Below are 60,948 nucleotides of genomic sequence, written 5' to 3'. Positions count from 1 at the left end.
CTTTTATGGCGCGCAACAGAAACCGCAAACAGACTATAAAAAGTGGTCGTTCCCCAGCCTTCCTCAGTCATCACTGCTCTCCTCCTAGCCATCCTGGAACATAACCATGGTGGATCAATGTGTTGTTATTGGCCCAATTGTGTAACATGGATTTAGGAGGCTTTAGAGTCCATTAAATGACAATCCTGCACATTAGTGTTCTGATAAATGCCAGTCATTTTCCGTCTTTTTTTCTCTCCCTCTTGGTTTTTCGTTAGATTTTCAATCCAAGCCTGGAGTACACTTGCTCAAACCCGAACGATGACCTCATGGGTCTAGCAGCCACCATCACTATTATGAGAGGAGTTAATCTGAACAGTATGTTGCCTTTGAAAGTGACTCATATGGATCTTCTCCTCTTGGGCTTTTTATGACTGCACCACCGAAGCCCAGCTTCAATCTTTTGTCCATTCTTTCACAGAACAACCTCAGTCTTTTCCTATTTTATTACGCCAATGCAGACTTAAAAATAATAGAACTGGTCAACTACCAATCCAAAATGATAATCATCACTGTAACATGCTGACCAGATCGCTCGCGTGCAGGTGAAGAAGCCGCATGTGGAGTTCCTGGGCTGGAGTGGCTACACGGGGTCTGTGGTTCTGAGGCCAGTTGGGCATACTGCCATATTCTCTAAAATTGAATGATGAATATTCAATTCTCTGGCAACTGCTCTGATGGACATTCCTGCAGTCAGCATGCCAATTGCACACTCCCTCAGAACTTGAGACATCTGTGGCATTGTGTGACAAAACTGCACATTTTAGAGTGGCCTTTTATAGGTGTACCTGTGTAATGATCATGCTTTTTAAATCAGCTTCTTGATATGTCGAACCTGTCAGAGAGATGGATTATCTTGACAAAGGAGAAATGCTCACTAAAGGGGACCAAAACAAATTTGTGCACAACATTTGAGTGAAATAAACTTTTGTGCCTATGGAAAATTTCTGGTACGTTTTATTTCAGCTCATGAAACAAGGGACCAACACTTTACATGTTGAGTTTATATTTTTGTTCAGTATAAGTCATCATACATTTGTAATGCTTATAATTGTTTATAAAGGTTTACAAATAATGAAATACTTAATTGTTTATACATGATTTATTGTTAATTCATGGCAGTTATTATCATGTTACCCAAGTTTCCTGTCTATTACAAATTATCGTCTAGCTAAAAAATGATCTACAATATTTCAAAATCGCAATAATTGTAATTTTGCTGAGTAGGGTACATTGTGTTACAGGCTGGCTATAACATGCATCCAACCAGATATTACTCTGTGTTTTACTCAGGGAGTTATGCTCCAAAAATTGGAGCTGGATAGCAATGCTTCATGTGTGAGCCATATGCCAGTTAGTTCTCACATTGCAGCACTCATATCCAGCATCTTGGCTTTCAAACTTGGACCATTGTTTGGAAAGCCTGTTAGATTGAAGGATCCAGCATTTACCTTAGTTCTGAAGTGACTATTTTGCCTTAAGGATGAGTATTTCACACTCAGTTCTTAAATATTCTTATGATTCATTATTATTCATGTCAAAATCGTTATTAATTTTACAGCCAATGATAGAATAATGATAGAAATGATTTCTCAAGCAGCTGGTTAGTAAATCAAGATGATAGATTTTGTGAAGATATACAAAAGATGAGAAAGAAGCAGGACAGACTGTACATAACATATAAAAACACACAGACAATGCAATAATTGCAGCATATCTTCCCTTTTAATATAACAATTAATTTAACAATGACATTAAGTATGGTTTGTAGGATAGCATTGTAAACTAGTGTCCAATTAGTGCACTTGTCAGCTGGGGGTTTCCTCCAATCGAAAATGAACACATTAGATTAGGACCTGTTGATGTGACACACATTTGCGTTTCCTCTTTGGTATCCAGTTCCTGATTTACACAATCTGAAGTCCATTTGAATGTCGGTTGCTTGTGCATTGAATTTATTGGTCAGTATTGTCCTTTGTTTTGTTCGAAAATATACTGCCTTATGTCATTTGAAGGGAAAATAAATCTTTAGAGAAAGGAGCTCTTATGGGCCTTAAGCATTTGCCAAAAGGCATCTCTGGTTTAAAAGAAAACAAAGTGATACACGTACTGTATATAATATGATAGATATGCAACTTGTATACACAGTCAGTGTATATACAGTTTTCTTGTACGTATTGTTCCCTGGAATACCATTCAAATGACAGTTGTTGACACTTGTTGAATGTTCGTCAGTTTCCTTTTACACAATGTCAAGGGCATCAACACTGCTGATGTCATTGTCGTATGATTGACTTATTCAGGTTGCTGAACATAGAGTACCATCCTTTACAAATCATTCTCTCCTGAAAAGCCATCTTTTATTTGGTCTGCCGTTATCTTGATATTGAGGAGGAGAACATGGTTCTTCCTCATACACTGTGAACAGTTCCTCCATCGTACCAAAGCAGCAGTAAAGAGACCAGCACTAGGACAAAGCTTGGTTGCCATGGTAGGTTCTTGGCTCCACTAGCTGCTAGCTTGAGCTGGTTGGTGTGGTGATACGACGTGGGGGTGTCCTCCTCGCCACAATGCACCATGGGGGCCTGGTAAGATGTGGGCCTCTTCTGGGGACGGTCGGGGCTGGAGCCATCCGTCGGCCTCTCCCCTATGAACAGCAGAGGGCGCCGTCGATAGTCCATCTCCGTCTTGAACAGCTCGTACTCCTTGTGTGGCAGCTTGATTCCCAAGACGGTACACCCATCCGTGGCGGTCACGTCTTGCTCCACCCCCACCTCCCAGCCCCCCACCTTCCCGCAGCTTCCTGGCCGGGTCTCGTTGAGCACCCTGGCCGTGGCCCCCTCAAGGATGGTGACACTGACCCGGGTCACCTTGAAGACAAACTCGGTGCCTCCCGCCACTTTGGCCGAGGGGTCTCCCTGAGCATAGTGGCCCGAGGCCTGCAGGGTGAAGGTCGGCTGGCTGCAGGAGGGGTCCGAGTAGTGGTGGTAGAAGCCTTCCCAGGAGTGCTCATCTGGGCGGAAGGTGAAGTCTCGGGTGAGGAAGAGGACGGCAGGCCGGGCTTCACAGCGTTGGCTCACCCAGCGGCCGTGCAGAGATGGACGGGCCAACGCAGGGACATGGGGCAACACCGGGGGGCGTTGTTCTGAGGCCCGGAAGACCAGGGCGCACGCCGGGCAGGGGTGGATGTGGTGCTGGTGGAAATAGATATGGAATAGTAATGGTTAGGATTATACAATATAACTGTCATCCAAAATGGCACGCTACTTAATACGAAGCCATGTATTGACCAGACATACTAAATAGTATGCTCGTTTGGATATTGGGACACAGTTTTATGCTTGAGTTAGTTAGTTTATCACCATGGAAGGCATTCAGCATCAGATGAATAATGGATGGAGAGAATGACTACATTCCTTTATAATGTCCTGAGACACCGTTTAATTAAAATCCCTGCCTTGATCTACAGTCATGGCCAAAAATTTTGAGAATGACACAAATATTAATTTTCACAAAGTTTGCTGCTTCAGTGTCTTTAGACATTTTTGTCAGATGTTAACATGGAATACTGAAGTATAATTACAAGTGTCAAAGGCTTTTATTGACAATTACATGAAGTTGATGCAAAGAGTCAATATTTGCAGTGTTCACCCTTCTTTTTCAAGACCTCTGCAATCCGCTCTGGCATGCTGTCTATTAACTTCTGGGCCACATCCTGACTGATGGCAGCCCATTCTTGCATAATCAATGCTTGGAGTTTGTCAGAATTTGTGGGTTTTTGTTTGTCCACCCGCCTCTTGAGGATTGACCATAAATTCTCAATGAGATTAAGGTCTGGGGAGTTTCCTGGCCATGGACCCAAAATATCGATGTTTTGTTCCCCGAGCCACTTAGTTATCACTTTGGCCTTATGGCAAGGTACTCCATCATGCTGGAAAAGGCATTGTTCGTCACCAAACTGTTCCCGGATGGTTGGAAGAAGTTGCTCTCGGAGGATGTGTTGGTACCATTCTTTATTCATGGCTGTGTTCTTCGGCAAAATTGTGAGTGAGCCCTGAGAAGCAACCCCACACATGAATGGTCTCAGGATGCTTTACTGTTGGCATGACACAGGACTGATGGTAGCGCTCACCATGTCTTCTCCGTCCATGCTTTTTTCCGGATGCTCCAAACAATCGGAAAGGGGGTTCATCAGAGAAAATGACTTTACCCCAGTCCTCAGCAGTCCAATCCCTGTACCTTTTGCAGAATATCAGTCTGTCCCTGATGTTTTTCCTGGAGAGAAGTAGCTTCTTTGCTGCCCTTCTTGACACCAGGCCATCCTCCAAAAGTCTTCTCCTCACTGTGTGTGCAGATGCACACACACCTGCCTGCTGCCATTCCTGAGCAAGCTCTGTACTGTTGGCGCCCCGATCCCGCAGCTGAATCAACTTTAGGAGATGGTCCTGGTGCTTGCTGGACTTTCTTGAAGCCTTCTTCACAACAATTGAACTGCTCTCCTTGAAGTTCTTGATGATCCAATAAATGGTTGATTTAGGTGCAATCTTACGGGCACCAATACCCTTGCCTGTGAAGTGCTTTTTGTGAAAAGCAATAATGACGGCACGTGTTTCCTTGCAGTTAACCATGATTGACAGAGGAAGAACAATGATTCCAAGCACCACCCTCCTTTTGAAGCTTTCAGTCTGTTATTCGAACTCAATCAGCATGACAGTGTGATCTCCAGCCTTGTCCTCGTCAACACTCACACCTGTGTTAACGAGAGAATCACTGACATGATGTCAGCTGGTCCTTTTGTGGCAGGGCTGAAATTCAGTGGAATTGTATTTTGGGGACTCAGTTCATTTGCATGGCAAAGAGGGACTTTGCAATGAATTGCAATTCATCTGATCACTCTTCATAACATTCTGGGGTATATGCTAATTTCCACCATACAAACTGAGGCAGCAGACTTTGAAAATTAATATTTGTGTCATTCTCAAAACGTTTGGCCACGACTGTACATGTAGGGGGTGATCAGCTTTAATATTACAGATAGATTGTAGATTCCATCAATGTAATTGTCTGCATCATTTCCAATTCCCCATACATATTTTTTGTAAACAGTATATATAAATATATTTTCCTTTATTATTATTCCCTAACCCTACCACCCCCTCCCCTAACTGTACAGTATCTTAATGGAGTGTTCATATTTTCACCATAGCATTCTGCAATGGTTGCTGGTAACCCGTTGGTCGATAGTACGTCCTCTTTGTCCAGTCCGTGTGCACGTCCCCAAAGAAGAGCTCCTGAACCAGACCTCCATGGGGCTTATGCTGGGTCTCAACTCTCACCAAGCCCAGTTCCATCATTGAGAACCCCAGAGCACCCAGACAGGCCCTTCCTGCCTGGGCGTTATACAGCTCATACAGGTGCCCGGGCACCATGCCGCCCAGGGTGAGGCCCACACACACAGAGGGTAGACGGGCGGCCGGCCTGTGCATGGCGCCTTGGCTGTGGATGACGATGCCCACTTTGTGAAGGTGGTGTTCTGTCTCGGTGGCACCCCGGGTGATCCAGGACGCCTGGCGTAGACGGAGCTTGCCCCGTACCACCAGAGAGTAGGTGGGCTCCTCGCACCCACTGTCAGTGTAATAGTGCTGCAGTGCCTTGAACAGGTGGCTCGGGTAGAAGGTGTAGGACCGGGTCAGAAACTCAGGACCAGGCCGAACTTCACATCTACACAGGATGAAGAGATTGAAATAAAATTATTGAATGAAACGATGGATGTACTGTATGGGTGAATAAAATGATGGCTGGGTGGATGGATGAATGAATTACTAAAATGATGGATGGATGCATGGATTAATTCATTGCTAAAATGGTGGATGAATGAATTACCAAAATGATGGATGAATGAATGACTAAAAAGATAGATGGATGAATGAATTACTAAAATGATAGATGGATGGATACATGATTGATATATCAATTCACTATATGGAATTGTTGCGCAAACAATGGTGTCTGAATCACCTGGGAGGACACCAAGACCGAGCAGCACCTTCACAAATCCAAAGAAGGCCTATAGAAGAGCGCCCCTATTTATCATTACATTTGGTTAACCAGGACATGTTACATGACTTGAAGCCAGTGTTGGGGAGTAGTGAACTACATGTAGTTCAACTAGTCATTTAAAATTTTGCAGTAGCTTGGTGGTACTTGAACTAAATTCAACTCTAGATAGTGTTTTCAGTAGTTAGTGACTGTTTTACCATGTAGAGGTTTAGATAACTACTGGAACTACACACTACTGTTTTACCATGTAGTGGTGTAGATAACTACTGTAACTACACACTACTGTTTTACCATGTAGTGGTGTAGTTAACTACTGGAACTACACACTACTGTTTTACCATGTAGTGGTGTAGTTAACTACTGGAACTACACACTAATGTTTTACCATGTAGTGGTGTAGTTAACTACTGGAACTACACACTAATGTTTTACCATGTAGTGGTGTAGTTAACTACTGGAACTACACACTAATGTTTTACCATGTAGTGGTGTAGTTAACTACTGGAACTACACACTAATGTTTTACCATGTAGTGGTGTAGTTAACTACTGGAACTACACTCTGCTGTTTTACCATGTAGTGGTGTAGTTAACTACTGGAACTACACACTAATGTTTTACCATGTAGTGGTGTAGTTAACTACTGGTGTAGTTAACTACTGGAACTACACACTAATGTTTTACCATGTAGCGGTGTAGTTAACTACTGGAACTACACACTGTTTTACCATGTAGCGGTGTAGTTAACTACTGGAACTACACACTGTTTTACCATGTAGTGGTGTAGTTAACTACTGGAACTACACACTGTTTTACCATGTAGTGGTGTAGATAACTACTGGAACTACACACTGTTTTACCATGTAGTGGTGTAGTTAACTACTGGAACTACACACTAATGTTTTACCATGTAGTGGTGTAGATAACTACTGGAACTACACACTGTTTTACCATGTAGTGGTGTAGTTAACTACTGGAACTACACACTAATGTTTTACCATGTAGTGGTGTAGTTAACTACTGGAACTACACACTAATGTTTTACCATGTAGTGGTGTAGCTAACTACTGGAACTACACACTACTGTTTTACCATGTAGTGGTGTAGTTAACTACTGGAACTACACACTACTGTTTTACCATGTAGTGGTGTAGATAACTACTGGAACTACACACTAATGTTTTACCATGTAGTGGTGTAGTTAACTACTGGAACTACACACTGTTTTACCATGTAGTGGTGTAGATAACTACTGGAACTACACACTAATGTTTTACCATGTAGTGGTGTAGTTAACTACTGGAACTACACACTAATGTTTTACCATGTAGTGGTGTAGATAACTACTGGAACTACACACTGTTTTACCATGTAGTGGTGTAGTTAACTACTGGAACTACACACTAATGTTTTACCATGTAGTGGTGTAGATAACTACTGGAACTACACACTGTTTTACCATGTAGTGGTGTAGATAACTACTGGAACTACACATGACTTTTTTTGCAAAAAGAAGAGAAAATATGGGTGAAGTAGGAAAGAATTTCCTTCCTTTTTCAGCATCAGACCTGCCTAATTCTCACTTGAAACAATTGTTTTGTATTTAATATGCCTAATTACACCTTCTGTTAATAACATCTGTCTGCAGAGTGATGTGTTCTTGCAATTTGTAGTCTATACGGAAGTCCAGAGAGGACATATGAATAAAAAAATTGTTCCCTCATTATGTCGAGATCACAAAATAATTTTCTCGTTATCAAACGATAATCAAAAGTAGCATGCATTATCCATTAATTTGTTAGGGCGCCCTGTGTCACAGGCTCTGTGCTGCCCCCAAAACCACAGCCAATCGCATGCAAGGAACAACGCAGCTAACTTGGCTAGTCTTGTGAGCTAGCAGGTTAGCTAGGTAGTGTTGTTAGCTAGCTGACTACTGTAGCTAGCTAGCTTGTTATCAATGCTTGTTGTTAGCTTGCATAACTGGTATGTGTATAATTGTAAGGGACACTTAAAATGTTTTATGGATAATATTTAAATGTACAGAGAGAATGAGCTCCATTCCTGACAGGCTGATCAGATTCAATAGCAGCCTCAGAGGCTGATAAATCAGGATGCTGCCTTGTAGGCCATATGTAAGGCACCTTACAGACAGCCTGCAAGGCAGCATACTGGCTTATCGGCCTCTCCCTCACATTGTCTGAACCTGATATTTGAGAAAAAAGTGAATATTCAGAGCATTTCTTTGAACAATGCAGAGAACTTGCCTGGTTGACACCCAGTTGCCCTCCAGTTTTGGGGGAATGTCGGCTGTGATTCTGACGCCATCCTGCAAGTGGCGATACTGACACTGTGGCTCCCATTCCAGGCTGGTTGTATGGTTGGAGGAAAATCCTAAGGGGGCTGTGGGTACCTCCCATAGCTTGCTCCCTGACACAAGCACAGCTAGAACCAAGAAAACAAGAACACTCCCGGTTATCACTATTTCAATAATTCAGATCTCAAACATAACATCAACGATCCACCGAGTACTGTTCATTACATGAAACAGAAACACAAAATGATATGCTTGGAAGATGATTATCAACCTCATCCATCACAAATCGGGGGTGACACACAGAACAATTAATAGCCAATGGAAATGATTCACTCCCTGAGTTTTTCAGGTCAGGGTCGGACTGGCCATCTGGCATTTCGTGCAAATGCCAGATTGGCTGGTACATTTTCAGCCCATTGGGCCCATCTAACTTGGCTTATAAAGTAGGCCAATAGGAAAACACAATCGGTGTGTTGGAAATGCCCATTTCTGGTTCTTGTCCGCCCCTGTTTCAGCTGTGAACACGATTCGGGTTGACTGGAAGCAGTTTAAGGGTTCACATTTCTGTAATTTTCCATGTAATGATATGTGATGGGCTCCATTATAGGCCATATATTGATTTGAATCAGACCCTGGCCACATGCACCAAGAGGATAACTTCTAGGGTTAGCTTGTCACCTCAATCAGCCAACAGCTGGCCTCTAACTCCAACTTTAATCTCCTTAGTTGCAGCCATTGGATGTAGTTCTTTATCACACACACACACACACACACACACACACACACACACACACACACATATCCCCAAACTACAAAATGTGTGTGTGTGTGTGTGTGTGTGTGTGTGTGTGTGTGTGTGTGTGTGTGTGATAAAGAACTACATCCAATGGCTGCAACTAAGGAGATTAAATTAGATGAATTAGGCCCTTCTTTGGCACTTTTTAATTACTTTCCCAATGTTGATATAATCGTAGCTCGACCGAGAACAGCAAACACAAACATTAGCATGGTGCATTGATTCATACCAAAAGCAGTACATTTTTCTCTAATTTATCAGCATAAGGGATCTGACGCATGCACATCTGGAATCTCTATATTTCTGTTGACTGCTACTGTTTACCCACATATTGTTATGCACTTGTTTATGTGTATAGACTGGCTTTTGATGGGGCAAGGCCCACATCCATTTAATTTCAGCAGAGACCAAGACAACCGTGCCCAAGTAGATTTTTTGATTGAACCCAAATGCCTCGAGTGTGAGGAGATGGACCGAGATCCAGCAGGAGGATGGCTATTTGATAGAGAGACACTATGGCTCCGGTTTCAATCTTTTTTTTTTTTTTTTTATTTCACCTTTATTTAACCAGGTAGGCCAGTTGAGAACAAGTTCTCATTTGCAACTGCGACCTGGCCAAGATAAAGCATAGCAGTGTGAGCAGACAACACAGAGTTACACATGGAATAAACAATTAACAAGTCAATAACACAGTAGAAAACAAAGGGGGAGTCTATATACAATGTGTGCAAAAGGCATGAGGAGGTAGGCGAATAATTACAATTTTGCAGATTAACACTGGAGTGATAAATGATCAGATGGTCATGTACAGGTAGAGATATTGGTGTGCAAAAGAGCAAGTAAATAAATAAAAAACAGTATGGGGATGAGGTAGGTGAAAATGGGTGGGCTATTTACCAATAGACTATGTACAGCTGCAGCGATCGGTTAGCTGCTCAGATAGCTGATGTTTGAAGTTGGTGAGGGAGATAAAAGTCTCCAACTTCAGCGATTTTTGCAATTCGTTCCAGTCACAGGCAGCAGAGTACTGGAACGAAAGGCGGCCAAATGAGGTGTTGGCTTTAGGGATGATCAGTGAGATACACCTGCTGGAGCGCGTGCTAAGGATGGGTGTTGCCATCGTGACCAGTGAACTGAGATAAGGCGGAGCTTTACCTAGCATGGACTTGTAGATGACCTGGAGCCAGTGGGTCTGGCGACGAATATGTAACGAGGGCCAGCCGACCAGAGCATACAGGTCGCAGTGGTGGGTGGTATAAGGTGCTTTAGTGACAAAACGGATGGCACTGTGATAGACTGCATCCAGTTTGCTGAGTAGAGTGTTGGAAGCCATTTTGTAGATGACATCGCCGAAGTCGAGGATCGGAAGGATAGTCAGTTTTACTAGGGTAAGCTTGGCGGCGTGAGTGAAGGAGGCTTTGTTGCGGAATAGAAAGCCGACTCTTGATTTGATTTTCGATTGGAGATGTTTGATATGAGTCTGGAAGGAGAGTTTGCAGTCTAGCCAGACACCTAGGTACTTATAGATGTCCACATATTCAAGGTCGGAACCATCCAGGGTGGTGATGCTAGTCGGGCATGCGGGTGCAGGCAGCGATCGGTTGAAAAGCATGCATTTGGTTTTACTAGCGTTTAAGAGCAGTTGGAGGCCACGGAAGGAGTGTTGTATGGCATTGAAGCTTGTTTGGAGGTTAGATAGCACAGTGTCCAATGACGGGCCGAAAGTATATAGAATGGTGTCGTCTGCGTAGAGGTGGATCAGGGAATCGCCCGCAGCAAGAGCAACATCATTGATATATACAGAGAAAAGAGTCGGCCCGAGAATTGAACCCTGTGGCACCCCCATAGAGACTGCCAGAGGACCGGACAGCATGCCCTCCGATTTGACACACTGAACTCTGTCTGCAAAGTTATTGGTGAACCAGGCAAGGCAGTCATCCGAAAACCGAGGCTACTGAGTCTGCCGATAAGAATATGGTGATTGACAGAGTCGAAAGCCTTGGCAAGGTCAATGAAGACGGCTGCACAGTACTGTCTTTTATCGATGGCGGTTATGATATCGTTTAGTACCTTGAGTGTTGCTGAGGTGCACCCGTGACCGGCTCGGAAACCAGATTGCACAGCGGAGAAGGTACGGTGGGATTCGAGATGGTCAGTGACCTGTTTGTTGACTTGGCTTTCGAAGACCTTAGATAGGCAGGGCAGGATGGATATAGGTCTGTAACAGTTTGGGTCCAGGGTGTCTCCCCTTTGAAGAGGGGGATGACTGCGGCAGCTTTCAATCCTTGGGGATCTCAGACGATATGAAAGAGAGGTTGAACAGGCTGGTAATAGGGGTTGCGACAATGGCGGCGGAAAGTTTCAGAAATAGGGGGTCCAGATTGTCAAGCCCAGCTGATTTGTACGGGTCCAGGTTTTGCAGCTCTTTCAGAACATCTGCTATCTGGATTTGGGTAAAGGAGAACCTGGAGAGGCTTGGGCGAGGAGCTGCCGGGGGCAGAGCTGTTGGCCGAGGTTGGAGTAGCCAGGCGGAAGGCATGGCCAGCCGTTGAGAAATGCTTATTGAAGTTTTCGATAATCATGGATTTATCGGTGGTGACCGTGTTACCTAGCCTCAGTGCAGTGGGCAGCTGGGAGGAGGTGCTCTTGTTCTCCATGGACTTCACAGTGTCCCCAGTTAAATGTTGAAACAGCAAGGGGACGAGTCTCCACAGACACCCATTTGTTCTCCCTCACCCACCCTGCTCTCCCTTACCCACCCTGTTCTCCCTCACCCACCCTGCTCTCCCTCACCCACCCTGCTCTCCATCACCCACCCTGCTCTCCCTCACCCCCTGCTCTCCCTCACCCACCCTGTTCTCCCTCACCGACCCTGCTCTCCCTCACCCCCCTGCTCTCCCTCACCTACCCTGTTCTCCCTCACCCACCCTGCTCTCCCTCACCCACCCTGTTCTCCCTCACCCACCCTGCTCTCCCTCACCCACCCTGCTCTCGATCACCCACCCTGCTCTCCCTCACCCCCTGCTCTCCCTCACCCACCCTGCTCTCCCTCACCCACCCTGCTCTCCATCACCACCCTGCTCTCCCTCACCCCCTGCTCTCCCTCACCCACCCTGCTCTCCCTCACCCACCCTGCTCTCCCTCACCACCCTGCTCTCGATCACCCACCCTGCTCTCCCTCACCCACCCTGCTCTCCCTCACCCACCCTGCTCTCCCTCACCCACCCTGCTTTCCATTACCCACCCTGCTCTCCCTCACCCCTGCTCTCCCTCACCCACCCTACTCTCCCTCACCCCCTGCTCTCCCTCACCCACCCTGCTCTCCCTCACCCACCCTGCTCTCCCTCACCCCCTGCTCTCCCTCACCACCCTGCTCTCCCTCACCCCCTGCTCTCCCTCACCCACCCTGCTCTTCCTCACCCACCCTGCTCTTCCTCACCCACCCTGCTCTCCCTCACCCACCCTGCTCTCCCTCACCCCCTGCTCTCCCTCACCCACCCTGCTCTCCCTCACCCCCTGCTCTCCCTCACCCACCCTGCTCTCCCTCACCCCCTGCTCTCCCTCACCACCCTGCTCTCCCTCACCCCCTGCTCTCCCTCACCCACCCTGCTCTACATCACCCACCCTGCTCTCCATCACCCACCCTGTTCTCCCTCACCCACCCTGCTCTCCATTACCCACCCTGCTCTCCCTCACCCACCCTGCTCTCCCTCACCCCCTGCTCTCCCTCACCCACCCTGCTCTCACCCACCCTGCTCTCCCTCACCCACACTGCTCTCCCTCACCCACCCTGCTCTCCATCACCCACCCTGTTCCCCCTCACCCCCTGCTCTCCCTCACCCCCCTGCTCTCCCTCACCCACCCTGCTCTCCCTCACCCACCCTGCTCTCCCTCACCCACCCTGCTCTCCCTCACCCACCCTCCTCTCCCTCACCCACCCTGCTCTCCCTCACCCACCCTGCTCTCCCTCACCCACCCTGCTCTCCCTCACCCACCCTGCTCTCCCTCCCCACCCTGCTCTCCCTCACCCACCCTGCTCCCCCTCACCCCCTGCTCTCCCTCACCCCCCCTCCTCTCCCTCACCCACCCTGCTCTCCCTCACCCACCCTGCTCTCCCTCACCCACCCTGCTCTCCCTCACCCACCCTGCTCTCCCTCACCCACCCTGCTCTCCCTCACCCACCCTGCTCCCCCTCACCCCCCCTGCTCTCCCTCACCCCCCCTCCTCTCCCTCACCCACCCTGCTCTCCCTCACCCACCCTGCTCTCCCTCACCCACCCTGCTCTCCCTCACCCACCCTGCTCTCCCTCACCCACCCTCCTCTCCCTCACCCACCCTGCTCTCCCTCACCCACCCTGCTCTCCCTCACCCACCCTGCTCTCCCTCACCCACCCTGCTCTCCCTCACCCACCCTGCTCTCCCTCACCCACCCTGCTCTCCCTCACCCACCCTGCTCTCCCTCACCCACCCTGCTCTCCCTCACCCACCCTGCTCTCCCTCACCCACCCTCAATGCTCTCCCCCTTTTTCTTCTTCTATGTCTCCTTTTTGTCTGTGTTTTTCTTTCCGTTGCTTAGACCTTCTCTCTCTCTCGCTCTCTGTCTCTCTGTCTTTCTCTCTCTCTCTCTCTCACTTTCTCTCTCTGTCTCTCGCTCTGTCTCCCTCTCTCTCTGTCTTTACCTCTTTCTCTGTCCCTGTGTTGTGTCTGTTCTCCCTCCATTACAAAGCACATATCGATTTTAATCAGACCCTGGCCACATGCACCTAGGCGATAGCTTCTAGGGTTGGCTTGTCACTTCAATCAGTCAGTCTCTGTGTCTTCAATCAGCCCATCTCTGTCTTCAATCAGCCTGTCTCTTAGTCTGTCCCCTCAGGACCGGGGGTTGGTGGGCTTCGTCATGGCCCTGTGGACAGCTTTACGGATGTTATCTGGGTCGGCTCCGGGAAGCTCGTCCCCCCCGTCCCATGTTTGTCTCTGATACAGCTCACTTTGCTCCCCGACCTTCTGCTGTTTGCGAGGGGACGTCACCAGTTGAGGTTGAAGTGGGAGTTGGTTTTGGAAGTGTCAATGTGAAGGCTCTGGCTCAAAAGCATCTGGTTAAATTACATTGCACTCATGTATAGCTCATCAAGGGTTTAGGGGGACGAGGAGAGAGGGCCGCCCGAGTCGCCCCAAGGCATCCTACTAGATTTTTCGTCTACTTCTTAAAGTCAGCCTGGGGATGTTTGTTCTTTAGATGTTGGAATGGTTTCTGCGTGCCGTTGCAGCTGCCTTATAAGCACTGTCTGACACTCACTCAGATACTCTCTCTACTCAGCACCATGTTCTGTTTGGGTGGTTTGTGGAGACACTACCCAGATTTGTCTAGAGGCACTTTTTTAAATTGAGATTAAAGTCAATTTGTTAATATACAAAATAATTGTCCAAAGCAGAAAAACATGTTTGCAATTTTCCCAAAGATGTATTCATTTATTCTCTGTGTCTCTGTTATTGGTTAAGCGTCACTGTCAAACTGACGCATTTTGTTCCCGAGAGAGGGATTTGCTGAAATACGAATCATGATTAATTCATTTGTTCATCTTTGGTCATTTGACAAGTCTGTTTCGCATTAGTAGAGAAAATGTGAATTGCCAAACAGTTACTCACCAAACTCCAATGAATGCACAAGCCTTATGTGATATGACTATGAAGAATCTTTAAGGGTGCGATATTTGGGCCGTTTTGCCAGAGTTTTGTATGGAGTTGTCATTCTGTTTCTCTCCTTCCATGGATCTCATGCCAATGGGACATATGGTTACATTTAACAAAAGAGTATCATAGCTTGACTTTAGACTTAGTGTTACAAGGCAACCTAGTAGTTTTCCGTAATCTATTGTTAGAGTAATTCTATAATTACCACTGATTATTCACCTGTTTTATTTTTTATTTTATTTTATTTCACCTTTATTTAACCAGGTAGGCTAGTTGAGAACAAGTTCTCATTTGCAACTGCGACCTGGCCAAGATAAAGCATAGCAGTGTGAACAGACAACACAGAGTTACACATGGAGTAAACAATTAACAAGTCAATAACACAGTAGAAAAAAAAGAGAGTCTATATACATTGTGTGCAAAAGGCATGAGGAGGTAGGCGAATAATTACAATTTTGCAGATTAACACTGGAGTGATAAATGATCAGATGGTCATGTACAGGTAGAGATACTGGTGTGCAAAAGAGCAGAAAAGTAAATAAATAAAAACAGTATGGGGATGAGGTAGGTAGAAATGGGTGGGCTATTTACCGATAGACTATGTACAGCTGCAGCGATCGGTTAGCTGCTCAGATAGCAGATGTTTGAAGTTGGTGAGGGAGATAAAAGTCTCCAACTTCAGCGATTTTTGCAATTCGTTCCAGTCACAGGCAGCAGAGAACTGGAACGAAAGGCAGCCAAATGAGGTGTTGGCTTTAGGGATGATCAGTGAGATACACCTGCTGGAGCGCGTGCTACAGGTGGGTGTTGCCATCGTGACCAGTGAACTGAGATAAGGCGGAGCTTTACCTAGCATGGACTTGTAGATGACCTGGAGCCAGTGGGTCTGGCGATGAATATGTAGCGAGGGCCAGCTGACTAGAGCATACAGGTCGCAGTGGTGGGTGGTATAAGGTGCTTTAGTGACAAAACGGATGGCACTGTGATAAACTGCATCCAGTTTGCTGAGTAGAGCATTGGAAGCTATTTTGTAGATGACATCGCCGAAGTCGAGGATCGGTAGGATAGTCAGTTTTACTAGGGTAAGTTTGGCGGCGTGAGTGAAGGACGCTTTGTTGCGGAATAGAAAGCCGACTTTAGATTTGATTTTCGATTGGAGATGTTTGATATGAGTCTGGAAGGAGAGTTTACAGTCTAGCCAGACATCTGGTCTGTTCACCTAGGTACTTATAGATGTCCACATATTCAAGGTCGGAATCATCCAGGGTGGTGATGCTAGTCAGGCGTGCGGGTGCAGGCAGCGAACGGTTGAAAAGCATGCATTTGGTTCTACTAGCGTTTAAGAGCAGTTGGAGGCCACGGAAGGAGTGTTGTATGGCATTGAAGCTCGTTTGGAGGTTAGATAGCACAGTGTCCAAGGACGGGCCGGAAGTATATAGAATGGTGTCGTCTGAGGTGGATCAGGGAATCGCCCGCAGCAAGAGTAACATCATTGATATATACAGAGAAAAGAGTCGGCCCGAGAATTGAACCCTGTGGCACCCCCATAGAGAGACTGCCAGAGGACCGGAAAGCATGGCCATTTTGTTATTCAATCAGCAACCCTACCACTTGGTTTGCTATGAAGGAATGGGGACAAATGTAACCACTTTTAATTTGGAGCTATGGATGCAAGGACTGATAGTCCATGAGATGAACATTAAAGTAATAAACGTGTTTTGAAACGATACATCGTTTGTTCACAACATACTTTGGGTTATGATCTGAGACTATTGGACTTCTAATGTCATTTAGAACTTATATTCCTTAGGAATTTATGGCTATATAGAATTAATTTATAAGTCCCAAAAAATAGATGTACCAATCCCAGATTTTCCCTTTAGTTGAAACAGCTGTACATAATGCAGATTGTACCTTAAAGAGCCAATCTGCAATTGCTACATTCATTATTATACATTTAAATGTATGATATACCCATTGATTCTTGAAGAATATAACTTATAGATGCCTCATTAGTGTAGTTCAACTGTCGTACCCCATCATCACCCAAAATATAAGCTCGTTTTACTCCTTTGTTAGTAAACATTGTAATTGTAAACAAACCATGCATAGCCAAAAAAACATGGTTAAAACTATCATTTAGATTCAGGATGTTCACTCTTTGTATCCAAAGCTCTGAGGTCCATGAATTTGAGAATGGTTACATTTCTGCAGCCTCATCCAATTGCTATAATTTCTGGCTGACCACCAGAGTAAGGTCGCTCAGACGTTACATGCATCAACCAATGGTTGCATGCCACGTCATTGACTGTGTCATCGACTCACTGATTGGTATAACATATGCTGTGGTTAGATGATACTTAAAGCTGCAATATGTCACTTTTTTGGGGTGAACCAACCAAATTCACATAGAAATGTGAGTTATAGATCCGTCATTCTCATTGAAAGCAAGTCTAAGAGTTCTATGCTTCCCGTTCTTAAGTTTCATTTTTGCATCTTTTACATTTGGTTTTGTACACCAGCTTCAAACAGCGGAAAATACAATATTTGTAGTTATGGAAAATATATTTCATAGCGGTTCAGATGGTACAGTGATTCTCTACACTATGACTGCCTGTTTTGTCACATAAACTGAAATTAGACAAACTATTAGAATTTTAGCAACCAGGAAATATGGTGGAGAGATTTCTGCACATTCCACCTTTAAAATACCTATCTGGGCATTGTAAGATCTGGCATGCGTCAGCAACACCTGGGAAGAGGGACGCGCCCAAAGACTTGTCTACAAAAGACTTGTACACAGTCCTGTCTGTAACCTATGGAGGGTGCCACTGTACTGCCGCTAAGCCTCTGCTCATCAATGGCCTCACCTGCAGTGTGACCCATATGTGGTCACAGTTAGACCCACCAGGGGGCAGTGCAGTGAATCGTGTGTGGTCTAACCCCCAGGATGCATCCCAAATTACATCCTATTCCCTTTATTTGAACAGGGCTCATTAGTCAAAAGTAGTGCAGTTTAAAAGGAAGAGGGCTCAATTTGGGACACCGGCCCGGCCCTACCACTGCCATCCGGACAGACATGTATGTCTGAACCCTGGCCAAAGTCATCTACCTGCCTGGATATTCCATCGCAGGATCATTCACACACATACCGCAGACATTGATTTATAGAAGGGATGCCATTTATGATGGACCTCCGGGCTCCTATTTGTTTGTTTGTGTTTGTGATTAGGGTTTGGCAGCTCGCGCTCCTCCACCTCATGTCTCCTCCACTGCTGGAGGAAAAGAGCCTCTCCATATCATGTCTCCTTTAAATCAAATCAAATTGTATTCGGCGCATACTTAGTAAACAACAGGTGTGGCCTAACAGTGAAATGCTTACACCATATTCCTTCCCGACAATGCAGAGAGAAAGACTATAGATAAATAATGGAAAAGTAAAACACGTAATATTAAAAGTATAATTTCCACCGAGCAAAAATCATTTTTTGTGTACCTCTCTATTTGGAACTGTCCAATGCAATGCACACACGAGGATCCAGGCAGTCAGTAAGCCAACCAGTCAGTCAGCTAATCAGCCAGTCAGTCCGCCAATCAGCCAGCCAGTCAGCTAATCAGCCAGTCAGCCAGTCGGTCAGTCAGCTAATCAGCCAGCCAGCCAGTCAGCTAATCAGCCAGCCAGCCAGTCAGCTAATCAGCCAGTCAGCCAGTCAGCTAATCAGCCAGCCAGTCAGTCAGCTAATCAGCCAGCCAGTCAGTCAGTCAGCTAATCAGCCAGCCAGTCAGTCAGCTAATCAGCCAGCCAACCAGTCAGTCAATCAATCATTAAGCCTGCCAGACCGTCAGACTCGACTGCGTCCCAGAGCCTGTGGCTACTGTTCTGTAGTTTGCCTCTCTCTCTTCTTCTCTCTCTTCTTCTCTCACTGCTCCAATGCTTGATGACAAAACCCTGAATGACTCCATACACTGCTACATGGCTATTGTGTGGAGCGAACACATGCCATGCCCATCTCCTCCTGGTTAGCTCTCCCTTGATGAAAAAGCCATGTTTATGCCTCTTGGATGGATTTCAGATTCTTTCTTTTTTCTCTCTTGCTTTCGTGGTTTCTTTTCATTTTTTTGCGTGTGTGTCCAGGCCTGATGAGGTGCAGTTGGTCAGAAGGAGAAGAAGGAAAGCTTCTTCATCTGGTGTAATGAGCCTCCCAGTTTCCTGATTACTGGGAGGTGTGTGTGTGTGTGTGTGTGTGTGTGTGTGTGTGTGTGTGTGTGTGTGTGTGTGTGTGTGTGTGTGTGTACCATCATTTTTTAAAATAATTAAATATACTTTTAGATAAAGGACAATGGATACGAGATATTAAATGGATGTGAGATATATAAAAAATAATGTATTTCAAAATAAATAATATTTAATACATTTTAAATACATTCCAACATATCTTACGGAATGCATTTCGAATGTATATATACCACAATATACAGTACCAGTCAGAAGTTTGGACACATACTCATTTAAAGGTTTTTCTTTATTTGTACTATTATATACACATTGTAGAATAATAGTGAAGACATGAAAACTATGGAATAACACATATGGAATCATGTAGTAACCAAAAAAGTGTTAAACAATTCAAAGTATATTTTATATTTGAGATTCTTCAAAGTAGCCACCCTTTGCCTTGACAACAGCTTTGCACACTCTTGGCATTCTCTCAACCAGCTTCATGAGGTAGTCACTTGGAATGCATTTCAATTTGGTGTGCCTTGTTAAAAGTTAATTTGTGCAATCTCTTTCCTTCTTAATGCATTTGAGACAATTAGTTGTGTTGTGACAAGGTAGGGGTGGTATACAGAAGATACTGTAGCCCTATTTGGTAAAAGACCAAGTCCTTATTATGACAAGAACATCTCAAATAAGCACAGAGAAATGATAGTCCATCATTACTTTGAGACATGAAGGTCAGTCATTCTGGAAAATTTCAAGAACTTTGAAAGTTTCTTCAAGTGCCGTCGCAAAAACCATCAAGCACTATGATGAAACTGTCTCTCATGAGGACCGCCACAGGACAAAAGACCCAGTGTTACCTCTGCTGCAGTAGGTGTCCAAACTTTTGACTGGCACTGTACAGTATGCTAAATGCATCTGAAAATGTACACCCTGTACACCCTGTTCACTTCTACAGACAGTGAGTCAGGTGGCTGTGGCTTGCTGTATAAAGCAGGCAGAGTTTGAGTTGAGTTTATTTTTATTTTTACAGGGACAGTGCACATTAATCAACGTTTCAGTAAAAGTACCGGTTTTAGCCAATCGGCTAATTTTCAATTTCAATTTTCCTCAGTCCCTGGGCAGGTTATTAAAAACAATCACAATAACAATATAGACAATCATTGAGCAGTGAGCACATGCAGAGCAACATAGGACAAGCAACACATAGCATGCAGACAGAGAAACATAGGACAAGCAACACATAGCATGCAGACAGAGCAACATAGGACAAGCAACACATAGCATGCAGACAGAGCGACATAGGACAAGCAACACATAGCATGCAGACAGAGCAACATAGGACAAGCAACACATAGCATGCAGACAGAGAAACATAGGACAAGCAACACATAGCATGCAGACAGAGCAACATAGGACAAGCAACACATAGCATGCAGACAGAGTACATAGGACAACAACACACAGACAACAACACACAGCATGCAGACAGAGTACATAGGACAACAACACACAGCATGCAGACAGAGCAACATAGGACAAGCAACACATAGCATGCAGACAGAGCGACATAGGACAACAACACATAGCATGCAGACAGAGACAACAACATAGGACAACATGCAGACAGAGAAACATACATAGCATGCAGACAGAGCAACATAGGACAACAACACATAGCATGCAGACAGAGAAACATAGGACAAGCAACACATAGCATGCAGACAGAGTACATAGGACAACAACACACAGCATGCAGACAGAGAAACAAGGACAAGCAGGACAAGAAACATAGGACAAGCAACACATAGCATGCAGACAGAGCAACATAGGACAAGCAACACATAGCATGCAGACAGAGCAACATAGGACAACAACACATAGCATGCAGACAGAGAAACATAGGACAAGCAACACATAGCATGCAGACAGAGCAACATAGGACAAGCAACACATAGCATGCAGACAGAGTAACATAGGACAACAACACACAGCATGCAGACAGAGAAACATAGGACAAGCAACACATAGCATGCAGACAGAGAAACATAGGACAGACAACACATAGCATGCAGACAGAGAACATAGGACAGACAACACATAGCATGCAGACAGAGAACATAGGACAACAACACATAGCATGCAGACAGAGAACATAGGACAGACAACACATAGCATGCAGACAGAGAACATAGGACAGACAACACATAGCATGCAGACAGAGAACATAGGACAGACAACACATAGCATGCAGACAGAGAACATAGGACAACAACACATAGCATGCAGACAGAGAACATAGGACAGACAACACATAGCATGCAGACAGAGAACATAGGACAGACAACACATATGCATGCAGACAGATGCAGAAGAGAACATAGGACAGACAACACATAGCATGCAGACAGAGAACATAGGACAGACAACACATAGCATGCAGACAGAGAACATAGGACAGACAACACATAGCATGCAGACAGAGAACATAGGACAGACAACACATAGCATGCAGACAGAGAACATAGGACAGACAACACATAGCATGCAGACAGAGAACATAGAGACACATAGGACAGACAGACATAGGACACAACACATAGCATGCAGACAGAGAACATAGGACAGACAACACATAGCATGCAGACAGAGAACATAGGACAACAACACATAGCATGCAGACAGAGAACATAGGACAGACAACACATAGCATGCAGACAGAGAAACATAGGACAGACAACACATAGCATGCAGACAGAGAAACAGCATAAAAGTAACAAAACAAAATACAGAAAAGCAACAAAGTGTTTCCACACAAGCTACAGACAACATATAACATGGAAAGAGACAACACACAGCTAGGGATTATGTTCACAAGTCTGATTGGCCTTTGTCCATGTCTTCATGTTTTTTTGTGAAGGTGTGATAGGTGGTGCAGTTGTGTGTGTCTAATGGCAGTGTGTTCCAGACATGGCACGCTCTCACAGAGAAAGCAGATTGACTAAAGGTGCTTTTCCTTAAGGGAACTATACAGTCACATCTCATGGAAGACCTTGTGGATCTGCTGCCATACAGTATGTTTGGATTTTCTGTTTAACAAAAGTACTGAGTGGAGGGGGAGCCAGGCCATTTAGAATTTTGAATCTTGCACAAGATTTTTCCATCTCAGGAGCTCATTTTTTCTGACGATGTAACAGTAATGATGGCTATTGGGCTTCCTATCAAGCACTTTGCGAGCCTGCTTGTAGACAGACTGAATGTTTTTTTTTCATGTTGTACAGCAAGCTTGGGCCCAACTAGTCAAGCAGTATGTTAAGTGGTGGAGTACCATAGATTTGAAGTACAGTTATGCTACCTCTATAGTCAAAGAATTTCGTATGAATCGGAAATTAGCTATGTTGAAGCATTAGCTAGGTTGAAGCATTAGCTAGGTTGAAGCATTAGTTAGGTTGAAGCATTAGCTAGGCTGAAGCATTAGCTAGGTTGAAGCATTAGTTAGGTTGAAGCATTAGCTAGGTTGAAGCATTAGCTAGGTTGAAGCATTAGTTAGGTTGAAGCATTAGCTAGGCTGAAGCATTAGCTAGGTTGAAGCATTAGTTAGGTTGGAGCATTAGCTAGGTTGGAGCATTAGTTAGGTTGAAGCATTAGCTAGGCTGAAGCATTAGCTAGGTTGAAGCATTAGCTAGGTTGGAGCATTAGCTAGGTTGAAGCATTAGTTAGGTTGAAGCATTAGTTAGGTTGAAGCATTAGCTAGGTTGAAGCATTAGCTAGGTTGAAGCATTAGCTAGGTTGAAGCATTAGCTAGGTTGGAGCATTAGTTAGGTTGAAGCATTAGCTAGGCTGAAGCATTAGCTAGGTTGAAGCATTAGCTAGGTTGAAGCATTAGTTAGGTTGAAGCATTAGTTAGGTTGAAGCATTAGCTAGGTTGAAGCATTAGCTAGGTTGAAGCATTAGCTAGGTTGAAGCATTAGCTAGGCTGAAGCATTAGCTAGGTTGAAGCATTAGCTAGGTTGAAGCATTAGCTAGGTTGAAGCATTAGCTAGGTTGAAGCATTAGCTAGGCTGAAGCATTAGCTAGGTTGAAGCATTAGCTAGGCTGAAGCATTAGCTAGGCTGAAGCATTAGCTAGGTTGAAGCATTAGCTAGGTTGAAGCATTAGCTAGGCTGAAGCATTAGCTAGGTTGAAGCATTGAAGCATTCAGTTGCTGTTCAATTAAACATTAGAATGGACAAAACAAGTGACCTAAGCGACTTTGAGGTATACTGATGGCAGAGACAGGATTTGCCCTAAGCCTGGTGTTAACGGTACAGGCTTCTGGCAGTGGTGTAATGGTGTGGGGAATGTTTACCCGGCACACATCAGGTCACTTGATACCAAGTGAGCAACGTTTCCATGCCCCCCAAAAATTCTGTCTGTTCTGGAGGCAAAGGGGTGTCCGGCCCAGTAGTAGATGGATGTACCTTAATAACTAACCACTGAGAAGAAAAACATTATGGGATGCATGCGTCAGTGTGTGTGGGCGTCCGTCACCGTGTGAGTGGTACAGTGCAGATACAATCTGTCCTGCAGGTTGAGTTGGCTCCGGTCCCATCAAGCACAGCTGCTTTTTCAGAGACTGGAGTGCTTTCAGAAAGTATTCATACCCCTTGGCTTATTCCACATTGTGTTGCGTTACAGCCTGAATTGAAATATTATTAAATAGATTTATTTTCTCACCCATCTACACACAATACCCGATAATGACAAAGTGAAAACATGTTTATAGATTTTTCAGTTACATAAGTATCCACACCCCTTTGCTATGACACTCCAAATTGAGCTCAGGTGTATCCAATTTCTTTGCAAGAGATTTTGTTTAGGCAGAATGCATCGGAGTAGGATTCTATTGCATTGACATGCACGACTCAGCCCGTATTCTACACAGACTGGTGCGGCATAAACAATTAGAGCTGCAGTAGGTTTATATGCAAATATACCATTGCCATATATGGATCAGTGCCATTTACTTTGAACTGGACTGTGCTTACAGCATGAGCGGTAGTGAGTAGATACGCTTGTTTTGAGATCAAAGCGAGAGCTTCTTGTAGCCACATGTGCACATATAGTTAATATCCTTTGCTACAGTAGTTAGTGAGCCCTGTTATAGATAATTTGTGGTCAGCAATAGGGGAGTGATTGCTTCCTACAAGAGCACAAAATGTGTACATTTCTAAACATCTTTGAAAAGCGAGTCAGGTAAATAGTTTTTGTCTTAAATTAGTAGTGTTGTATTTTGAGACAGGCTTTAATAAGCTAAGTGGTCAATAGGCAGAGAATAGGATAATGTGTCTGATTCTCTGTAATAATGGTGTGGGAATAATAATGTATTTTATTTTGTAAAGTTGTTTCTTGCATTAAACAACACAACAACATTTTTAGTCATTTCCTTTTCTGATAAACAGGTTAATGTCAAGCCTTGCATATTTTATTCAAAAGTCTCATGGAATGTAGGCTTACATTGAACACACACATTGGCAGCTACTGTAGGCTGAATGATTGAACAGCTATTTCCATGTTAAGATGTTATGGGATGCATTTTCTCCATTGATTTTGATGGTAGGCCACTCTGGTAGGCCTACATTATGATCAAATAGCCTCAGTAGTCTACTTGGCCACTGTTAAAATGTTACAGTGGGGCAAAAAAGTATTCAGTCAGCCACCAATTGTGCAAGTTCTCCCACTTAAAAAGATGAGAGAGGCCTGTAATTTTCATCATAGGTACACTTCAACTATGACAGACAAAATGAGGAAAAAAATCCAGAAAATCACATTGTAGGATTTTTTATGAACTTATTTGCAAATTATGGTGGAAAATAAGTATTTGGTCAACAACAAAAGTTTATCTCTATACTTTGTTATATACCCTTTGTTGGCAATGACAGAGGTCAAATGTTTTCTGTAAGTCTTCACAAGGTTTTCACACACTGTTGCTGGTATTTTGGCCCATTCCTCCATGCATATCTCCTCTAGAGCAGTGATGTTTTGGGGCTGTTGCTGGGCAACACGGACTTTCAACTCCCTCCAAAGATTTTCTATGGGGTTCGAGATCTGGAGACTGGCTAGGCCACTCCAGGACCTTGAAATGCTTCTTACCAAGCCACTCCTTTGTTGCCCGGGCGGTGTGTTTGGGATCATTGTCATGCTGAAAGACCCAGCCACGTTTCATCTTCAATGCCCTTGCTGATGGAAGGTGGTTTTCACTCAAAATCTCACGATACATGGCCCCATTCATTCTTTCCTTTACACGGATCAGACGTCCTGGTCCCTTTGCAGAAAAACAGCCCCAAAACATGATGTTTCCACCCCCATGCTTCACAGTAGGTATGGTGTTCTTTGGATGCAACTCAGCATTCTTTGTCCTCCAAACACGACAAGTTGAGTTTTTACCAAAAAGTTATATTTTGGTTTCATCTGACCATATGACATTCTCCCAATCTTCTTCTGGATCATCCAAATGCTCTCTAGCAAACTTCAGACGGGTCTGGACATGTACTGGCTTAAGCAGGGGGACACGTCTGGCACTGCAGGATTTGAGTCCCTGGCGGCGTAGTGTATTACTGATGGCAGGCTTTGTTGCTTTGGTCCCAGTCTCTGCAGGTCATTCACTAGGTCCCCCCGTGTGGTTCTGGGATGTTTGCTCACCGTTCTTGTGATCATTTTGACCCCACGGGGTGAGATCTTGCGTGGAGCCCCAGATCGAGGGAGATTATCAGTGGTCTTGAATGTCTTCCATTTCCTAATAATTGCTCCCACAGTTGATTTCTTCAAACCAAGCTGCTTACCTATTGCAGATTCAGTCTTCCCAGCCTGGTGCAGGTCTACAATTTTGTTTCTGGTGTCCTTTGACAGCTCTTTGGTCTTGGCCATAGTGGAGTTTGGAGTGTGACTGTTTGAGGTTGTGGACAGGTGTATTTTATACTGATAATAAGTTCAAACAGGTGCCATTAATACTGGTAACGAGTGGAGGACAGAGGAGCCCCTTAAAGAAGAAGTTACAGGTCTGTGAGAGCCAGAAACCTTTCTTGCTTGTAGGTGACCAAATACTTATTTTCCACCATAATTTGCAAATAAATTCATTAAAAATCCTACAATGTGATTTTCTGGATTTTCTTTTCTCATTTTGTCTGTCATAGATGATGTGTACCTATGGTGAAAATTATAGGCCTCTCTCATCTTTTTAAGTGGGAGAACTTCCACAATTGGTGGCTGACTAAATACTTTTTCCCCCCACTGTAACTTAAAGCGGGTACATCATCAGTGTTCACATTAAACGCGGGCTGGAAGTTGCACAGAATTTTCACAACGTTCAAGTTTAGCAGACCTGAAATTTGCTCCGTGCCCATTGTCAGGGAGGTGACCAAGAACCCAATGACCACTCTGACATAACTACAGAGTTCATTGGCTGAGATGGAAGAACCTGCCAGAAGGACAACAGTCTCTACAGCACTTCACCAATCTGGGCTTTATGGGAGAGTGGCCAGACGGAGGCCATTCCTAAGATAAAGGCAGATGACAGCAGAGTTTGCAAAAAGGCACATGAAAGACTCTGAGAGCATAAGACAAAAGATTCTGTGGTCTGATGAGACAACAATTTAACTTTTTTTCCTGAATCCAAAGAGCTACGTCTGGAGAATACCAGGCACAGCTCATCACCCATCTAACACCATCCCTACTGTGGAGCATGGTGGTGGCAGCATCATGCTATGGGGATGCTTTCAGCGGCAGGAACTGGGAGACTGGTAAGGATAGAGGGACCAATGAATGGAGCCAATTATAGGCAAATCCTTAATGAGAACCTGCTTCAGAGTGCAATCGACCTTAGACTGGGGCAAAGATTCACGTACCAACATGACAATGATCCAAAGCAACGTTGGAATGGCTTCAGAACAAGAATGTGAAAGTCTTCGAGTAGCCCAGCCAAAGCCCAGACTTGAATCCCATTCAAAATCTGTGGAAATACTTCTAGATTGCTGTTCATCGCCACTCCCCATCTAACTTAAACTGGTACCAGGCTACCTTCAAACTAGTCTTGTGAGGCTTGTGGGCATCCTAGTGACATGTACGTGTTCGTGAGAAACTCACCTTTCCACAGAGGTGTCATCTTAGTGTGTAACCCAAACTGTTCAGACTCTACAGACAGAACTTGGCAGATCGGCTGTGCCAACTTCAGATGAGTTCCATGACAGTTGTGGGTTTTTTAGAGCAAAATGGGGAACACCCTCGTTTTCGGGAGAGTCTCATCTTTCCATAGAGGGGTCATAATAGTACACCAAACCATTCTGACGCTACAGATGTTTTCGTGAGAAGACCGATTTACAGGATGTCTCATGGTCTTACAAACACTGCTCTAGAATCGGTACCTTTCACCGCAGATGCGAAAGGGTGACATCGTCAGATGCGGTGGATTGAGAAGCAGACCTTGCAGAAAACACATCTCTAGCTTAAACTGACGGATTTTGATGGGGATTTTTTTATTTTACTAATGAGATTTCCACGTGGGCGTGGACATTGACTCTAGGGGGTTTTAGCAGAGCTTGAGAAAACCTTCAAGGAGGAATGGGAGAAAATCCCCAAATCCAGATGTGCAAAGCTGATACAGACATACCCAAGACGACTCAAAGCTGTAATCACCACCAAAGGAATACTTATGTAAATTAGACTTACCCCAACAACAATTCTAAAGACATGTTTTTACTTTGTCATTATGTGGTATTGTGTGTAGTTGTTTGAGAAAAAAAATCAGTTTAATCCATTTTGAATTCAGGCTGTAACACAACACAATGTGGATTAAGTCAAGGGGTATGAATACTTATCCGAAGACATTGTAATAGCAGCAACACTTTTATAGAGAGAAGTATCTCTAGGGCCTCCTGAGTTGCACAGCGGTCTAAGGCACTGCATCACAGGCTGTGTCACAACCGGCCGTGCCTGGGTGTCCCATAAGGCGGCGCACAATTGGCCCAGCATTGTCCAGGTTAGCAGAAGGTTTGGCCGGCTGGGGGGGGCTTTACTTGGCTCATCACGCTCTAGCGACTCTAGCGCCTGCAAGCTGACAGCGGTCATCAGTTGAACAGTGTTTCCTCCGACACATTGGTGCGGCTGGCTTCAGGGTTAAGAGGGCAGGTGTTAAGGATCACAGCTTGGTGGGTCATGTTTCGGAGGACGCATAACTTGACCTTCGCCTCTCCCAAGCCCGTCGTGGAGTTGCAGCAATGAGACAAGATCGTCGTCACGAAATTGGGGAGGAAAGAAAAGTATCTCACCTCCATGTACTGAAGGTGAAAACATATCCTCAGGTCTCCTCATAGGCTTTCGAGTGGTGCAACAATCTAAGGCACTTCATCTCAGTAGAAGAGGAGTCACTACAGTCCCTATAGTCCCTGTATCACATCAGGCCGTGATTGAGGGTCCCAAATGGCGGCGCACAATTGGCTCAGAGTCGTCCGGGTTTGGCCGGGGTAGGCCGTCGTTGTAAAGAAGTATTGGTTCTTAACTGACTTGCCTAGTTAAATAAAGGTTGAATTTTAAAAAATGTATTAAATAGGGACAAGGCTTCGAATATTTCCACCATGTATTGATTGATGCATGAATGTATTCAGCAGGACACCACACTGATAGAAATATATCATGTGGAACAAACACGCCTCTCTGACGTGTAGAATCAGGAAACAATGTCAGCTCTATTCATTACATTTCTATCTCCCTTTCCCAGGCGCTGATTTCATAATATAACAGCCTAATCAAATGTCTGGTATAACATTTTATTGTATCACATTTTGTATCACATATTGTATCAAATGTATAAAGAGATTTTTACTTCCTTATTTATTTATGTATTTCCTTCATTTAACAAGTTAAGTTATTGAAAATACACTGTCCTTTACAATGATGTCCCAATTATATATGGACACCTTCTGGTAAAAATATGTGCCCTATAAAGTAAATAGGTTCTCATTTGGCACGTAGAAAGTGTCAATGTACCAACGATCTTGTCTCTCCTCATGCTGTTAAATCCTCCTCTCTCTACAGCAGCATCAGCAGCTATTCACATTCCCAAAGACATCCTCAATATCAGCCATTCACATTCCCAAAGACATCCTCAACATCAGCAGCTATTCACATTCCCAAAGACATCCTCAATATCAGCCATTCACATTCCCAAAGACATCCTCAACATCAGCCATTCACATTCCCAAAGACATCCTCAATATCAGCCATTCACATTCCCAAAGACATCCTCAATATCAGCTATTCACATTCCCAAAGACATCCTCAATATCAGCCATTCACATTCCCAAAGACATCCTCAATATCAGCCATTCACATTCCCAAAGACATCCTCAATATCAGCCATTCACATTCCCAAAGACATCCTCAATATCAGCCATTCACATTCCCAAAGACATCCTCAATATCAGCCATTCACATTCCCAAAGACATCCTCAATATCAGCCATTCACATTCCCAAAGACATCCTCAATATCAGCCATTCACATTCCCAAAGACATCCTCAATATCAGCCATTCACATTCCCAAAGACATCCTCAGCATCAGCAGCTATTCACATTCCCAAAGACATCCTCAATATCAGCCATTCACATTCCCAAAGACATCCTCAATATCAGCCATTCACATTCCCAAAGACATCCTCAACATCAGCAGCTATTCACATTCCCAAAGACATCCTCAGTATCAGCCATTCACATTCCCAAAGACATCCTCAACATCAGCAGCTATTCACATTCCCAAAGACATCCTCAGTATCAGCCATTCACATTCCCAAAGACATCCTCAACATCAGCAGCTATTCACATTCCCAAAGACATCCTCAGCATCAGCTATTCACATTCCCAAAGACATCCTCAGTATCAGCCATTCACATTCCCAAAGACATCCTCAATATCAGCCATTCACATTCCCAAAGACATCCTCAGCATCAGCAGCTATTCACATTCCCAAAGACATCCTCAGCATCAGCTATTCACATTCCCAAAGACATCCTCAACATCAGCCATTCATAAGGGTATTTCTTCACGGGGGGCACCGGGATGGTTTTATTTGTTCCCCTCTCGAGTCTCCTCTCGAGTCTGCCCTCTCGAGTCTGCCCTCTCGAGTCTCCCCTCTAGAGTCTCCCCTCTAGAGTCTCCCCCTCAAGTCTCCCCTCGTGTCTCCCCCCTTGAGTCTCCGCCCCCCATTGTTGTCTTTTCATAAAAGTTCAACTTGACCTAATCCAGTGGCCCTGTTGATTTCGTCATGGGATGAAGGGGTTCTTCCACTAGGACATGCCAGTTCCTTTGTGGTTCACTCTGGCTCCCATTAACCTAACACCACACCGCACATTCCTCTCACCAAACTCTACCAATATCCACCCACAGACATTCCTCTCACCAAACACTACCAACATTCACCCACAGACATTCCTCTGAGCTGATTAGTGGGTTGGTTTCATCTTAAAGGAATAGTTCACTTGGAAAAATGTTTGACTTTCTTTTCAACCCTCGCTGTTTTGGTTTGGTGAAATTCTTACAGTAGCTGGGTAGTGTCATATCTCAAACATTTGTCTCATATGATATGATTTTTTTAAATCACATACAATATTCTATTTGACTCTATTTAGCCTTATTCAAACAGTGTTTCTCAGCCATATCTCACCAATACGATACAGGAGGAGGGGAGAGGGGTACAACTAATAAAGAGGTAAGGTCATTCGGTGAGAGGTAAGGTCGTTCGGTGTTACGTAAATAGGCCAAGTATTGACATTGTTGCTGTGTTGTTGCAACATTAAGATAGGTAGAGTTGCCCAAAAGTCTGGATCAATATGGAAGATTCTTGGAAGAGTCTTAAGTCATTCCTTAGGCTATTGTCTGTCTGGAAACCCTTTTCAGGAAGTAGTCTTGTATTGTTTGCCTGACAAAGTTCATCAACAGAATTAAGTTCTTGCAATAGGCACAATTTGTGCCTAGCCACTTTAATTTTTTACCATCATTCCAAAAGGTTTAGGAATTGACACAAAAATCACACGATCAATATAGGATAGGAATCTGTATAAAGCACACAATTAAAAATTCAATGTTGGTATTTAGATAACCATATATGTCCAACCACTAATGAAAGTTAATAGAAGTTTCTTGAATACCATCTTTGATCCACAAACAATGATGAATGGGTTGCTCATGACAAAAATCCTCTGGGGTTGTGGCTAAGTGCCCGTGGCGTGTGTCTGGGGCAAGGGACTCAAATGCTCCTGTCTCCCCTACTTGAAAAACAGCTCTTCAAATACCATTCTATTTGCCCCAAGCAGCAGGGTGTAGACTATTATTGTGATTATGAGTGGGCAGATGCCTTCCACTGTCTCCTGGCTTGTCATCTTAACCCGCCCTAACGGGCAAAATGCTTAGCTTCCCCAAGGAGGAAAATCAACTCTAAACGCTATCCTGAGGTAGGGTCAGTTAATGGTAGTGTCCTGTTATTCCAGCTATTACCATAATGGCAACATTAGTTCCAGGGCCACGCTTCCCTGCTCCTGGGGAACCATTGTTTGGGCGCACCAATGCTTTTTCAAGGGCTCCTAGGCTAACTATGCCAGTTTGTCTCTCCGGAGAGAGAATGAGAGCCTTTTGAAATCATACTAGTCTCATTTAAATTTCACCTATGACATACCCAAATCTGTAGCTCAGGACCTGAAGCAAATATATGCATATTCTTGATAACATTTGTAAGGAAACAATTTTAAGTTTGTGGAAATGTGAAAGTAATCTTGGAGAATATAACTCATTAGATCTGGTAAAAGATAATACAAAGAAAAAAAATTGTACCATCATCTTTGAAATGCAAGAGAAAGGCCATAATGTACTATTCCAGGTTAGGCGCAATTTAGATTACGGCCACTAGGTGGCAGCAATTGTATGTGTAAAGTTTTAGACAGATTTTTCTGTTTATGAACCCTTGCATTTCTGTTCACCGATCCTGTGTGAGTGGGAGGCCCCAGTGCACAACTGAGCATGAGGACAAGAGGCCAGCATCCAGGAGTCGCCTCTTCACTGTTGACATTGAGACTGGTGTTTTGTGGGTACTATTTAATGAACCTGCCAGTTGAGTACTTGTGAGGCGTCTGTTTCTCAAACTAGACACTGTAATGTACTTGTCCTCTTGCTCTCCCACTCCTCTTTCTATTCTGGTTAGAGCCAGTTTGCACTGTTCTGTGAAGGGAGTAGTACACAGCATTGTACCAGATCTTCAGTTTCTTGGCAATCTCTCGCGTGGAATAGCCTTCATTTCTCAGAACTGACGAATAGACTGACGAATAGACTGACGAGTTTCAGAAGAACGTTTTTTGTTTCTGGCCATTTTGAGCCTGTAATCAAACCCACAAATGCTGATGCTCCAGACACTCAACTAGTCTAAAAAGGGCTGGTTTTACAGTTTTCAGCTGTGCTAACATAATTGCAAAAGGATTTTCCAATGATCAATTAGCCTTTTAAAGTTATAAACTTGGATTAGCTAACACAACGTGACATTGGAGTGATGGTTGCTGAGAATTGGCCTCTGTACGCCTATGTTGATATTCCATAAAAAATAATCTGCCATTTCCAGCTACAATAGACATTTACAACATGAACAATGTCTCTACTGTATTTCTGATCAATTTGATGTTATTTTAATGGACAAAAATATTGCTTTTCTGTCCAAAACAATGACATTAATACATGCAGCCTATAAAATCTACTTCTGAAAATATTACATTTGAGTGACAATTCACCATAATTTACATCATGAATATAAATCAACTATTAGAATTGAATCATAATGAAAACAGAATGAGGCTTCAGCTTCATCAGGCTCGGCTGTTAAAGATGTTACTGTCCAGATGCAAAGTGAGTGGACAAAGACTGTTGTGTCCCTGGGTATCGAGGTCAACCAGAGGACATAGACAGAGACAGACAGACAGACAGACAGACAGACAGACAGACAGACAGACAGACAGACAGACAGAGACAGACAGACAGACAGACAGACAGGACAGGTCGAAAGAGAGATGGACAGACAGACGGACAGAGACAGCAGGCGTGAACTCACCTTGCCACAGTACCCTCAACAGGTGACTGAAACGTCCTCCTGACATGATCCCGCTCACACATACACACTCTCACACACGCTTAGAAAAAAAATATCAAAGTCCACTGTGGTCCAGAATAAGCAGCCACTTCAATATGTGCTGGTCATTTAGGACATCACCATGCCAATGATTGAGAGGGGAAAGTCCAATAATCCAATTTGAACAGGGGTCCTTTACAGATCAGATGGTGAGGGTTGGTTTCCTCTTCTAGTTCAACTTGTGTCTCCCATGGTATGAAATTCAGTCCACTCAGTCAGAATCATCTGCTTGATACAACCTTCTCACACTACTAAACTCAGCGTGCAAGGGTAGAGAAGAGGGTTCTTCTCTTTCGCGCTCTCTCTCTCTCCCTCCCTCCCTCAGATGTCTAACTTGCTCCTGGGCTGCACTCTGTTTGCGTGCTGTGTGTGGCTGTGTGTGGCTGTGTGTGTGGCTGTGTGTGCTCCCGTCTGACTGTTGATTTGAGCAGAGCAGAGGAGAGGGAGGGAGGGAGGCAGAGAGAGAGAGAGAGAGAGAGAGAGAGAGAGAGAGAGAGAGAGAGAGAGAGAGAGAGAGAGAGAAGAGAGAGAGAGAGAGAGAGAGAGAGAGAGAGAGAAGAGAGAGAGAAGAGAGAGAGAGAGAGAGAGAGGAGGAGGGGACTTCTCCAACTGAAGCCTCAGGGGAGTTTTCAGAGTAAGGTGCAAAAGGGCAGAGCAAAGCAAGAGCTACACGGCTACAGTGCAACAAGTGAGAAACACTCAAAGGCCCAACACATCTAGGAGGTGGAAGTGTCTTCATGCCTGAGAGAATTCCTCTGTTTGAAGAGGGTTTTTTTTGTTGCCATTTCCCTTAAATAATTTTGCCTCTAATTTGTGGTAGCTACATAGCAACACTATACACTCCCCCCAAATCACACCTTACTGCTGAGACATACGCACACGGACACACAGACACAGACCCTCCACGCTGTTTAATACTCTTACATGTGGTCAAGCAGCAAAGTTGACATTGCTGACCACTGCGGAGGCAAAGTGGGGGTTTCAAAGGGGGCTGCCAGGGCGTTGTTGGCAAGGGTTCTGGGATCAGGAGGCAGACTGGGGTAGATATGTAATAGATGTGGACAGATCCCAGATCAGCCAGTTGGTTCCCCGAGGACGTGCGCACACACTAATGAACAAACATATGCATACACAAGCACACACAAATAAAAAACACTATTGAACATATCATACATACTGTGTACATTTTCTCCCTCCCTCCCTCCCCCTCCCTCCCTCCCTCCCTCCCTCCCTCCCTCCCTCCCTCCCTCCCTCCCTCCCTCCCTCCCTCCCTCCCTCCTCCTCCCTCCCTCCCTCCCCCTCCCTCATGTACTAGCTGTGTCCACTTTATTAAGATACTGTATCAAATCAGATCCTTCAAAAAGCCTAGATGTGTCTCCAAGCCCCAACATGTGCTTACAGCGCCCCCATAGGGCTCAGTCTGTCTCTCCACCCATCAGCATGCTAGGAAGGTCCTCTATCTCCCCTCTCATCTCTCATCTCTCCTCCTGGCTGCATCTTTAAGCCCACTCTGCTTCCAGTCCGATAGCCCCAATCGTTCAGCTGTCTCTTCTTTGTGCTATCTCTCTTCATCTGAGCTGTCCGCGTGTCTGTCTCTCGCCATCTGACCTGTCCGCGTGTCTGTCTCTCGCCATCTGAGCTGTCCATGTGTCTGTCTCTATACAGTATACATCTCAATCTACATCTCACCACATTGTATTATTCAAACAGGCAATATAACCAGGTCCGGCATTATGGGTGGACCTCCATGCGCTCCGTCACTGGCCCAGCCTTAATCTCCTGAAATGTTTGTGAAAATGGAGGCCTACCTGTTCATGTTGTTTGAGATATTGTTGAAATAATCCAAATTTGCTTGTATATGTAGCCAATTCCCTTATGCAGAGTCATATGTTCAAATGTTAAATTATAGGAAAAGTGTACCTTGAGCAGTATTGTTCATTTGTTTGTTGTTGTACTTGTTGCACCGATCAACTGAACATGTCAGCTAGTTAGCTAGTAGGCTACCTACCCAGGCTGACACAGTACAGGTATTAGACAGTAGTACCTAAAGTTAGCTGTGAAATGGAATATAATTACCTCACTTGTAATTATTATCAGATATCATTTGAAAGGAGGATCTTCCCAGGCAAGATTTAATCAACGATTTTAGAGGAGGTATTGAGGTGTATTTTTTCTAGCTAGCTAACCTAGCTGCCAATTAAACCCAGCTAACTACCAAGCTTGATAGTTATTACCTGTCCCGACATCATTTTGCAGATATTTATAATGGTGTTGTTTCAAAATGTTGCTAGCTAATGAGAATATCCATATGCAAGCTTGACCACCTGCCTGCTCAACTTCTGAGTGCGTTGGCATGACAACTGCAAGGATTTGGCATGATAGCACAAACAGACTGGTACACAGGCTAGCATCGGACTGAATGGACTGTGCATTGCTTGGTAGCCTATATTGCTTGCTAAATCCCTATCAGGATTATAATAGTATATTTGACATCATGTGGTGGTCAAGGTCAGCATCTGCTTGTTTTATGTGGTTATGGTGTGGTTATTGTGTTGAACAGAACATTCATAATTCAAGATTCTGATAATCGATTACCCATAACCAACTCAGTGTCCTGGCACTGAGTGCATGGCTACTGATGCGTGGAGAGTTATTGGTAAAGACATTAGAAGATACATATTAAAGTCTGTATTTTGTTAGACGATACCACAACATCATATACCTACACACATACATTTCTCTATACTAAACAGTGATATGTCGATCATAAAAAACGGGCAACACAATTAAATGCCCAGCTGAAGTGTTGGTTCTGCCACCGGGTCTGTATAACTCATAGAAATACAATGATTATATTTCTATTGTTGTAACCTTCTATGATGTACTAAGCTGAAAGAGATGGGTCTCTCATGGGACAGGACAGTGGTGGCTGAGCTGAAAGAGATGGGTCTCTCATGGGACAGGACAGAGGTGGCTGAGCTGGACGAGATGGGTCTCTCATGGGACAGGACAGAGGTGGCTGAGCTGGACGAGATGGGTCTCTCATGGGACAGGACAGAGGTGGCTGAGCTGGAAGAGATGGGTCTCTCATGGGACAGGACAGAGGTGGCTGAGCTGGAAGAGATGGGTCTCTCATGGGACAGGATGGAGGTGGCTGAGCTGGAAGAGATGGGTCTCTCATGGGACAGGACAGAGGTGGCTGAGCTGGATGAGATGAGTCTCTCATGGGACAGGACAGAGGTGGCTGAGCTGGAAGAGATTAGTCTCTCATGGGACAGGATGGAGGTGGCTGAGCTGGAAGAGATTAGTCTCTCATGGGACAGGATGGAGGTGGCTGAGCTGGAAGAGATGGGTCTCTCATGGGACAGGACAGAGGTGGCTGAGCAGGATGAGATGAGTCTCTCATGGGACAGGACAGAGGTGGCTGAGCTGAAAGAGATGGGTCTCTCATGGGACAGGACAGAGGTGGCTGAGCTGGATGAGATGAGTCTCTCATGGGACAGGACAGAGGTGGCTGAGCTGGATGAGATGAGTCTCTCATGGGACAGGACAGAGGTGGCTGAGCTGAAAGAGATGGGTCTCTCATGGGAAAGTGCACAAGCTGAGGCCAGAGATGGATTCTAGTGGTAGAAGATTGTTGTGGTCTTATGTTCCACACACACTGAGGAGGACAAGGGGGACTAAGTATGATGTTTGATATGAAGCTGAATTCTATCTAGTCATAATGATTTAGTCCTAAAACACATGTTTCCTAATGGGGCAGATTGAGTCCCTATGCCCTGTTTTCCCACTGCTCCATTCCAGGCTCTAGACAAACATTGCGTTGTTTGTGGCCCCATTCCATACGTATACACCAATGCCAAACTAGCCTCCTGCACACCAATTGGCATTCCAGAGGTTGGCATGTGCGCCAGCTGCAGATTCACACCGTACTTGAGGGGGGAAAAAATGAGCGGGTCCATTTCACACATTCCCTTGGTCATTGACTGTCACACTTTGACACACACACAGACACATGAGCGAACACCGTCTCTGGAGGTGATACTTAGATACACTGCTACAGATGTAGGATCTTAATTTGAGCCAGTTTGCTACAGCAGGATAATAATCCTGCTGCAACAGGAAATGTGAATTATTATGTGGATTATAATTCAAATATATTTTGGTGTTTTTGATGCATTTTTCATCAGGGAAAATCAAGTCTGAAATTTCTAACTGGAAACTTTAAATACACTACAAGTATTACAATACCTGCAGGAAAGTTATCCTGCAACAGGGTGATCAAATTAAAATCCTCCATCTGGAACTGGATTCCACAGGACCTCCATCTGTCCCCAATCTTACCCCCCCGCACACACACACCCGCATGCATCGACACACACATTCTGACTGCCAACACTTAAATTGGCTTAGGGAAATCTGGCAAGCGAAGCTGTGATATCGCTGTGATGAAGAATAAGCCAGAGAAAAGTGTGAAATAGGTTCTTCAAGCGTGTTCCAGAGAGAGTGTCAGCCTGAAAATAGTGATAGATAGTCAAGAGTTGAGATGAGCAACAGCTGATAGACATACACTACCGTTCAAAAATAATTAGCTTTTCTTTCAAAAACAAGAAAATGTCTAAGTGACCCCAAACTTTTGAACCGTAGTGTATTTACAGGATATTTATGTGACGTCACTCAAATAACACAACATTTTTCTGCCCTGATATTAACTTCTAAGCTGACACATGGAATTGTTTTAAGATGTCATACCATGGATCATTTAGCTATTTGATTTAGAATTTTAGGATCCATGTAAGACTAAAAAAAATATATTTAAAAAGTTTATTAAAAAATGTATGAACATTTTATAAAATATTGAATTTGGCCTTTACAACTGTAGCCCATCGAAACACATTGTTTTGCCATTCATGAATGTGTTATTTTGACAGTCAACAAATAAATCACAAGGAATAAGGTTTTGAAGTGTATTTCCTATATCTAGGAGATCTAATAAAGCTCATAAAATATTTTAGTTTTTGGACAGATATTTACCCACTATTTTTTCCCAAAAACTACCTCCATACTTCCATATTTTTTTTACCGGTGCCGGTTACATTCAGATTGGGGCGGCAGGGTAGCCAAGTGGTTAGAGCACTGGACTAGTAACCAGAAGGTTGCAAGTTCAAATCCTAGAGCTGACAAGGTACAAATCTGTCATTTTGCCCCTGAACAGGTAGTTAACCCACTGTTCCTAGGGCATCATTGAAAGTAAGAATTTGTTCTTAACTGACTTGCCTAGTTAAATAAAGGTAAAATTAAAGGATGAGTCCTGTGACACTTTTGGGTTGTAGAGCAAAACGGAGAACACTTTGGAAAGGAATCTTGCCTTTCGAAAGTGGCGTAATATTAGTTTGCAACCCAAATGGTTCAGAATGTCTCATGGTCTGACACACACCGCTGTAGCTCTGCAACCTTCCACCGTTTAAGATGTGCGGATGTGGTGGATTGAGATGCAGCTCATGCTATATCTCTAGCTTAAACTGATGGATTTTGACAGCCAGGAGTCTTCAGGCCAGGTAGTCCTGAGGCATGATCCTAGGGCTCAGGTCCAACGGGAGAGGGAGGAGAGAGAGAGAGAGAGAAAGACAGGAGAATTAGAGGGAACATACTTAAGATCACACAGGGCACCGGACAAGCACAGCCAGATAAGCACAGCCCCCACACCACTAGAGGGATATCAACAGCACCAACCTACTACCCTGAGACAGGGCTGAGTATAGCCACGAAGATCTCCCCCACCACACGAGCCTGAGGTAGAGCAAAACCGGACAGGAAGATCACGGCAGCGACTCAAAGTCGAGTATAGCTAAAAAAAAAAGCCTGGCACAACTTGATGCACCCCTCATAGGGACGGCTTGGGAGAGCACTAGTAAGCCAGTGACTTAGCCCCTTAATAAGACTCTTGGAAGATTACTCCAAATGAGGACTAAAATAGATCCTAATAAAATACAATAGGGAGCGCTATAGGAAAAAAGCCCTGCCCCAAGCTGTTTGCTTAGAAATTCTAGGAACAATAAGGAGGCCTGCGTCTTGTGACCGTACCATACGTGTAGGTATGTACGGCAGGACCAAATCGGAGTGATAGGCAGGAACAAGTCCATGTAATGCTTTGTAGGTTAGCAGTAAAACATTGAAATCAGCCCTAACCTTAACAGGAGACTAGCACAGGAAAATGGATCACATTGTTTTGGTTCTAGTCAAGATTCTAGCAGCTGTATCTTTTTATTGAACTTTCATGTAAACAGGGAGACACATTGAGTCCTAGGTCTCATTCACAAGCGGGAGCAACAGTCACATTAGCACACAGACAATTATATACAAAATACACAACATATACACAAAATATATATAATATATACATTAGCCATTACAATCAAATAAAACAAACACATTCATTACTATTAAATCCTTAACCAATTTCCTAAATTGACCCAAGGACACCATATCATCCAAACAATGTGCCAACTGGAGACTATTGCACACATGAGGTGCCTGATATGGAAAAACAGATCTCCCCAACTCTGTGGTTACCAAGGGAGACATCATCGTTAACCAACCCTGTGACCTTGCATTATAACTTGAAATTCTAAATTTCAACAAAGATATTGTATTTTGGAAGCTTGTGGAGTAGGGCTTTATGAACAAAAAGAGAATAATGAAGTCTTCAAAGAGGTCCAGTCAACTTTTTTGGTAAAGGATGCAGTGATGAGTATTAAAACTGTCAGATGTAGTAAAACGAAAGGAGCTATCATAAACCAAATCAAAGGATTCTAGAGTAGAGTCAGTTGTACTTCGGTAGTTGGTATCACAATAGTCAAGGACAAATAGAAAAGTTGATTCTACAATTGCTTCCTGCTAGCCAGATTAAAAACAAGCTTTATTTCTATATAAATAAACCCCCTTTACATTTAAGCTTCTTAACAAGCTCATTTGTATGTTTCTTAAAAGATAGATCATTGTTCATCTAAATGTAACGGATGTGAAACGGCTAGCTAGTTAGCGAAGGTGCGGGCTAAATAGCGTTTCAATCGGTGACGTCACTTGCTCTGAGACCTTGAAGTAGTGGTTCCCCTTGCTCTGCAAGGGCCGCGGCTTTTGTGGAGCGATGGGTAACGATGCTTCGTGGGTGACTGTTGTTGATGTGTGTAGAGGGTCCCTGGTTTGTGCCCGGGTATGGGCGAGGGGACGGTCTAAAGTTATACTGTTACATAAATACCAAGTGATTTGTATGCAGGGATTTGTTCAATTACACTACCATTCAAGGAGTGAAGATGTAACCCAACTGAGATAGATTTACAAGACTTTTAAAACAGCATGCAATTTAGTTTTGCCTGTATTAAGTACAAGCTTTACATTCATAAGGGCTTCCTGAACAGCTGCAAAATCTGACGTTAACCTTCACACAGCTAAATCAACAGTCAGAGCAATTGTATACACAATAGTATTATGCGCATACAAATTAAGTTCACAATTTTCAACAGATTGACCAATAGCATTTATGTTAATTGTAAAAAATAACAGGTCCTAATGTGAATGCCTGTGGAACACCTTTATGTAACTCAAGAAAATTCAACTCAACTCCATCCAACACAATGGCCTGAGATCTGTCTCTAAGATAGTCAGAAAACAAAGACACTTGGCAGAGCCAAGGCCCGTTGATGACAGTTTCTTCAACAGAATACCCAGAACAACAATATCAAAGGCCTTAGACAGGTATACAAACAAAGTAGAACAAGTCATTTTAGCATCCAAAGCATTGACAAGGTCATTCACAACTAATATCGTGGCTATAATAATGTCAAATCATGTCATGCCCTGTTCTAAACCCTGATTGGTTTACATTTATGGAGTGGCAACACATACAGGTTAATGTATTAACTTCCTTAACAGAGAATTGCCTGAAAGAAACATTTTCAGTATCATTCAACATATTACAGTTGAAATCGTAAATTTGCATACACCTTTGCCAAATACATTTAAACTCAGTTTTTGACAATTCCTGACATTTAATCCTAGTAAATATTCCCTGTTTTAGGTCAGTTAGGATCAACACTTTATTTTAAGAATGTGAAATGTCAGAAAAATAGTATAGAGAATGACTTATTTGAGGTATTTTCCCATGATGTCAAGCAACGAGGCACTGAGTTTGATGGTAGGCCTTGAAATTACATCCACAGGTACAACTCCAATTGACTCAAATGATGTCAATTAGCTTGTCAGAAGCTTCTAAAGCCATGGCATCATTTTCTGGAATTTGGTGTTTAAAAATGTAAAGCTGTTTAAAGGCACAGTCAACTTAGTGTTTGTAAACGTCATACCCATTGGAATTGTGATACAGTGAATTATAAGTGAAATAATCTGTCTGTAAACAATTGTTGGAAAAATTACTTGTGTCATGCACAAAGTAGTTGTCCTAACCGACTTGCCAAAACTATAGTTTGTGAACAAGAAATTTGTGGAGTGGTTGAAAAATGAGTTTTAATGACTCCAACCTAAGTGTATGTAAACTTCCGACTTCAACTGTACATCCATTAATATCCAGACCACACTTGAGTTGACTAGAAACGGAGTCAAACATATACACATTTATGCATTGATTATATACATTTTGATCAGTAATGGTGCCAGAAACTATATTAATTTGATGGAGAAGTTAAGAGATTTAACACTTTTTCAGAACTTGTCCGAATTCCCTGCACAATCAGATTTAGCTTTTCTAACTAGATTTACACATAGATTTCTCAATATCCTAAATGATTGCCAATCTGGGCTTGAGTCTGTAAATCTAGCTTTGGCCCAGACAGTGTCTCTATTGTGAATAACTTTGGCTAGCTCTGGTGTGAACTAAGGGTTAGACCTGATTTTAACTCTCATGGTTTTTAAGGGATTTTGCTTATCGACAATAACATTGAAGACATTTGAGAAATGTTTTAGAGCCAGCTCTGGATCACGCATACAAAGCTCTCCCTCGCCCTCTATTTGGCAAATCTGACCGATATTCTATCCTCCTCATTCCTGCTTACAAGTGAAAACTAAAGCAGGAAGCACTAGTTACTCAGTACAAAAAAAGTGGTCAGATGAAGCAGATGCTAATCTACAGGACTCTTTTGCGAGCACAGACTGAAATATGTTCTGGGATTTTTCCGATAGCATTGAGGAGTACACCACATTAGTCACTGGCTTCATCATTAAGTGCATGGATAAAGTTGTCCCCACAGTGACTGTACATGCATACCCCAACCAGAAGCCATGGATTGCAGGCAAAATCTGCACTGAGCTAAAGGGTAAAGCTGCCGCTTTCAATGAGCGGGACTCTAACCCAGAAGCTTATAAGAAATCCCGCTACTCCCTCCAATAAACCATCAAACAGGCAAAGCATCAATACAGGACTAAGATTGAATCATACTACACCGGCTTCGACGCTCGTCGGATGTGGCAGGGCTTGCAAACAATTACAGACTATAAAAGGAAAGCACAGCCGTGAACTACCCAGTTACACGAGCCTACCAGACGAGCTAAATGCCTTCTATGCTTGCTTTGAGGCAAGTAACACTGAAACATGCATGAGAGCATCAGCTGTTCTGGATGACTGTGTGATCACGCTCTCCGTAGCCAATGTGAGTAAGACCTTTAAACAGGTCAAGATTCACAAGACCGCAGGGCCAGACAAATTACCAGGATGTGTACTCCGAGCATGCACTGACCAACTGGCAAGTGTCTTCACTGACACTTTCAACCTCTCCCTGTCTGAGTCTGTAATACCAACATGTTTCAAGCAGACCACCACAGTCCCTCTGCCCAAGAACACTAAGGTAACCTACCTAAATGACTACCGACCCGTAGCACTCACATCTGTAGCCATAAGGTGCTTTGAAAGGCTGGTCATGGCCCACATCAACAGAATTACCCTAACAATCCTAGACCCACTTCAATTTGCATACCGCCCCAATAGATCCACAGATGATGCCATCTCTATTGCACTCCACACTGCCCTTTCCCACCTGGACAAAAGGAACACATATGTGAGAATGCTATTCATTGACTACAGCTCAGCGTTCAAGACCATAGTGCTCTCAAAGCTAATCACTAAGCTAAGGACCCTGTGACTAAACACCTCCCTCTGCAACTGGATCCTGGACTTCCTGACGGCCCCCCCCAGGTGGTAAGGGTAGGTAACAACACATCCGCCACACTGATCCTCAAAACTCAGTTCTCTCCTGTACTCCCTGTTCAATCATGCCTGCATGGCCAGGCACGACTCCAACACTCTCATTAAGTTTGTTGATGACACAACAGTGTCAATGATCACCGACAGGGCTGATCACCGACAACGATGAGACAGCCTATAAGGAGGAGGTCAGAGACCTGGCCGAGTGGTGCCAGGACAACAACCTCTCCCTCAATATGATCAAGACAAAAGGAGATGATTGTGGACTACAGGAAAAGGAGGACCGAGCACGCCCCCATTCTCATCAACGGGGCTGTAGTGGAGCAGGTTGAGAGCTTCAAGTTCCTTGGTGTCCACATCACCAACAAACGAACATGGTCCAAGCACACCAAGACAGTCGTGAAGAGGGCACGACAAAACCTATTCCCCCTCAGGAGACTGAAGGGTCCTCAGATCTACAGAGGGTAGTGCGTACGGCCCAGTACATCATTGGGGCCAAGCTTCCGGCCATCCAGGACCTCTATACCAGACGGTGTCAGAGGAAGGCCCTAAAAATGTTCAAAGACTCCAGCCACCCTAGTCATAGACTTTTCTCTCTGCTACCACACGGCAAGCGATACCGGAGCACTAAGTCTAGGCCCAAAAGGCTTCTCAACAGCTTCTACCCCCAAGCCATAAGACTCCTGAACAGCTAATCAAAAGGCTAACCAGACTATTTGCATTGCCCCCCACCCCCTCTTTTACGCTACTGCTATTCTCTGTTTATTATCTATGCATAGTCACTTTAACTCTACCTACATGTACACATTACCTTAATTACTTCGACTAACCGGTGCCCCTGCACATTGACTCTGTACCGGTACCCCCTGTGTTAAAGCCTCGCTATTGTTATTTTACTGCTGCTCTTTAATTATTAGTTTATTTTTGGTTTATGATTTATTTTTTAATTTATTTTTTTACTTATCTATTTTTTACTTAACACATATTTTTCTTAAAACTGCACTGTTGGTTAAGGACTTGTAAGTAAGAATTTCACGGTAAGGTTGTATTTGGCGCATGTGATTTGATTTGATACAGTCAATGTCATTACATTGGAGATCATGTAAAAAAAACATCAGTTTCAAATTCCTCTTTCAAATAAGACAGGATTTGGATCTAGGTATTCACACATCCCTGATACATCCAATGGGACAGCTTATATCTAAGGAAAACACCCCACCCACTTACAACATATTTTTCTGGGGTATTTGTAAATATAAGGATGGTCAAGGTTGATTTTGTAGGGTCCTTCAGATTTTAACATAAAAATCCTTTAAACAATCAGATACATGGTTTCCCCAGGCAATGTAAAGTCCCCAATGTTTAACACTTCAGAGGCTGAAAAGGAGGCTATGAAGTCAATCAGTTCTAATAGCAAACATTTGTTAGCCAACGGTGGACGGTGAACTCCCAGGATTGTTATTGTAGAGTTACTTCCTAATTGGAGACTTTTAAGGCCAAAAATTCTAATTGCTTTGGGATGGTGACAGACTAACATTGAAACAGAAAAGTGATATTTTACATAAATGGCCCCCATTACCCTTCCAATCTGCCCTGAATACTCTGTAACCATCTATAGCAATGTCAGAATCCATTCTTTTCTCTGTTGCCCATGTCTCTGACAAGAAAAATACATCTGAATTTGCTTGAAAGGGCCAGATCTTAATGCGATCCATTTTAGACAATAGGCTACGTATGTTTAAGTGCATCATTTTCAAACCTTTACGGTCTTTGTATTCCAGTAGTGTATCAACACAAGCCAGATCATTACATATTGGATTTGTGGTTTAGGCGCTAACAGAAGACTTCAAGGAATTGGGCACAAGATTGCTATACTGTATACAACACATCTGTGCTTGTGAGCACATGCAGTACAATAGATAAATACAGGCCTGTTGATAGTATTGGAGGGGCTAATAACAGTGGTCTCCCTATTGTAGCTAACATAACTATTTGTGGAATTTAGGTCAGCAATCAAAAGATAACTGTTGTCAAAACTATTGACAAAATCAGTAGGTTCAATATTGAAATTAACAGAGCCATTGCAGGGAGGTAAATTAACAGGCACAGGATAACTATTTTCAACACACTTATCAGTATTGAAAACAGAAGCTGAAAATTAGCACTCGGAGTAAATGTCACTGATTACCTTAGCATATCTTGGTGCTGACAGTCACTTTTCAGGGCTGCCTTATAATGCTATGAAGGATCCAGGAACCCAAATTATTTGGGTGGATTCCTCCTTATAAAATGTGTTTTATTTCCAAAATGTATCAAGATTGTCAACAAAAGTTACACACATTGAGCTGCAATGATCACGTAGCCAGTTGTGAAGAGAAAGAATCCTGCTAAAGCGTTCAATGCCACAATTCAGAGACGACACAGGGCCAGATATGATGGGTCTTTTATTAGTGAAATCAATCAGCTCTTTAAAATCCTGTTTCAACTGTTCCTAGCTGCCCTTCGTAATGTTATTAAAGCCCACAGAGACTACAATAGAATCGATTTCCATGTCCTGATGTAGAACATTCGGGAGCAGCTTAGTAATGGCATTTACTTGAGCTCCAGGATAGGACATTGGTTTGCACGAGGAACAGTGACATTTCCTTCCATGGAGCTGTCCAAAATCACGGCTGGTGAGAAGGATAAGGAAATACCCAGACTTGCATGCTTCACAGGATTCTGAGAAACCTTTAAGGAGGGGCAAGAGGCAGGATAACTTAAGCCCGTAGTTCCCGGCGTCTGGTGCAGGCCTCCGACAGATGGATAAGACCCGCTTGATCCAAAGCAGGGACGGAAGGTGGCCAACATCTAATTAGAAATCGTAAGTGAAAGAGTAGGCACAGCAGACACAGGTACCCCCAGCAACAAAGGTGAAAGAAGATTAGGCTCCAGGGAGGCAAAACTATTAGTTGTTTGTATCCGCTGCCTCTCGTTGGGAGTGTAGCCTGCTTTGCGGGAGGCCACTGTCTTCGGCTTCCATGGCTCATGACATGTGACCATTGTTGATTGGCATGCTCCTCTTAATGTGCACCTTTGACTCCACCATCAGATGGAGGAGGAGAGGAAGGAGATACCTCCTTTGGTGAACAAACTCCAGGCAACACCGGCCAGTTGGACAACGACAAAACAGCAAGGTGGAGATGCATCCAACAAGCCCAAACCCCATCAAGCCACTGGAGTAGAAAAGGTCAACTTTCCACTCTGCGTTTTACCCAGTTTCTTACGTAGACTGATGACCTGCTTGATCAAGGAAGCCACTTCAATCCTATAATCCTCGGCAAGAAAACAATTGTCACATTGGAACTCTGAGTGATCCAGCTTGTCCCGAAAGGAAGCGTAGTAGATACATCTCCTATAGCGCTGGAAACGTTCATTTACATCTTCAGACGAAAAGGGCTCCATTGCAAAACTTGTTAGCATTAACTGAAGATCATTTAATGCTTTGAACAGGTAGCCGGAGAGTAGAGCTTTGCAGTAGTCTAATCTAGAAGTGACAAAAGCGTGGATTAGTTTTTCTGCATAATTTGTTAACAAAAAGTTTAAGATTTTTTGCAATGTTACAAAGATGGAAAAAAGCTGCCCTATATTTGTGATATATTAGTCAAAGAGAGATCAGGGTCCAGAGTAACGCTGAGGTCCTTCACAGTTTTATTTGAGACGACTGTACCTTGTCAGATCAAACAGTAGATCTCTTTGTTTCTTGGGACCCAGAACTCATCTCTGTTTTGTCCCAGTTTAAAAGTAAAACATTTGCCGCCATCCACTTCCTTATGTCTCAAACACAGGCTTCCACTGTAGGCAATTTTGGAGATTCACCATGTTTCATTGAAATGTACATCTGTGTGTCGTCTGCATAGCAGTGAAAGTTGATATTAAAATATATAGTGAAAACAATAGTGGTCCCAAAACGGAACCTTGAGATGAGACAAAACTAGCCAGTTATAGAATATTGTGTAGACCGCTAAGCTGACTGAAGACCGGGCATTCAACTCGCAGTTGTTGACATCGTTTCCACTGTAACATTTATTTACATGACGTGATGAAACTTCAAGTTGCAAGCTACTTTCGTATCAAGGTGTTGTAGAACCAATGTCTCAGGAAACACATTCCAGAGACTGGTTCTTGCTAGGTTGGAATAATTGGATTTGACATAGAAATATCATCTAGCTTGATAGGCTAGCCAGCTGCAGTATGCTAACTAGCTGCTGTCACGATGTCAGGCTTTAGCCTACACATAGAACTGAATTAGCTGATCATCTTGAGATGGCGAGTCAGTCACCTTCAAAACTTCTCTCAATAGTAACGCTATTAGCTTATCTCGCTGTCACTACTCACGAATGCCCTTGTTTGTTGTGATTGAATGGCAAAGACACACACAAGAAACACTCACATACAACCACATCCCCAAATCAGGAAGTTCAGCCCCCCTTAAAAGTTGAAAAGGGGCAAAATGTTGAAGTTTTCTTCCTGAGCAAGTCTTAACTACCTAATCCAAAATCTAGCTAAGGAGTTTTTCAGTTGTAGGACCAGTATTTATGAAAATCGGGTTTACTTGCTAGCTGAGCCAGTCTCCAATCCAAAAGTGATGCTTACAGCACCAGCTAACACTAAATGCTGAATAAATGCTCCCTCCGTCTAGCTGATAAGGCAGTTGCTGTTCTGTTGTGATTTGTTCACCGAGTTCTGCAACTGACTGTTCTAGCTGCCTACAACGTTATCACGTTGGCAAAATGTTACAAAGTAGCGACACCAGTAGAGACTTGCCGATTTCTGCAAACAGTTCCATACATTTACTCTTAGTGAATACGAACCCTGGACATTGAACCCAATACAGAACAAACCTCTTAAAATATTTGTCTCAAACCACATGGTTCGTTTGTGCTGACTTTCTCCCGAATGCTGTGTTTGTCTGGCTGGGGTTGGGTGATAAAAGATGTTGTTAGGGGACGCAGGATGAGAGCTGATGTTCCAGAGACCCCACCAGAGCACGCACAGACAGACAGACAGACAGACAGACAGACAGACAGACAGACAGACAGACAGACAGACAGACAGACAGACAGACAGACAGACAGACAGACAGACAGACAGACAGACAGACAGACAGACAGACAGACAGACAGACAGACAGACAGACAGACAGACAGACAGACAGACAGACAGACAGACAGACAAAACTGAGTATGAGTTGGGTATCAAGTCATTTGGGGCATGTCTCTGGTCTGTTGCTGGTATCTGCTCAGTCTGTGGATAACGGAGATAGCAAACCACATACCACAGTCTCTTAGTCTGATTTCGCTGTCTCCCCTCAAATACAGTACTTTTCAATCATGTAATCTAACTAATGAGTGTCACCGCTAAATTGGTTTTCTAGAATGACAACAAACTTAATTAACCATCAAACAATAGTATTGGTAACTCTGGTTCTGAATTGATTTATTTCACCTTTATTTAACCAGGTAGGCAAGTTGAGAACAAGTTCTCATTTACGACCTGGCCAAGATAAAGCAAAGCAGTTCAACACACACAACAACACAGAGTTACACATGGAGTAAAACAAACATACAGTCAATAATACAGTAGAAAAATAAGTCTATATACAGTGTGAGCAAATAAGGTGAGATGAGGGAGGTAAAGGCAAAAAAGGCCATGGTGGCGAAGTAAATACAATATAGCAAGTAAAACACTGGAATGGTAGATTTGCAGTGGAAGAATGTGCAAAGTAGAGATAGAAATAATGGGGTGCAAAAGAACAAAATGAATAGATACAGTAGGGGAAGAGGTAGTTGTTTGGACCAGCAACCCTGTAAAAAGTACCCCTCAATCTCTGTCAAATATGGGTAAGAGAGGACCTCTGTAAATGTCCATCAACACTGATTCAAAATAAAAAGTCCTGAAGTCAATAGCACTCTCTTCATAAAATAACATTTTTCAGAAGATGGATAGTGGTGACGGTAGAGTAGACCATGTCTCTCCTTGGACTAGAGAAGATCCCCCTGCCTTAACTAAGACAGAGGCTGATTGGCAGTGGAGGACCACTTCTTTTAAAGAAGTATGAGGAACTGATATATCCAGGAAAGATGGTTACCTGAGTGGTCTCTGACCTGACAGATGTTAAATATCAGGAGCAACAGAGAAGACCAAAGAGCTACAGAGGACCAAAGAGCAACAGAGGCCCAAAGAGCAACAGAAGCCCAAGGAGCAACAGGAGCCCAAGGAGCAACAGGAGCCCAAGGAGCAACAGAAGCCCAAGGAGCTAGAAAGAGAAGCCTGTGGTGCTAGAAAAAAATGATATTTTTATTTGACCTTTATTTAACTAGTCAAGTTAAGAACAAATTCTTATTTCCAATGACTGCCTAGGAACAGAGGGTTAACTGCCTGTTCAGGGGCAGAACAACAGATTTATACCTTGTCAGCTCAGGGAGTTGAACTTGCAACCTTCCGGTTATTAGTCCAACAGTCTAACCACTAAGCTACCATGTTCATTTTTCTTGTTTTTTAAAATTTACAGATAGCCAGGGGCACACTCCAACACTCAGACATCATTTACAAAAGATTCATTTGAGTCTGCCAGAGGCAGTAGGGGTTACCATGTGTTCTATTGATAAGTGCATGAATTTGATAATTTTCCTGTCCTGCTAAGCATTCAACGTGTAATGAGTACTTTTGGTTGTCAAGGAAAATGTATGGAGTAAAAAGTACATTATTATCTTTAGGAATGTAGTGAAATAAGGGTAAAAGTTGTCAAAAATATAAATAGTAATATAAAGTACAGATTCCCCCAAAACTACTTAAATTGACTGGTTGAATTTAAGTTTAATCTGTTTTCATTTATGTATTTCAATCACCGAAAAGTGTAGCCAGAGGTGTAGCCCATTCTCCTCACCGTAGCCCCTCACCTGTGTGAGTGAGAACCTTCTCCTGAGAGGAGAAGTATCTAACAACAAAAAATACCCAGATTTACAGCAGAGGAGCTGATGAGTGAACACTTGGCAACCAGAATAACAGCCAGGGACAGGGCCAGGGAGTTTCCAGTTGAACTGTATGAGGATGGAGGAGTACTGTTCTGCAAAGTCTGTCAGCATTCAAATGACTACATACGGGGTCAAACTGCGGTGGCTCACCTGAGGACACTCCAAAACAACAATAGGTCTAGTGGACCAGGTAAGCATTCTGATGCTTTAGCTAGATACAGATATATTAACTTGCAACTAGGTTTGCTCAGGTTAGCTAATATCTGTTCTTGACAATTACAATTTTGGCTGTATCTACATAGCGGCAAGTTAGCTAGCTAATGTTAGGTAGGCAAGCTTCCCATGTAGTCACTCCATCATGTCATTTAAGGTATCTCGCTAGCTAACAAGTTAGTCAAAGTGACATGGTGGAGTTAGCAAAACAAGTGAAAAGTTAGGAATGACAAAAGCAGCAAGTCACAGACATCATTTTCTGACTTTTGTGTAACTTTTTGTAGTTAACTGTCATTGTTTGGAAAGGTTTTTGTGTGAGACATACTGTCAGGTTTATGGGCTCTGTCTGTGTGTTCCAGGCTTCTGTGTCAGGTTTATGGGCTCTGTCTGTGTGTTCCAGGCTTCTGTGTCAGGTTTATGGGCTCTGTCTGTGTGTTCCAGGCTTCGGTGTCAGGTTTATGGGCTCTGTCTGTGTGTTCCAGGCTTCTGTGTCAGGTTTATGGGCTCTGTCTGTGTGTTCCAGGCTTTTGTGTCAGGTTTATGGGCTCTGTCTGTGTGTTCCAGGCTTCTGTGTCAGGTTTATGGGCTCTGTCTGTGTGTTCCAGGCTTCGGTGTCAGGTTTATGGGCTCTGTCTGTGTGTTCCAGGCTTCTGTGTCAGGTTTATGGGCTCTGTCTGTGTGTTCCAGGCTTCTGTGTCAGGTTTATGGGCTCTGTCTGTGTGTTCCAGGCTTCTGTGTCAGGTTTATGGGCTGTTTGCATGTGTGTCATGCTTTAGGAGAGAGTGTGCTTAGCTTCTAAGCTTGTGATCCACTGTAGGCCTGCCATTGAACTCAACCTGAAAATTCCTAATTTACCAAATGTAACCATTGTCCTTTACTTTCTAAATAATTTTCTGTCTAAACAAGACTGTCTGGCAAAGACCCCCTCCACAGCTGAGAGAAAGGAGTTCACATTGGACTTCACAAGAACATTAATAAAAGCAGATATACCTGTTGAGAAGGGTCCCAAGTTCTCCACATTTCTGAAGAAACACTGCAAACAGGGAGGTTCTACCCCAGCGCCATACTATCAGCGATCAGACTACCTACCAGAGCTCTATTCACAATATGAGGGTGATGCTGTTGAGGGAAAGGACATTTAAGTCATCCTTGATGAGATGACCGTTGCAGTTGGAAGATGTGCCCTGGCCATCCTACTCCAGCCAGTGGATGAGCGACCTGTTGTAACATGTCACCGACTACAAAGTGCAGCTATTCCCTCCGCAAGGCAATCAAACAAGCAAAGCATCAGTATAGAGACAAAGTAGAATCGCAATTCAATGGCTCAAACACGAGAGGTATGTGGCAGCGACTACAGTCAATCACGGATTACAAAAAGAAAACCAGCCCAGTCGCGGACACCGACGTCTTGCTCCCAGACAAATTAAACAACTTCTTTGCTCGCTTCGAGGACAATACAGTGCCACTGACACGGCCCGCTACCAAAGCCTGTGGGCTCTCTTTCTCTGTGGCCAACGTGAGTAAAACATTTAAACGTGTTAACCCTCGCAAGGCTGCCGGCCCAGACAGCATCCCTAGTGGCATCCTCAGAGCATGTGCAGACCAGATGGCTGGTGTGTTTACGGACATATTCAACCAATCCTTATCCCAGTCTGTTGTCCCCACATGCTTCAAGATGGCCACCATTGTTCCTGTTTCCAAGAAAGCTATGATAACTGAACTAAATGACTATCTTCCCATTGCACTCACCTCTGTCATCATAAAGTGCTTTGAGAGACTAGTTAAGGACCATATCACCTCCACCCTACCCAATACCGTAGACCCACTCCAATTAGCTTACCGCCCCAATAGGTCCACTGACGATCGCCATGACACTGCACACTGCCCTATCCCATCTGGACAAGAGGAATACCTATGTAAGAATGCTGTTAATTGACTACAGCTCAGCTTTTAACACCATAGTACCCTCCAAACTCATAATTAATCTCGAGACCCTGGGTCTTTTCTGAGATACGTCATTTCCGGTCACAACTTGCAGACTTGTTTTCGAGTTGCTGTGCGTTTTGTTGCCAACCTATTTTGCTACCTGACAACTTTACGGTTTTTACTTTTTAATTACCGCTTATATTATTATTATTATTATTTATTTTTTCCCTCAACTTTTTCACTCCGGACGCTTTATCTGGACACGATTTGTCAGGACCTCCAACAGCCGAAGCTAAGTAGTAACGTTAACGTGATGCCTTCTAATTGCAGTCGCTGTACTCGCCTTACGGCGAGGATAGCTGTGCTGCAAGCCCAGCTTCAGACGCAATCGTTAGGCAAGGGTAATTTCAGTGTAGGAAAGGATGAAACAGCGTCTGTGCCACCAGTAAGTACAGATAGTAGTATAAATCCCCTGGCACAGTCCCCGCAGCCGGACAACTTTCTCACGGTTTCTGGAAGGAAATGCTGTAGGAACGCTCAACCGGTGTCGCTCATTCAGCTGACAGAAACTTTCAACCGGTTTTCCCCATTAAGCAGCGAGTCGGAGTCAGAGGCCGAGTCTTCTCTGGTCTCTACTCCTCTCGTTACGGGGTCTGAGACGCCGAAGCTTCCCACCATTAGCTCTGACAAATTGAAAACTCTAGTCATTGGCGACTCCATTACCCGCAGTATTAGACTTAAAACGAATCATCCAGCGATAATACACTGTTTACCGGGGGGCAGGGCTACCGACGTTAAGGCTAATCTGAAGATGGTGCTGGCTAAAGCTAAAACTGGAGAGTACTAGAGAGTATAGAGATATTGTTATCCACGTCGGCACCAACGATGTTAGGATGAAACAGTCAGAGATCACCAAGCGCAACATAGCTTCTGCGTGTAAATCAGCTAGAAAGATGTGTCGGCATCGAGTAATTGTCTCTGGCCCCCTCCCAGTTAGGGGGAGTGATGAGCTCTACAGCAGAGTCTCTCAACTCAATCGCTGGTTGAAAACTGTTTTCTGCCCCTCCCAAAAGATAGAATTTGTAGATAATTGGCCCTCTTTCTGGGACTCACCCACAAACAGGACCAAGCCTGACCTGCTGAGGAGTGACGGACTCCATCCTAGCTGGAGGGGTGCTCTCATCTTATCTACCAACATAGACAGGGCTCTAACTCCTCTAGCTCCACAATGAAATAGGGTGCAGGCCAGGCAGCAGGCTGTTAGCCAGCCTGCCAGCATAGTGGAGTCTGCCACTAGCATAGTCAGTGTAGTCAGCTCAGCTATCACCATTGAGACCGTGTCTGTGCCTCGACCTGGGTTGGGCAAAACTAAACATGGCGGTGTTCGCCTTAGCAATCTCACTAGGATAAAGACCACCTCCATTCCTGTCAGTATTGAAAGAGATCATGATACCTCACATCTCAAAATAGGGCTACTTAATGTTAGATCCCTTACTTCAAAGGCAATTATAGTCAATGAACTAATCACTGATCATAATCTTGATGTGATTGGCCTGACTGAAACATGGCTTAAGCCTGATGAATTTACTGTGTTAAATGAGGCCTCACCTCCTGGCTACACTAGTGACCATATCCCCCGTGCATACCGCAAAGGCGGAGGTGTTGCTAACATTTACGATACCAAATTTCAATTTTCAAACAAAACAAATGACGTTTTCGTCTTTTGAGTTTCTAGTCATGAAATCTATGCAGCCTACTCAATCACTTTTTATAGCTACTGTTTACAGGCCTCCTGGGCCATATACAGCGTTCCTCACTCAGTTCCCTGAATTCCTATCGGACCTTGTAGTCATAGCAGATAATATTCTAATCTTTGGTGACTTTAATATTCACATGGAAAAGTCCACAGACCCACTCCAAAAGGCTTTCGGAGCCATCATCGACTCAGTGGGTTTTGTCCAACATGTCTCTGGACCCACTCACTGTCACACTCATACGCTGGACCTAGTTTTGTCCCATGGAATAAATGTTGTGGATCTTAATGTTTTTCCTCATAATCCTGGACTATCGGACCACCATTTTATTACGTTTGCAATTGCAACAAATAATCTGCTCAGACCCCAACCAAGGAACATCAAAAGTCGTGCTATAAATTCACAGACTACACAAAGATTCCTTGATGTCCTTCCAGATTCCCTCTGTCTACCCAAGGACGCCAGAGGACAAAAATCAGTTAACCACCTAACTGAGGAACTCAATTTAACCTTGCGCAATACCCTAGATGCAGTTGCACCCCTAAAAACTAAAAACATTTCTCATAAGAAACTAGATCCCTGGTACACAGAAAATACCCGAGCTCTGAAGCAAGCTTCCAGAAAATTGGAACGGAAATGGCGCCACACCAAACTGGAAGTCTTCCGACTAGCTTGGAAAGACAGTACCGTGCAGTACCGAAGAGCCCTTACTGCTGCTCGATCATCCTATCTTTCAAACTTAATTGAGGAAAATAAGAACAATCCGAAATTCCTTTTTGATACTGTCGCAAAGCTAACTAAAAAGCAGCATTCCCCAAGAGAGGATGACTTTCACTTTAGCAGTGATAAATTCATGAACTTCTTTGAGGAAAAGATTATGATTATTAGAAAGCAAATTACGGACTCCTCTTTAAATCTGCGTATTCCTTCGAAGCTCAGTTGTCCTGAGTCTGCACAACTCTGCCAGGACCTAGGATCAAGGGAGACACTCAAGTGTTTTAGTACTATATCTCTTGACACAATGATGAAAATAATCATGGCCTCTAAACCTTCAAGCTGCATACTGGACCCTATTCCAACTAAACTACTGAAAGAGCTGCTTCCTGTGCTTGGCCCTCCTATGTTGAACATAATAAACAGCTCTCTATCCACCGGATGTGTACCAAACTCACTAAAAGTGGCAGTAATAAAGCCTCTCTTGAAAAAGCCAAACCTTGATCCAGAAAATATAAAAAACTATCGGCCTATATCGAATCTTCCATTCCTCTCAAACATTTTAGAAAAGGCTGTTGCGCAGCAACTTACTGCCTTCCTGAAGACAAACAATGTATACGAAATGCTTCAGTCTGGTTTTAGACCCCATCATAGCACTGAGACGGCACTTGTGAAGGTGGTAAATTACATTTTAATGGCATCGGACCGAGGCTCTTGCATCTGTCCTCGTGCTCCTAGACCTTAGTGCTGCTTTTGATACCATCGATCACCACATTCTTTTGGACAGATTGGAAACCCAAATTGGTCTACACGGACAAGTTCTGGCCTGGTTTAGATCTTATCTGTCGGAAAGATATCAGTTTGTCTCTGTGAATGGTTTGTCCTCTGACAAATCAACTGTAAATTTTGGTGTTCGTCAAGGTTCCGTTTTAGGACCACTATTGTTTTCACTATATATTTTACCTCTTGGGGATGTTATTCGAAAACATAATGTTAACTTTCACTGCTATGCGGATGACACACAGCTGTACATTTCAATGAAACATGGTGAAGCCCCAAAATTGCCCTTGCTAGAAGCATGTGTTTCAGACATAAGGAAGTGGATGGCTGCAAACTTTCTACTTTTAAACTCGGACAAAACAGAGATGCTTGTTCTAGGTCCCAAGAAACAAAGAGATCTTCTGTTGAATCTGACAATTAATCTTAATGGTTGTACAGTCGTCTCAAATAAAACTGTGAAGGACCTCGGCATTACTCTGGACCCTGATCTCTCTTTTGAAGAACATATCAAGACCATTTCAAGGACAGCTTTTTTCCATCTACGTAACATTGCAAAAATCAGAAACTTTCTGTCCAAAAATGATGCAGAAAAATTAATCCATGCTTTTGTCACTTCTAGGTTAGACTACTGCAATGCTCTACTTTCCGGCTACCCGGATAAAGCACTAAATAAACTTCAGAGCCTGCGCCTCCTAATTGTCCCTAGAATTTCTAAGCAAACAGCTGGAGGCAGGGCTTTCTTCTATAGAGCTCCATTTTTATGGAACGGTCTGCCTACCCATGTCAGAGACGCAAACTCGGTCTCAACCTTTAAGTCTTTACTGAAGACTCATCTCTTCAGTGGGTCATATGATTGAGTGTAGTCTGGCCCAGGAGTGGGAAGGTGAACGGAAAGGCTCTGGAGCAACGAACCGCCCTTGCTGTCTCTGCCTGGCCGGTTCCTCTCTTTCCACTGGGATTCTCTGCCTCTAACCCTATTACAGGGGCTGAGTCACTGGCTTACTGGGGCTCTCTCATGCCGTCCCTGGAAGGGGTGCGTCACCTGACTGTATGGCCATGCACGCCTCCAACTCAATCATCAAGTTTGCAGACGACACTACAGTGGTAGGCCTGATTACCAACAATGACGAGACAGCCTACAGGGAGGAGGTGAGGGCCCTCAGAGTGTAGTGTCAGGAAAATAACCTCTCACTCAACGTCAACAAAACAAAGGAGATGATCGTGGACTTCAGGAAACAGCAGAGGGAGCACCCCCCATCCACATCAACGGGACAGTAGTGGAGAAGGTGGAAAGTTTTAAGTTAAGCAAACTACCTGCCCTCCAGGACACCTACACCACCCAAAGTCACAGGAAGGCCAGTAAGATTATCAAGGACAACAACCACCCGAGCCACTGCCTGTTCACCTCGCTATCATCCAGAAGGCGAGGTCAGTACAGGTGCATCAAAGCTGAGACCGAGAGACAGAAGCTGTTTTCAATCTCAAGGCCATCAGACTGTTAAACAGCCATCGCTAACATGGAGAGCCTGCTACCAACATACAGACTCAAGTCTCTGGCCACTTAAATAAACGGACTATAAAGGTATCACTAGTCACTTGAAATAATGCCACTTTAATAAAGTTTACATAGGGGTATCACTAGTCACTTTAAAACCACTTTAATCATATTTACATATCCTACATTACTCATCTAATATGTATATACTGTATTCTACACCATCTACTGTGTCTTGCCTATGCCGCACAGCCATCGCTCATCCATATATTTATATGTACATATTCTTATTCATCCCTTTACATTTGTGTGTATAAGGTAGTTATTGTGAATTTGTTAAATTACTTGTTAGATTTTACTGCATAGTCGGAATTAGAAGCACAAGCATTTCACTACATTCGCGTTAACATCTGCTAAACATGTGTATGTGACCAATAAAATTTGACTTGAAGTGCCTCTTCCTAAACTCCGGACATGTCACCTGTTTTGCCCGTCTTGTGAGCCTGGCGCTGGAGGTTTTTCCAGAGGTGTTTGAGGACGTGAATAGTCTGTGTTTGGTGAAGAATGGGTTCTGTCAGGCAACCCAGCGTCGTCTGGAGCTGAGAGCATTCATCCTGGAACATAGCCATTCTCCTGTGGTGCCTGTCTGCTGTGCAGACCAGGTGGGGCTCCTGGATTCGTGTTGTGGAGTACATGCATGTGCTCTCCGACTTTACTACAACCTTACCAGAGACGGTGAATTGTGTTCAGGACCTTTGTGAGCTGCAGAGGGAACACAAGGCCCAGCTGAAGGCCCAGGCAGTGTTCATTGTGTGGAGTGGCTAACCTGACAGAGCTGGAAGACAACTCTGTGTCAACAGCCCACAATATCACAGTTTTGCCGTGGCAGCATGCTCCATCAAGTTGCAGAATGTTCTGGAGAAGAACCCCTGCCTTCACATGTTCACATCACTAACTGTTCTAACTGTTCTAGATCCAGCCCAGGCAAGAAAGGACATTACGGACTATGTCCATGCCAACCCTGCTCTGAGCCAGGTGTCTGCAGAAGAGTGGCACAGATAAATAGGCATCGCCAAGGCAGATGCTATGGAAGTGAGTGCAGTGGACTGGTGGGCTGCTCGTCAGGATAAGATGACAGCCTTAGCTCACATTGCGGCGATACATCTGTGTGCCCCCATTACCTCAGTGTAGGTATAGAGACTTTTCTCACATTATCCGATGTTATTTAGTCATCTTATTTTATTTTACCTTTTTTTAACTAGGCAAGTCAGTTAAGAACAAATTCTTATTTTCAATGACGGCCTAGGAACAGTGGGTTATCTGCCTGTTCACTTAGCTTAGAAGGAGCCTCACAGAGAAATGCTAATGTTGTTGATTGCAAAGTATAATAGCATTGAGCACTAAAAAGCATGTCAGTCACACACACACCAACTATACCACTCTCCGTGTTTTGGTTTGAAGAAATTTGATCATTGTTCATGAACAGTTATATGGTGAATGGAATGAAGAGAGAGAATTGTTAATCTTATTTATTTGGTGTTTGTATTTATACAGTAGATGGAATCATCATTTTATTTGCCTTTGCACTTTGTTGACGATGCTCTATCTATCTATCATGTTTTTCCATAAGGAAACGTTTCCAATAGAATTATAATTTAAAGGTTGGGTCTGTGTTTTTTAAATGTATTTTTATTCAACTTTAGTAGAAGGATAACTGTAGGTTCATTGTCATCTTATACACATAATTAAGCATTCAGTTACATAAAACCATGTTCCCAGTGTAATTAAATACTGTTACTACAGTAGAGGCAAAAAAAAAACTTTGCACAGATTTTCAGCAGAAATCTCTGCAGAAAATAGAAAAATCCCTGCAGATTCTGTTTGGGTTTGCCCCCAGACTTTGGATCAGAAGGTTGTGTGTTTGATCCAAGTGGTGGACCCATTACTCAAAATGTTTTAACCTTAGCCTTTGAATGACTGAAACATAATATTTTACACTATTAAAAGGCTCAAAATTGAAGACATTGTACCCGAGTGGACGGGGAGCTTATATTCATGAGCTCACCTTGAATGACAGCTCTTTGAGGTAACAAGGTAAACAATGGGCCAGGTAAATTCAGAGCCTAAATTGTATGCTTCAACCCATTTCTCTGCAAAATGCTCTCATAGTCAAGAGCTGATAATAGACTGTTGGATATCAGACAAACGGCAACAATACACAATTGCATTTAGATTGTTTTGTAACTAAATCCAGAATACAGATCACTTATTGTTAAAATTATTAGGGATCCCCATTAGCTGCTGCCAAGGGTCCAAACACATTAAGGCGCTTACGTTACATACAAAACAAAAGATAAAACAGTACATACCATTATTACCACTACAGTACATATCTTCAATACAAAATGTATAATACCACCATACAACAATATTACAATGTACGTGTGTGTGTGTGTAGAGTGCTTGTGTGTATGCATGTGTCTGTACAGTGGCTTGCGAAAGTATTCCCCCCACCTGGCATTTTTCCTATTTTGTTGATTTACAACCTGGAATTAAAATAGTTTTTGTTGGGGGGGGGGGCGTATCATTTTATTTACACAATGTGCCTACCACTTTGAAGATGCTACATATTTTTTATTTTGAAACAAACAAGAAATCAGACAAAAAAAAAAACTTGAGCGTTCATAACTATCCCCCCCCCTCCAAAGTCAATACTTCGTAGAGCCACCGTTTGCAGCAATTACAGCTGCAAGTCTCTATAAGTTTGGCACATCTAGCCACTGGGATTTTTGCCCATTCTTCAAGGCAAAACTGCTCCAGCTCCTTCAAGTTGGATGGGTTCTACCGGTGTACAGTAATCTTTAAGTCATACCACAGATTCTCAATTGGATTGATATCTGGGCTTTGACTACACCATTCCAATACATGTAAATGTTTCCCCTTAAACCACTCAGGTATTGCTTTAGCAGTATGCTTAGGGTCATTGTCCTGCTGGAAGGTGAACCTCTGTCCCAGTCTCAAATCTCTGGAAGACTGAAACAGGTTTCCCTCAAGAATTTCCCTGTATTTTGCACCATCCATCAATCCTTAAATTCTAACCAGTTTCCCAGTCCCTGATGATGAAAAACATCCCCACAGCATAATGCTACCACCCCCATGCTTCCCTGTGGGGATGGGGTTCTCAGGGTGATGAGAGGTGCTGGGTTTGCACCAGACATAGTGTTTTTCTTGATGGCAAAAGGCTAAATTTTAGCCTCAGCTGACCAGAGTACCTTCTTCCAAATGTTTGGGGAGTCTCCCACATGCCTTTTGGTGAACATCAAATGTGTTTGCCTATTTTTTTAAATTTTTAAGCAATGGCTGGCCACTCTTCCGTAAAGCCTAGCTCTGTGGAGTATAGGGCTTAATGTGGTCCTATGAACAGATACTCCAATCTCTGCTGTGGCGCTTAGCAGCTCCTTCAGGGTTATCTTTGGTCTCTTTGTTGCCTCTCCGATTAATGCCCTCCTTGCCTGGTCTGTGAGTTT

At 43.7% G+C, this 60,948-nt stretch overlaps 1 protein-coding gene across 1 annotated transcript; it reads right to left on the bottom strand.

Annotated features, from left to right (window-relative positions):
* Window positions 1-1,126: 1,126 nt before the first annotated feature.
* Window positions 1,127-33,737, bottom strand: LOC112255049 (protein APCDD1-like). Its single transcript, XM_024428102.2, has 4 exons — window positions 33,236-33,737; window positions 8,363-8,540; window positions 5,241-5,760; window positions 1,127-3,233 (listed from the first exon to the last, which is right to left on the bottom strand). The coding sequence occupies exons 1-4, from the start codon at window positions 33,279-33,281 to the stop codon at window positions 2,451-2,453; spliced, it is 1,527 nt and encodes a 508-aa protein (XP_024283870.1). The 5' UTR covers window positions 33,282-33,737; the 3' UTR covers window positions 1,127-2,450.
* Between the last annotated feature and the right edge of the window lie 27,211 nt (window positions 33,738-60,948).

This window comes from Oncorhynchus tshawytscha, linkage group LG07 (assembly GCF_018296145.1).
Source record: "Oncorhynchus tshawytscha isolate Ot180627B linkage group LG07, Otsh_v2.0, whole genome shotgun sequence".
In the NCBI taxonomy this organism is placed as follows: Eukaryota; Metazoa; Chordata; class Actinopteri; order Salmoniformes; family Salmonidae; genus Oncorhynchus; species Oncorhynchus tshawytscha.
This window is presented reverse-complemented; position numbering and strand designations above follow the sequence as displayed.

Coding starts and splice junctions, on each gene's coding strand:
- LOC112255049 (XM_024428102.2), bottom strand. CDS start 33,281: ATGTCAGGAGGACGTTTCAGTCACCTGTTGAGGGTACTGTGGCAAG. Junction 5,761..8,362: donor GGCAACTGGGTGTCAACCAG/GCAAGTTCTCTG, acceptor CATCCTGTGTAG/ATGTGAAGTTCGGCCTGGTC. Junction 3,234..5,240: donor AACCATTGCAGAATGCTATG/GTGAAAATATGA, acceptor TATTTCCACCAG/CACCACATCCACCCCTGCCC.